General features: G+C 52.0%; 2 protein-coding genes and 1 non-coding gene across 3 annotated transcripts; 2 read left to right on the forward strand and 1 right to left on the reverse strand.

Annotated features, from left to right (window-relative positions):
- Nucleotides 1-10,063: 10,063 nt before the first annotated feature.
- HOXA13 (homeobox A13) lies at nucleotides 10,064-11,952 on the reverse strand. Its single transcript, XM_047094577.1, has 2 exons — nucleotides 11,028-11,952; nucleotides 10,064-10,308 (listed from the first exon to the last, which is right to left on the reverse strand). Exons 1-2 carry the CDS (start codon nucleotides 11,950-11,952, stop codon nucleotides 10,064-10,066), a joined length of 1,170 nt encoding a protein of 389 aa, XP_046950533.1.
- A 23,133-nt stretch (nucleotides 11,953-35,085) lies between these two features.
- Nucleotides 35,086-35,192, forward strand: LOC124525186 (U6 spliceosomal RNA). Its single transcript, XR_006965410.1, has one exon. It is a non-coding gene; the product is annotated as a U6 spliceosomal RNA (small nuclear RNA).
- Nucleotides 35,193-55,412: 20,220 nt separating this feature from the next.
- EVX1 (even-skipped homeobox 1) lies at nucleotides 55,413-58,812 on the forward strand. The gene is made up of 3 exons (XM_047094975.1): nucleotides 55,413-55,839; nucleotides 57,416-57,663; nucleotides 58,273-58,812. Exons 1-3 carry the CDS (start codon nucleotides 55,413-55,415, stop codon nucleotides 58,810-58,812), a joined length of 1,215 nt encoding a protein of 404 aa, XP_046950931.1.
- The last annotated feature ends 11,182 nt before the right edge of the window (nucleotides 58,813-69,994 follow it).

Here is a 69,994-nt window from a genome sequence, read left to right on the forward strand (position 1 = left end):
AGGCCTCGGACTTTTCCCAGCTTCGCCCGCTCCTGCCCCTCTTGCCCAGAATATACTGGCAGTGTGAATGTTTGCGGGGGTGGGAGGGAATAGTTGGGGGTGGGCGCAGATTGGAGCATCAGACCATATCTGGGCAAGCAGGGGAGGCACAGCTGCAGGTACTTGGTTTTGACTTTGCTTTGAGCCTAACTGACTCTTCCGCTTTGCAGGAGGCCCTACACCCGAACTGAGCCCACCCTGCTCAGGGGAAGACCTGACGGGTGCTAAGGCCACCTGGAATGCCAAGTCCGAGTTGTATTTCTTAAAGAGATCGAGTGGATGAGGCTGTGACATTGGCCCCTGCCGACTGGTTTCCCACGAGCTGTTCTTTCTCAGGAGCTCCACAAAGCGGAGCCATCTCCAGAAAGCAATCTTCAGCATGTATTTCCTTTTATCCTCAACCCAGAGCCCCACGGCAGCTAATGCAAAAGGCCAAAAATGTTTTGGAGGAAGAAAAACAAAGGCAGGAAGTGGCGGCGGCTTGACGGTGCGTGTGTGTCTGCGGAGAAGGGAGGGAGCCGTTTCAATCTCTTCTTGTTGTTTTTCCAAACTTCAAGGTCTAGGCAGTCCTCGCAGGGCCGGGCCCTTTCGTTCCCCAAGCCGCGTTTGGAGATGGCCACCCGGAGAGGAGAAGGCTGGCGCCCCCGCGTCAGCGTGGTCAGGCGGAAACGGCTAACGAGGCGATTTGCTCAGCAAAGCAGACCGAGCCTTTGCAAGGCTCCGTGTGATTTGGCCTTAAATGGGGGGGGGTGGGGGGTGGGGGTTGAGGGGTTCGGCAGCACCTCCCGGATCCTCCTGCTCCTGCTGGGGCTGAATGCGTCTTGGTGCAGATGATTCCTGCGTCCTGCACTCCACCCACCTCCCCAGGCAGGATACTGGAATAAATTGTGTCCAGGTGCCTCTGCCCAGCACTGCCGCCTCCCTCCACTTCTTTTTGCAGCCGAAGGGTGCCTGCTGGCGGCGCCCGGCGCCGGGGCCAGGTAGCTTTGGTGCAGTCGGTGCGCACCAGGGCAACGTGAGGCTCTTTCACGGGGGGGGGGGGGGGTTGTCGTGCTGGGGATGTCTGCAGCACAGCCATTTGAGGGGCATGAGCCGAAAGGACTGTCACTTGATAGGCAGCTTAACACCTGTTCACTCAAAGGGAGAATAGAACAGTGGGCAGGGAGCAACTCTAGACTCTGGGGTTCCCAACCCCAAGTGCCACTGCTGCTAGGGTGCCCTCTTTTCCCCTTAGTGCTAGCTTGGGCACTGAGGCCAGCTCACTGACCTCCAAATCTGAGAATCTGAAGTCCCCAGTGCCTGCACTTGCAGCCCCTTCAGGCAAGTCAAGCCCCTCGGCAAGTAGCCAATAGTGGGAATGCCAATACCAGGCTGCTCGCTCACCATATTCCCTCCCTAGCTGGTCCTGTCTCCCTGCAGCTCCTGTTTGCCTGTCTCCCCATCCTCTTTCCAGCGGAGTCTCCCCTTCTCCAGCCTCCGGCCTTTTCTGATGCCCCTCCTAGGCTGAGCAAGAACTGAGGTGCCGTGGGAGGGCACCCAACACTCAAGCACAGAAAAGGGGGCTAACCCCATCCAAGTTTAGGATCTGAACTAGATCTCTTACCTCATTCTTCCGAACACTCCATTCCAAGGCTCTACTGTGTTATTTTTCTTTCCTTCTGTCATATTTCCTTCTCTTCTTGGGACCTAGCTCCAGGATGGCAGCTAGCCTGGGAGGGGTCCGGCCCACTTGACAGACCAAACCTCACTCGCAAAGATCTACAGTCATTTACCTATGGATCACTTAGGGCACTAAAATTTTTTTGCCTTTTCTTGTTGTACTGAGCCCCTAGCTACCTCGGTCCCTAAAACGTCACACTTATTTCTAGAAAAGCTACACAGAAGACTATTTCAACCCCAGTGACCACACTGCATACAGGTGCAAAAGCCAACTGGTGGCCTGGTGTAGAAACAGCCACTGAGCCCCTCCTGGGTTTGGAGGCCAGGCTTTTATTTGAGGGCCGTCTCCTTCTAAATGGGAGGTGTCTGGAGGTGCGTTGTCCTCCATGGTGATTCTGGATAATGGGTTGTCTGGGGAAGCCCAGGGGATCTCCCAGGATTTGTTCTCAGGAAACAGTTTATCGGCAGATTTTGGCCAATCTATATCACATTTCGAGGCGTTGTCCAGAGGTGGCACTGAGGCTGCCATGAAATATTTGGAGACCCTCTCTATCACTAGTAGGTGGAGGCAGCGGTTAACTTCTCTCCTTGCCTTGGCAAGGCACCCGCCTGTCCACAAGCTCTTCTACCCTTGCCTATAGCACAAGAACAGGTAATGCCTTGAACTTGACCTTACAGTTGGTTCTCATCTGACTCACAGGTTCAATCTTCCAAGGTCCCTAAACATCTGAAGAAGTCCACATCCTTCCTCTGGTTGCTAAAGAGTGGGGCATAGGGCTCAGCTGAGGGTCCCAGACACTCAAGCAATCTGGTTATATTTAGTTTAGTGGGTCCCAAATTGACGGGAGAGAGTTACTTCCTTTGAGAATAACTATTTTTACTTTTATTGTTGTGGATTCATTTTTTAAAAAAATCACCCCCCTCATCTTATCAAGTGGGAACAAATGGAGTAGGGGAAACTTTCAAGGACAAAGCCCTGGTTCTCAGCATCTGCTTTCTATTCTCCCTGAAACTTCGGCCCAAACGGGTTTCTCCAGCAGAGGGTATCTGCAATAAAGTGGACAAAAGAGGGCGGCCCAAACAGAAGGCTAGCCCTGGCCCTCAGGGTCTTGTCCCTACAGCTGTGGTTCACAGGAAGCCTCCAAGGCCCCAAGCTCCAGCTGCCTCCTAGGTCAATTCCCCAGGCTCCTTCACGTCTACTCCGGCAGCAATCCGTGGTTCACATTGCAGACTTAAAAAGAGTGAGCCCATGCCCAGCCCATGGCTACCCTAGGAGTCTCTCCCACATGCCCTTCCAGGCAGTTCTGTGACCATACCTATTCATGGGCAATTCCTCCAGCTAGTGTCCCTTCAAAGGCCCTACTTCACCCGTGCAGCTTTAGGTATAAAGCCCAGCTATTCTGTCCTCTGTGGAGGTGTGTGTGTGTGTGGGGGGGGGAGATGAAATCCTTTACAGGGCCTCTTTGATTCACCTGGAGCCTAAGCTCAGGGCTGACTCTGCCTAAGCTATTTGTTTACCACTGGGCCTGATGGGTGACCCTGTGCAGGCAGGCTACGGGGCAGGGGGCAAGGCTCCCACCCCTCCAGAGCACAGTGAGTGGGTTTGGGGGCCCCGGGAGTCAGGGATTTTTACCTTTGGCAGAGTGCACCTCACTTCTTGGCACAGATTTTAGGCAGGAGAAGAAGAGCATCAAAGTGCACAAAGCATCAGCATGCACTTCAAGGAGCAGACCTGGACTAGAGGACCTTAAGAGAGGTTCCCAGCAGGGTCCTTGCTCCCCTATCCTATTCCTGTCTCTGCTGGCCCACAGGCCCTGCGGGTCCCCTGTTTCTGCCGGAGCCCAGAACTCTGATCCAGCCACATTCGCTCTCCGGAGCTTGCAGGCGCTGCCTCTCGCCGGGGCTAGGCCTCCGCGGGCTCCGAAGTGTCCTGGACCAGCTTTTCCAGGACTCGACGGGGACATAGCCTGGGCCACATCTGGCTGCGGGAACTCCTTTTCAGTAGCCAGGAAAGAACCCTCGCCTCCAGTCCGCGAGTCCAGGCCATCAGAACCCGCTTGCAGCCGGCCAAGTGTGGGTCCCGGGCCTTCCTGAGTCCGCCGCGGCCCTGACCGTGGAGGCGGCCATCCTGCCGAGGACTTGACCTTTGCGGCTCGGCGAGGGGAGGGCGCTCTCTGAGCTGCCGGGAGGGGGATTCTGCTTTCTCCAGCTTCTCCCACCCAATAGCAGCCTGGACAACCCACGCATGCAGCGCCGCTCACCTCCATCCCCCCTCCATTTTGTGCAGTGTCCGCAGACCCGCGGCCGAAACAAAGCCCCCAGCAGTGCTCTCACCACCTCCTTTGCGAGCTCTTGTCCCCAACTCCCCTTGGCTAAAAGGTTCAGAGCTAAAGCCAAGCGGTCCAAGGCCCTCCCCAGCGTCCTCTTCTCTCGCTGGACCCCAGCCGCCCGCAGCCAATGCCAGGGTACTACTGAGGGTGCCAACCGGGCCCCTGCCGGTGCCATCTTCCCGGGAGAGGGGTCCTGGCCTCGGGCTGCGGGCGGCGCCGGGCCTACCGCCGAGCAGAGCCACAGAGGCGCTGGGCGCAGCGGGGCCGGAGGCCGCTTCCCGGCCCAGGCCCAGGCCCAGGCCCAGGCCCAGGCGGAGACCCGGGGCTGCTCGGAGGGCCCGGATTCGGGTCCACAGCGTGCTCCCGCGTGCCCAGCTCGCTCTCCGCTCCCTCGGATGTCACCCCACCCCTCGGCCCGGGGCTCAGAAAGCGGAAGTATTTGGTAGAGAAAAAACACGGTTTCTTTTCAGTCCGTCCTCAGAACCCCTTTTAGAGAAAATGCTCCTGTCAAGTTTTATTTCCCGTGCAAACCACCTTCCACGCTGCCAAGAATTAAGACCGGGAGAGATTAAATACCCGATTATTCTCTTGGGGAGGGCGGGGCGGGGCGGAGAAGCGGGCACCCGCACAAAACATTCGTTTCAATCGGCTTGTCCTCATCAAATCACGCCTGGAGAGGCCCGCCAAGGCCCCGCTCTCGGGCGACCGTGACGTCAGCCTGCAGCTGCGGGGCGACTCCCCGGCGCGGGTGCCCGGCCCTCGGAGGAGCCCGCCAGGCGCGGGCCTCGGGGGTCCAGCGCCCTGACCTCGGCCAAGCGTGCTGCTGCGTGCCTCCTGCGACACACAAGCCTTGCAGGCAAGGCCGGCTCTGGGAGGGTCGGAGCCTCCATTTTGAGCAGAGGGTTCGCTCGGAAGCAGGGAGGATTTGGAGCGACGCCTCTGCCCCGGGGGCGCGACATCAGGCGGCGCTCTGAGTCCGCGGCTGGCGCTTCTGCGGCTCGTCCACACGCCCGCACCTGGGCCGAGCCCCGCGCCGCCGCGCCGCCGCCCGCCAACGTTCCAGCGTCTCTAAGGGGCCGTGCTCGTGCTTTCTGCCGGGGTCCCGGCTCTTCAGCTGCGCGACGGAGCCGGGCAGAAATGAAATCAACTGTGACAAGGCCGTAGCTGCTTTCATGGAGGGATTTTTCCGTGCCGGCGTCTTTCTTTCTTTCTTCCTTCCTTCCTTTCTTTTTTTTCCCCCTTGCTTTTGAAATCAAATTAAAAATAGCAGACACCTCTCAGGCATTCGGTGGCGCTAGGTAGAGGTTGGAGGATGGAAGCAGCCGATCAGAAAGTGGGTGTTTTCATAAAGAATGAGGCCGGCTGCTATTTACCCGGCGGCCTAGCCGATGAAAACTTAATTGTTGTGTGCGGTTCCTAAAACCTAGGCATAAATCTCCCCGGGCCGCTCGGATAACGCCACATCGTTGTTTATGAAAACTGGGATGTGAGCTACTCGCTGCACGTTTCTCTGATTCACCAGGTCTTGGGCTGCTGACACGCATTCGATCAACTTTAAAGGAACGCGCATAAATCAGGAAGCCCCTAGCGTCTCCTCCGTAGAGGTCCGCAAATCCGGAAGGGCGCCTCTGAACCCACCCGGTCGGGGGGCTTAGCAGTGCTGGACAGCCCCCGTCTCCCCTCCGAAAACTCCGGAATCCGTAGAGAGGAAGCGAGAAGCCGCATCTTCACCAGACCCTCCAAACACACGCAGCAGGGTGTAATCTGCACAGACATTAGGCGGTGAAATCTGTGTCATTACCCGCACGCATACGTATCACCCTCCGCTGAATTTCACGGACTCGTGAATTTTTCAGAAAGCACTTCCATTAGGTTGAGTTTTAAAAAAGAATAATTTTCTTTTCCCCTTTCTTTAAAAATTATTGCTTCTCTCTCTCTCTGTGTCTCTTAACAATTTAAACGGATGGCTTCAGTTCTGCATCAGGCATAAATAGTAGTTAAATGCAAAGTGACATTTTACAATCATCCACTTAAAATACCTTAATAAATTTGACAGTATTAAGAGCATATGGAAAAAGTGTTTTTTTTTTTAAAGTCCCATATTTACAGTTTTTTAAAGGGCAGGCCATTACAGGATTCAAAATCTTTGCTAATAGATGAAAACAGTGTCTAGCTGTTTTCATATTTACAATTTCTTGTTCAGAAGAGGCTTCCCTTTTAGGAAAAAAGAAAACACATTTGAATCAGCTATCCATCCAGCTGTACTATCCTGGTGTCTGGTGTTATTATTGCTATATGGTGGCTGGAGTCCTTCTGGATGTCTTTTTTCTAAAGGTTTAGACTAATTGCTATTTGGGTATTAGGGATCATAATCCATGCTTGCTTTAGGTTATCTGGTAGATCCATAAGAATTTTAAATAAGAGGGGAGCTAGGTAGGGTCGACTATCACCAACCGTTTAGAACGGGGGAAAAAAACCCTGAAATATCTTCCGTCATTAGTTTCAAAAATTGAAGGGGGTGGGGGGAAAGAAAACTACTACTTTACCCAGAGTTCCTGTGATGGGTTGTGAAAGGGGCGGTATTCGGGCTTCAGAGCGGCTGTTGGCCTCCTTCCTAGGCCTGAGGCTCAGAATATTTCTTACATCTAAAGAAAAATATCCCCCGTCAACAGAAGAGTCCCCTTTGGAGCTGTTCGTAAACACACAGTATGATCCAGCTTCGAGGGGATTTTCCACCACTTTAAACATTTTGGGGAGAAAGTTGTTCCTTTGGCTTGATGGCAGCTTGTTTAGAAAGGGAGAGCTGTGGAACACGATGTGGGGCGCTTGAACTGGACCATCATTTTCATTTGTTTCCACCAGTGGAGTTAAAATCCATGTTCAGGGCAGCAAAACTGGATTGCACGTCTCAAGACCAGCCCACACGTATGCTTCAAGACCATGCTGTTTCTGAGACAGCTTTAAAGATTGTAGAATTCTCCGTCTGTAAAGAAGCTCTAAGTCCAGGTTGGAGAGGTTTCCGTCAGCCAGGTTTCTCAGCAACCAATATTGTTTTCCATAAATCGATGAATATGGTTTTTTAATTCACAATGACTTTCCTCTAACATAAAGATAAAATTAACCTCATCTCAAAATTCTGCATCCTAAGGCTCCTGGTTCCACCAACATTTCAATATATATATATATATATATATATATATATATATATATATATATATATATACATAGCACGGATTTGACAAAAACACATTATCTTGTGTGTATATTAAATAGAAAACATACATACGTGTTATTTATGACTCTAAACACAGCACCTGATGTGTTGTTGGGGGGTCAACAAGTAGTAGATATACTTGGTATTATTGTTATTGTTTTGATGGTGATCGTTAATATTAATTGTGTCTATTCCACAAATCAAATGGCAGTTTCTGCAAACAGCAGTATAAGATTGCACACCACCCACGAGCAGTAATCGGCTCTGAGAGATCCAGGATAACTCTCCTTCTGCATCCATAATATGGTCATTTTGTAGATATGAGATCTTTCAGCTCTCCATACTGACCTCCTAAGAGGTTTCTTTGAGTTTCTGAAATGTAACTCTAGAACTCTAGAGTTAGCGAGGCATCTGAAACTTTTTATTTGCCATATAGACTCCCCTATAGCTCTAATTAGGACGGTAGACCACCTTGGAGGGTGAGGGCCAGGAAAGAATGGTTATTTAAGAACACCTTTTAGACTGTAACAAAAACGTACAGCTTTGAAGCAGATCTGCAGAAATCTGAGGTAGAGCGGGCACTGGGAAGACAAATCAAACTTGGCCATTAAAGAAAAGGAGCAAAACTTCATCATGTAAAGTACATTTTGTACCTCAACTCTAGAAATCACCTTAAGTTACAACATCTTGGGTCATCAGTAATTAGTGATATTGGATCTGTACAGACTCTACAAATATATATATATATATGTACAAGCACACACAAGCACTGATATGCAAATGTATACATGTCTACACACAAATAATATATATTCACATATATACAGGCACATGTATAACTTACATATATTCAAATTTGTTCCATCTGGAGCCAAAGAAATGAGTGCTAAATCTCTAAAACAAGGAGTCAAGGAGGTAAGACCTTTTGATTCCCTTGAAGCTGAAGAATTACAAGGAAGCTTGTCAACGCGAGGTGGCGCCCTTGATCTACTAATCCAGCCGAGGCCAATTCATGAGCTGTCAAAAGTCAAGGTCACAAATTGTCTTTTTTCGTCAAGGTCAAGGTTTAAGGCCTTTCCTAGTCCTGTCATTTCAACAAATATCAAAACCTGCCCTTTCAGACACATGCAGACCCAACAGTATATTTGAAAATACGATATAGCCTGGGCATCACTGATACTAAACAACTGGTTTTCATTTTCCACAGTGAGCCTGGGAATTTATACTATCTCTTCCTCCTTTCTTTTCTCTCCTCAGAATGTCTAATGCTTTAACTTTCTCGAAGCACTTATCTAAATTTTCAGGATTTTAGTTATCAGGGAGTTCTCCTTTTGCTTAAAAAATTTGTAGTGAAAAAAAAAAAGACTGAATTAATAATAGAAAAGAATGGTCCTTGGTTTGTATAGGACAAACCCGCTCCATTTTTTCTTTCTGTGCAGTGCACATTTAGTATAGGAAAATAATGAGTATTTCCTTTAGATTTTAATGGCAGTGACTATTTTATTACCATAATTAATACCACTATATCATTATCTACAGGTCTAAGGTTTTTTAATTCTTATTTTTAGTAGAAATGTTTGAAAAGCAGGTGCACAAATACATTTTCACAGTGTGCTGAATGTCTTTATTTACAAGATAGCATTTTATAGTGAATGTGAACAAAATGAATGTGCTGGTCGAAATAACTGCTTGATTAAAAATGTGCTGTAAAGATGAATCCTTAAACTTCCTAATGCAGTCTTATAACACAATAAACAAGGAAAAAATACGAATCCCTTAATAGATCAAAGTATAGAATTGTAAACATCTAAATGTTTCAGGGGAATGGATTTCCGTTCTGAGTTTTCTAAAAAAATAAAAAAGCAAAATTATTCTCCAGCAAATGTTTAGTAAATTCTGGGGGAAATACCAGTTTAAATGAAACATGAACTCTGTTCAATCCAAAGTCCACCATGTCCCGATGGACCTCTCAGGATAGCTGATAAAGTGAATTCTATGAAACATCTGATGCTTGAAATATTTTTTTTTGAAAAGTTATCAAATCCTTTGGAAAGTAAATGGTATCAGGCAGAGCATATAATCCAAATGCCACAAAATATGCTTGTTATGAGCAATTTAAAATTATTGTCAGAAAGACGTTCCCAACCTGGGGTTCCCTTGTAGCCTCAAAGGCTCAGCTGGTTGTATTTACTACCAAGACAAATGATCCTCAGAAAAGCTCTCTCTCCCTTTCTTCCTTCATTGTAAATAGCCCAAGATCATTATTTCAGTACCTTCTCCTCTCTCCCCTTCTCAATCTATACATGTTTTGCAGAATATACAACAATGGTAGGCATTTCACTGAGATTTACCTGAGCAGTCACTTAACATGCAAAGGAGATGTCAATGGCGACCCAAAGACAAGCAGATGTTTACAACAGCCTCTTAACTTTTGTAACCAAGTTTTGGATTATTACCATATAACACAGTATCCTGAAATATTATGGTCACATAAATACTTACAAGATTTCAGTAAATGCGTAACTTATCTGAAATTGCATATTTGGGGGTTGACGTTCAACTCTAGAGTTTGTCATTTAACGGTCTGGTGGGGTTGGCGGGAGAACTGGAAGTCTTTACCTTTTCTTAAAGTTTTAAAAGAGTTGTAGATTCCACCAAGGAGAAAGAGATCTCCCTTAGGAAAGCAAAATGCCAGTGTCTTTCTCTTTCTCTTTCCCATTCTTCAGTTATTATTATTAAGCATTATGTTCATTCTATCTGGGCAAAGCAACGAGTTCTGAAGCATTTCTTCAAGTTGCTCTCTCGCTCCACTTTTAATCCATTAACTAGTGGTCTTCAGTTTGTTGATGACTTTTTTCTCTTTGACCCTCCTGTTCTGGAACCAGATTGTAACCTGCCGCTCGGAGAGATTTGTCGTGGCTGATATCCTCCTCCGTTTGTCCTTGGTAATGAATTTGTTTGTAGCATATTCCCGTTCGAGTTCTTTTAATTGCACCTTGGTGTAAGGGACCCGCTTCTTTCTCCCTCGCCTGTAGGAGCTGGCGTCTGAGGGATGAGAAACCACGTCTGGAAGATAGGGAAGAAGGCAAGTTACACCGGGAGCAGACCCAGACCAGGACAGGCGACAGCTAGATCTGAGCCACCCGCCTTGCATCGCCCAGCTGCCTTTTGCCATGCGTGGGTACAATCCAGCCTTCCGCTAAGACCTGAAGGGTCGGTGGGGTGGGGGGGTGGGGGGTGGTTAGCCCTGCACTGAAATGAAATAGCCTATGGCTCCACTGGCCACCCAGCCGAGCCATCCAGTCCACACAGCGCGCTGGGTTCGCTTGACCGCCTGGCCCAGCGGCCCACACCTTAGCCCCAGACGCAGGGGATAACACTTCTATGCCTGGCTCCTCTCTGTATACCCCAATCCCCAACACTTGATGCTTCTACACTGAAGCCCTTTTTTGAGAGAGCGAATAGGGGCAATTTTGTAAACCGTTTCCAGGTCAACTTTCCATTCTTAAGTCGATGTCAAGGGCTAAGGAGGGCGGGGCACAGAGGGAGAAGGGAGCCAGCCAGGGTCCGCACAAGCTTCTTCCCAGCCATCCCTCCTCACCCAGAGAGAGCCAGGAGTGGGCCCAACTCAAGGGCAGCGCGGGCCGCGCCAGCTAGCCGGGGTCGGGCTCCCAGGGGTGCAGGCCAGGGAGAGAGCAGAGGGGCAGGAGGGTGACCCGGGAGCGAGCGGCAGAGAAGCTGGAGCAGAGCCGGAGGACCGGGGTTGAGAAGGGGGCGCCATTTACCGGGCAGAGTGGACTTCCAGAGGTGGGGAGGCTGCGCCTGCTCTTTGGGGCAGTACATTTGGCCGTTCCAGCCGTTGGGCAGCGCCCAGGGCTGGTAGCTTTCCATGGGGAGACCCAGGGGCTCGTGGCGCGACTCGCCGGGGCCCCCGAGGCCGGGCACCACCGGCATATCCAGGTAGCCAGGCACGGGCTGATGGTGGTGGTAAGGCCCGGGCGCGTAGCCCTGGTGGTAGAAGGCGAACTCCTTGGCGCGGGAGCTGAACTCCTCGGCCGCCGGGCCGGCCGTATCCATGTACTTGTCCGCGAAGGCGGCGGCAGCCGCGGCGGCCGAGGCTGGCTGCGCGCACGACTTGATGGCGTTGGGGTGCGGGCCCATGCGGGCACACGGGTAGTAGCCGCTGCCGAAATAGCCGTAGGGCAGCGCCGCGGGCCCCGACGAGCTCTGCGCCGCCGCCGAGCAGGGACTGCACTGCTTGGCGGCCTCGGCGCCCGCCGGGCCCGCCGGGCCGGGCCCTCCAGAGGACGACGCAGCCGCGGCCGCGGCGGCGGCGGCGGCGGCGGCGGCGGCGGCAGCGGCGGCCGACGGGGGCGCCTCCCCGGGCGCGCTGTTGTAGGCAGCGGCGGCGCCGGGCGCCAGGGGCGCCGGATGCGCCATCAGGTTGCGGCACTGGTTGGCTGCGGCCGCGGCGGCCGCTGCGGCCGCCGCCGCCACCGAGAAGTTGCCCCCCGCGGCCGCGGCGGCCGGGTGGGGGAAGCCCCCGCCCCCGGCCCCGGCCGCCGCCGCCGCTGCCGCCGCCGCCGCCGCCGCCGCCGCCCCTTCCATGTTCTTGTTGAGTTCGTCGGCCACCAAGCCACCGCCGTTGTCGTAGAGAAACATGACGGTGGGCTCGATCCAGCGGGGGTGGAGGAGCACGGAGGCTGTCATAGCCCGAGCCGCATGGAGAAGACCCCAGTGGCGCTGTTTTAAAAAGCCCCCAAGAAGTGAAGAGCGCGCGGCGCGGGGCCGGGGCCCGAGCGAGGGGGGCGGATCGCGCCCCGCGGGGTCGCGCCAGGCGGCCGCCCATTGGCCCGCCCCCCCCCGCTCCGCCCACGGCGTATGCAAAGCGGGCGGCTCCAACCCGGGCTCAGCGCTGTGCACCCGCGGTCCCCGCCGCCGCCCGCGCCGTCCCCAGCGCCAGAGCCAGCGCCCGCCGCGCGGCCACGCACCATTCACCCAGAAGAGAGGCGGGGGACCCGGGCGGGTGGGGGCGGAGGACCGGGCGGGTGGGGTAGGGAAGGAAGGGCGGCCTCCTCCAGCTCCCCTTCTCTTCCCCTAACCCAGTGGGGCCCAGAGTAGCGTAAAGCGGGGAGGGGACAGAGGCGCGCCGTTGGGTTGAGACCTGAAGCGGTGGGAATAGATCAGGTAAATCTGCGGAAGGTTGGGGATGGGATAGTAGCGAAAACGGGGCGTAGTCCAGGCTGGGTGTTTCCTGGGGCCTCCGACGCTGTTTTCTTTCCAGGTATCCGCGAGTCTTCCTGCCGTGGGACCCCAGCGTGGACACTAGCGTTTTCGGCTTCGACAGCGTCACGATTTGGCTCTTTCCAGAGGAACAGTGGCGGGGGCATTTGCGGATGCGCCTGGCTCATGGGCCCCCAGGACGTTCCACTGTGGAAAGTTCGGACGTGTTTAGGGGATCCCTCCCCTTGGCTGTCCACAGTGTTGGTGGGCAATTTCATACACTCGCACTTAGGCCCATAGGGCCTCAGAACGACCCCCTCACACCCACACTGACACACGCACACACACTCAAGTGTACCCTGTCCACATCCTCACATTTAGGTGTAGAGACTGCTCCTCAGTCTGCCCCAGTGACAACTCTCCCTCCTCCAGAGACTTTGGAGCAATCTGTGTGCACTATTCTCTGGTGCTCCCACCTCTCCAGCCAGGCTGGCCTGTCTTGGGAATTTAAAAGGAACAGCCCCAAGTGCTGGCTGGGAGCTCCCTTTCTGGCGCCTAAGGAGGCTTCAGACTTCGTAGCTCTTGGACGGGAGCTCATTCTTCAGGCACCTGGGCACTCCCCGTTCCACTCCATTTTTCGACAGGAGAAAGAAAGGGACTCTGTAGGGCCACTTCAAGTAGAATTGGGGAGAGCGTTGTCGCCAGCCTGCAGAGGGTGTCCAGTCCTCCTCTGTCCAAGAACCAGCCCGAGAAACCTTCCCTCTGTGTCGGAAATGCAGACCCTTTCCTGAGAGCAAGGTGGGGTGTCGGTGCTGGAAGAGCCAAGCAGCCCCCATTTTTTTTGGTGAGGGATCCTGGAGGTCCTGTTGCTTTTGGGTTACATACTTCCATTTCCAATTGTGGAGGCTGTGAGCACGTCAGATGCCCAGGAGGGGAATATGCGTTCAAAATGAAAGTGGGTGTATTCTATGGGAACATCAGGTTTGGAGAGAGCGTTGGACTCCCTTTGACACCAGGTGGATTGGTGAGCATCCAAGCGTGGACCTGTCCTCCGGTCCTAGCTTGCAGACTCAGCCAGCAGCTCAGGGCACTGCAAATATCCCCAGTCCCTGTTCCCTGCTCTGATCTGCTCTTTAAAGCTCCTGGTCTTCCTGCAGAGTCCGGACCAATGACCCTGGGCTCTGACTTTTATCTGCTTTGATCCCCAGGTTTGCTCAGACCAATGTAAGTGTTGTTCAATAACACCTTCTATGACACCCTCCTCCCAACGTAGACATACCCAGTGTGCCCTTTCCCTCCTGCCTTTTTAGTAGCTCCGGGTAAATATTGATTTGCCTCCAGTTTACCTCCTCCCTGAATGGCCGTTTGCAGACTGAGGAACTAGCCTCTGGAGCGACTCGATTTTTGTGTTACTTTCCGGCCCGTTCGCCCCCCTTTCTTCCTCCAAGTGGCATTGTAAAACTCACAGTGACAAAGAAACAGGGTAGGGTTCGAGGCCCCAGTTCCTGAGGAGTTGAGGGCTGTTTTACATACAGGTCAGACACGGCTAGAGGCCAAGGTCAAGTTGAAAGTTGCAGTCTAGCCAGCGTGAGAACTGCCATGCAAGCCTGGAGACCCAGGCAGCTGCCGATAAGCCCACTGCTCACCTCCCTTGTCTCGCTCTTGACTCTTTTTTTCCTTCGGAATGATTCTTTCTCGCTCTGTTTGGTTCCTCGGCATTTTTTTTCTTTTTTCTTTTTTCTTTTTCTTTTTTTTTTTTGCTGCCTTCGTGGAGATTTTGGGGCGGTGTTTACAGACTCTTCTTCTCTGCCTCCACCCTGCTCTCTTGGCCCGGGCTTCCAGCCTCTTCTGTTTTCCAGCCAGACCCAGAAAAACGAAAACACAGCTCGGGGAGCCCCCACCAGCCGGGGCCTGTGCCAGCTCACCTCTGGCCATGGCGCAGCTGCTGGTGCACACAGCGGCCAAGGCCGGCTCCACATTCCTCCCTCCCTCTCCCCACTTCACCGGAGAACGAGCCCTGCATGCAGAGGAAGGGCCCCAGCTCCACGGACTGCCAAGGTCGACTGGGTCCCTCCTCACCAAAAATGGTGAGACAAGATTTCATCTTGTCTGCAGAGAAGCCACAAGCAGGTTTGTCTGGGAGGGAAGGCGCTGGGGGAAGACCTTGGGTTGCATCTCTCGGATTAGGTTTTGCTTCCTAAACTTGGCGGCTCCTCCAAGGAAGGGCTTCAAGCCTGAATTATTTATTGAGCTTTGTGGTGGCTCTTTAGTGATCAAGTAATCTGGATATTTTCTGAGTTCCCCATATCTTTCTATCAACTTTTAAATACTCTCAAGACATCATTACTTAGAAAGAGGCAGGCTGCTTGTTCCTTTTTTTTTTTTTTTTGTCTTGGATCTCGATATATATGAAATGATTTTTTTTTTTTAACCAGGCAAGTCAGTGGCGTCCTGGTGTGCCTTCACTGTTTTTTTTTTTTTTTAAGTCTGCAGGTCCTATTAGATATTGAATTGCAACCTCCAACCAGTGAGGATAGTTTCTAGAATTTGAATGAGCTCTGTGAATAATTTTGGGTCTCAGTTTCTAGAATTTCGACTCAACTTGAAGCAGGAAAGTCTCTCCACCTTCTTTTTTTTTTTCTCCCAAGACATAAGAGATTCTTTAATGGTTCCTAATACTATTTCTTAGCCTCTTACCCCTCCAGGCAGCTACCAAACTGACTTTTTGTGGGAAAAGAAAGGATTGAGAACAGCGAAGAACTGGAGTATGCCTTAGGAAGCAAGCAAAGGCTCTCCCAGTGCTCTTCCTCTTTCTCTAAAGGCAAGATCAAGATTCACTTGCCTGCCCAGCTAGTTGCATCTGACCCTGAGCCATTGCTTTGCTTTTTTTTGTCTACTAGGCTCAGGAATTCTTATGGGATTGCAGGGAGGCACCATCAACATGAATCCTGGAGATGACAGTTTTACCCTCAGACCCTTTGTGGGCTAGGCTGGGGAAGTCAGAGGACCCAATGGGATCTGCAGGCAGCGGTGGCCCTTTAGCAAGAGGGCAGCAGGGGTCGAGGTGGGCTCTATCTGGTGCTCCTTGATTTCCCCCTGGAGGAGCCCTGAGTGGGCAGCATGGGCAAGATTAGAAGGCGGCAGCTTAGTGGCTTGGCCTTTGTTCCAGAGGCTGCCAGACCCTTTCTCTTGCCAGATTCTTGGCAGGCATGGCTTCTTACCTCCTAGTGCAGGCCAAGGTGCCCTGCGGGGCTTTGGCTGCCCTGGAACCTCCTGCTGAAGAAAGAGACCTTGGCTGGGTTTTTTTTGGGGGGGGGGGCAGGCGGGGTATTTGTTGCCAGCCTGGGTCACGGGGCCCTGGGATTTCAGGGTTGGAAGGAAAAAGGACAAAAGCAAACCAGGTTCTAATCGGGTTTGATTTTCACTAGCAAATGAAATTTACCTGCTCTCACTTTAACTTGAGGAGGCTGTCAGCACTGCTCCTTGGCACTGTTTCTCTGCATCTATCCAGCATTAGGATAAACATTCCTCAGTTGGTTTAAAGACACTTTGTATTTCAGGATATTCATGTGTTTCTAATGTATCCAAGCAGCTTTACGAGCTGCGTTTGCAGAACATCTTAACCCTCTCTCTCCCACCGCAGGAGGGGTAGGGGGGCACAGAGATAATGGCAAAGGAAGAAAGATCCAGAGGCGGGGGTGGGGGGGGGATGGCTGAGGAGCTGAGGCTAGCTAAGAGAGAAAGAGAAAGAAAAGGAAAAACACCCAGATAACATCTCAGAGTCTGCACTCAACCAGAACATTTAGGAAGAGAGAAGTGAGGCACTGATCTATTCACCGCGGGCTTCGAGGCTTCCCTACCCTCATCCCAACCAGGGCAGAAGCTTCTGAAGAAACTTGGGCCGAAGCTGGCCAGTAGACAAAGAAATAGCGCATCCTGAGTCACTTTTGGTCCAGCTCTCACTCTAGATTTTTGTGCATTTTGAAGCGTTAATGAGGCAGCAAAAGACCCTACAGCAAAAGGCTGTAGGGATAGTTCTGGACTGTGGGAAGCCACTTGGCACTGTGCTGACCAAATGCTAACACGGTGAAAATGGGAGGAAGAGCAAGTTCCAGAAAAACCTACGTAGACCCCACCTTGCCTTTAAGATCTCACTCCACGGAACTTCGAGGAAGGCAAGGTTTTGGAGGAGCGGCTCTCCCGCTGCCTGGTGGGTTCCTTCCAGTACCAGGCCTTCAAGGTCACCGGTGCACAGCGCCTGGGAAGAGCGGACGCCCAGGGAGCATCCCAGTTCCAGCGCTGCCCTGTAGTGTTTTCCCCAGAAAGTCCCTGAGTGGGGACGGCCTCCCTCCCCCTTCAGAACCACCAGCCCCAGGTCCCAGGCTCCCCGAAAGAGCAATTTCTTCCGCACAGTGCCTGTCACGGGAGCCCAGACTCCCCAGGTTGGCGCAAACTTGGAGTGAAGGGCGCGGTGCCGCCCTGGCCCTGGGGGAGGTCGGGGTGATTCCGCCAGCGGTGGTGGTGGTGGTGGTGGTGGTGGTGGAGGGGACGCAGCCTGGCCCTACGGTGCGGGTGCCGAGGCTCTGCCCTTGACCGGACCTGGAAACTCAGCATTCGCTTAAAAGAGGTAGCACGCGTTAGAAGCAGGGAGAACTCAGAGAAGCGCTCAGCCGGAAGGAGGAAACGCCTTCTCGCAGTCCTCAGCTGGCGGCGGGGGTACGGGCCCGCTGGACTGTGGGGCCCATGCCACCCAGAGAGTGAGCTCCCCGTCACTCGGGGAGCGCAGGGCGGCCCCAGGGCTTCTGGGCGGCTGCGACGTGAAAAGGGCGAGAGGTCTCTGGCCCCGCCGCGGTCTGCCCCTGCTACTGCCTCCGAAAGCAGTCCCACCCGCCGACCTCCACCCCCACCGTAGCTGGATGCTCAGGGCCCCGCAACAAAGCAGGAAACCAGCGCGGGGCTGCGGATTCATTAGGTCAACAAATACAGTGAAGACGTTCGAGCGGTCGAAGGAAGCAGGGGTTTGGGATGTAAGCCAGGCCCCGCGCAGCCCCGGCTTTCTCGCGGAGAAACCGGTGCAGGCAGCCAGGCGGCCACGCGGCCTGGGCCCGCGGGAGTCCGTCGCTGCTCAGAACCCTGAAGACTCCCGCGTCCCCGACCCGGGCTGCGCATTCTTAACGCACAGAGCAAGCGAGGGAAGGAAACTCACCAGCGCAGCCACGAGCAGGGGGGACAGAGCAGAGGATGCGAGGTGTGAGCAGACTTTTACGGCACGTTGTCTGCCGCAAGCATCGTAACGATGCGTGCGCCTCCATAGGCACGCAGATTCGCACACGAAATGCGCACACACACGCAGTAAAGGAGGACATCCAACGTCGTGGGGGTGAAATACAGGCGTCATACCGAGCCCCGAGGAAAACTATTTCACCCAGTCGGACCAGCCTGGTGACATGCTTTGGGGTGGCTGGTGTCTCCCTACCCGGTCTGACTTTTTCCGGCCACTCTCCATCCCGTCCCTCGTGGCTTTGTAAAAACACCTGTCCCCAGTGGGAGGCGAGCCCCTGCCTGGCGTTTACCTGGTTGGGGCGTTCTCCCCAGAAACTCCGGCTGGCTCTGGGAACCCGCGCGGAGCCCGACAGGAGCACCGACGCTGCTCGTGGCGCCCCAGCCGCTCCTTTGTCCCGCTGCTCCAGCCCCACTCAGCCCAACGCTCAGGGAAACGAAGCAGCTCAATAAAAACTTTTGATATTAGTTTTTATGGGTATTTACACTCTAGTCAGGGGAGCTGAGTACGGAAGCTCCATTAATCAGCCCCCAACCTCGGGTTTGGATGCTCAGTTTATGGGTTGGGAAAGGGAGCCTGCCGGAAAGAAAGCCTAAGGATGGCCGGCTGATTCCGGAGAAATGAAAAGGGAGTCAGGTCATTTTCCGTTCTTGGAAAAAGAAGAGTAAGTGGGTAAACTCCAGGTGCTACCCAACTGACTGAGTTTTTGTTCGAAACCCCTGGCAGGGATAATTTTTTCACCTTTGCTTCATACAACGTTTCAAAAAATCTTTTTATTGTGGAACTTTCCAAACACACACAAAAGTATAATGAACCCCTGTATACCCAATTCCTAGTTTCAACCACAAATTATCATTTTATTTTTTATGTTTCATCATCCACTTCCACTCTTTTTCCGCCCCCCCCCGGAGCATTTTAAAGTAAATCCCAGATATCGAATCATTCCGCTCCCAACAGGATTTTGAGGATAAATTTCAAGGTTGAGCAATATTACTCAATAAAAAGAAATTCTTCCTATGTCTGAGGGTAAGCAGTCAGTGCGTTTGAACTTGAACTGTTCCGGTTACAATCTAGAAAAAACTTGAGGATCCACCCAAGAGAAATCTGGGCAAAAAAGGAGTTTGGGAATGTGAGTGCATTTTGCCTGAAATTTTATATGTCTCTTCTTAATCGAAAATATCTATGCATGAGGGAGACTTATATTACCTCTTCTCATGAGTTTGTTATCCTTTAATAGAAGATTTGTATTGCTGCATTAGGATCTGGAGAGCGATGATAACCATGCCTCAGTCCTTTCTATGTTCCAAGTTAACTTATATCCCCTTCTGATTGGACAAATGACCATTTCTCATTTCAACACACCTCTTTCCCCGGTAGAAATCACAAAGGGATTTCTCCTGATTGAGCTAGTAAGGAAATGTTTGTACTGGGTCTGCAGTTCATCTCAGCAGCCATAGTTTTCAGGAAAAAAATGCAACTCTATGTATTTTTAAACTCTCCTCAGCAGTAAAACATTTTTCTTTAATTAACAAAAGCATTGTGGTTTGTTTTGCTTTGTTTTAATTGAGTGGTCTAATTGACAATGAGCATGATCCTCCCCAGCAAGCTATGAGGGTGATCTAACTAACAGCCTTGGCGACTTTAGAAAGCAAGGACGCAAAAATAGAAAATAGTGAGCCGTTGAATTCGACAAGTCCTATACCAGACAGCTACTTAAGTTCTAAGACCACTTGTCTCAGTGAATGTTGGTCGTCCTTTCTGTGGCAGAGTGTTATTTTACATTTACATTGTTTTTTTTTTTTCAACGTTTATTTATTTTTGGGACAGAGAGAGACAGAGCATGAACGGGGGAGGGGCAGAGAGAGAGGGAGACACAGAATCGGAAACAGGCTCCAGGCTCTGAGCCATCAGCCCAGAGCCTGACGCGGGGCTCGAACTCCCGGACCGCGAGATCGTGACCTGGCTGAAGTCGGACGCTTAACCGACTGCGCCACCCAGGCGCCCCTACATTTACATTGTTGATGGTTCCTTAATGATCTTTTGTTTTGTTTTGTTTTTGAGGAGTTCTTAAATACCTAGGAGCTTTTACCCTGGCATGCTTCTACGCTAATAATATATGCTAAAATAACTGCTCATTGTATTAGAAAAGAGCTATTTGTCTGAACTCCTAAGGGATGTGTAATTTAAACAGGAGGAGAAATTACATGCACAGATTTTATATAACTCTCTGACAGCTCCAACTGTACCCAGCAAAAGTCCCTGGGGACATTGGTCATGAGTCCCTTCCTTGCAGGCTGTGGGGCATTACAAGAAGATCGAATCCTACTGGTGCTTTGGGAACAGCCCCTCATTTTTGAGGGTCCCTGGCCTCCTGGCTCTAGGATGGAGTTCACCAGAGGGTTAGGGTTTGGGTCAGGGTCAGGTTGGGGACTGCAGAAATGAAAAGATTCTGAGGAAGAGGGAGACAGAAGAGAGATGCCCCAGAAAAGCTGGGGGCGGCGGGGGGGGGGGAGGAAGGCAGAGATGGGAAGGCAAAAAACAAGGAGCAAAGGAAACCAAAATTTCCAGCAAAAAGTCAAGCTACAGCCACCCAAAGCAGGCCTGTGTTTTTAAAGGTCTGCAGAAACCTGTTCTCTCAGGAAGCCTATTCTCTGAACCCTGGCTGGGGGCCCCCCACTGGTGGTGAGGAGGGGACGCTTAGGCTGCAAGCCTCCCTGAGATTTCTTTAGCTGCACAAAAATAATCTGGAGATTGAGAAACTGATTGGGGTTCAGAGTTAAATACAGGCATGAACTTCTCTCCACAGGAGAGCCCAAGCAAGGGTTTCTGGCTGGTATCAGCTGCCCCAGCATAGGTTATGAGCCAGACTTGGGACAATCCCTCAAGCCTGCTAGCAATTACATGCTCTCAACCACTTTTAAAAAGGCCATATTTCTTTACATTTCTAGGACCTAATGTGGGGTTATGTCAGGTCATGGGACCCTTGGCTAGTGCAAAGTAATTTGATGTCACCGAGAGCAAGCGCACTCGTTTGTCACCCCGAGGAAAAGACGTCGCCACGGGTCTGAGCTGGGAGCAGAGCACAGCAAGGTTGGCTGGGACTGTGGGAGGGACCCAGCCTCCGTCTGGTGCTGGCTTAGCCAGGTGGGCTGGGAAGGAGCTTTCACGGTCATGTGCGGCAGTGCAGGGAATGAGGGGCCAGCTCTGTTCCAAGCACACATATTGGCCCACTGAACTCATGTGGAATCTTGACCGCTCCAGGCCCTTGGATCCTAGGCTCATTTGCTACAGGACCCAAGTCTTAGTTTTTCAGTTCCCTGAAAGTAAAGCTGGTTAATCCAGCCGCAGTCCTTCCTCCCGCCTCCCACCCGCCGCTGCTCCAATGCTCTGTATCAGATTCAATAAAACCCAAGGGAGTCTCCCTATCTGAGGAGCAAGATTCATCCACCTGAGAGGTGATGAAGAGGGGAGGGCAAAAGGGGCCATAACCCTTACCATCCTTCGGAGATGCACTTCAGTGTATGCTGGGGCTGGCTAACATCTTGGTGGAGGGCTTTAAGGCATTTGCCCAGAAAAATCTCATTCACAATTTCCAGTTACTTTCAGATTTTGAGGTGGTGGGAGGATAACACGAAGCCAAAGAAATGGGGTCCCCGAGCCTTCCTTTGAGAATGGGGGGGGGGATCCAAGCCCTGAGTATGGGCAGGTGTGGGGAAGGCACCTTGATGGGCAAGAGGAGGTGGGGGAGGGGGAGGCCACTCCTGATAACTGTGGACTGAGCATCAGGTGGGGTCCTCCGACAGAGGGCAACTCTTAGCAGCCATCACCGTCCCCTGTAAGGTCTGGAAAGCCTCAGTGGAGCCCCCCTGCAGGGTGCCTAATTGTGGCTCCATAAAATCCTGGGATTCACATACTGAAATGTGGTGCGTACATATCCCTTGATGATACAGAAGGCATCCTGGCTATGCTTCTCCTCCCTGACAATTGTAAGATGATGTAATGCCACCATAAATAGAACCAGAGGGGAGAACTTAGATCCAGCCCAAATGGTCTGCCAGGAGGCCCTGAGGAGGGATACCCTGCTTTAAATAGGTGACGTGGGCCAACAGAGGAGCTTCAGTTGGCATCTGTGAGGCAGATGGCACAGAGTCTATCGTTCTGCCTGCCTTCAGGTTACACAGGCATTGGTGAGGTGGCGAGAGCCAAGGTAAGAGACAGTATTCCACATGTGGGGCTCATTCCCCTAAGGCTGTGAGAGAACACCCAGTCCCCCACAGAAATTAGACAGTCTGGGTGAGAGGAAGCAGACAGGCAAGGTTCAATGGCCCCATGAAAGAGCTGGGGCGAAAACACTGCCTTCGCAGCTAGGAAGCTGGGCTCCTATCGCTCTGCAATGTGTCTGGCGATCAGCAGCCTGCAGGCTGCTAGATGTCAAGGGCAACTGCTGGGTGGGTTGCCTCCGGCCTCACTTGGATTCTGTGATGATCCGTTGGTCCCCAGGGTCACTCAGGACCCTTGAGAAGATCGCATACATGGTCGCTCCAGGACTCCACCCTCCCTGGGTTCTGGAGTCCCAGGAAGAGATGGATGGGAATCCAGGTATCCTGGGCCCCATGAGCCCTCACCTCGCTGACCAGGACCTCAGCCTGGAGAGAGGAAAGCCAATGAGAGCCGGACCTTTCCTGGCCGAGTTGGACAAAGCGTCTGGGGCCCTGACTAGGGATCTTCAAGACCAGGGATGCTTCTAGGGGAGGCGGAGGAGAGAGGGTTTTCTCTTTTCTGCCCTCCCACCCCCACCTAATCCAGGGGCAGTCAAGTAGCTAGGGGCTGAGGCAGAGGATGCGCGCAAGGCGGGCTGCAGTTGCGACCTCTTCCCACTAGATGTCTTCCCAGTTAATCGGAATCGAAGGGCGCTGTCTGCTCCCGGGGCCCGAGACTCGGTTCCCCCTTCCCCGCCCCCCCTGCCCCAACACTTTTTGAAGTCGCGTTCCAAGGGGAAAGCAAAGCTTTTTCTTTCTTCTTAAGGCGCTCTCCCCGCCCCGCGCTCCAAATCCTGGCTCTGGAAATCCACCAGAATCAAATGCTGGCTCCCGGCGGGCTCGCGTCGGGACCTGCTCACGCCTTTGGAATCTTTATGACCTTTGATGTGTTTAAATAACATGGCAAGGCTGAGTACACACCTCGGATTAAACTTTAATCGGCTGCAGTCAAGGTCGCCCAGGTGGTAAACGCTGTTTCCTCTGTCATCTCGGCTCCCACTGTGGGGTGCAAGGTCTGGGGCTGAGGGCCTCACTTGTGCCCTCCCTCCTCTGCCCAGGCCTGGATGGGAGTCAGGATGAGGGCCATCCCATCGGGTTCCAAAGAGGACTGAGGAAATAGGATCGGAGGCAGACACCCAGGATGGGCTAATGACCCCCGCGCTATTTTTACAGCCACTAGACAGAAGAGTTAATTCCAAGAAGCACTACTAATTTCCCCCAACTGCAGAGAATTGTGGGTCCAAAGTCATAGCCAGTGCCTGGATTGATTCCCCCAGCACAGTTCTGGCTACCCAAGAGAGGTTGGGGGGCTGTGGGTAATAATGGTGCAGCTAAATTAGCTGACCATTTTGAAGGTTGTCAACCCAGGTGGAGGTACGTCAGAATCTGCCCAGCCTCTAGTGGCACTTACCCTTGCCAGGCTACACAGAGTTAGCTTGTCTTTTAGCTAAGCTGGGTCAGCAAGTCTGAATATATATATTAGGTATAATATATATATATATATATATATTATATATATATTAGGTAATCCCTACACCGAACATGGGGCTCGAACTCATGACTCTGAGATCAACAATTACATGCTGTTCCCACTGAGCCAGCTAGGTGCTCCTGAACATAACTTTCTGAGCTAATCATGGAGAATTGTCTTGGGCAGTTATCTAGGAAGAAAATTCAAAGCCAGAACGGTATGTACAGTGAGGGCTACCATGGTGCTTTCAAAAGTGGGGGTGTGGGGGTGCCTGGGTGGCTCAGTCAGTTAAGTGTCCAACTTCAGCTCAGGTCATGATCTGGTGCTGTTTAGTGAGTTCGGGCCCCATGTGGGGCTCTGTGCTGACAGCTCGGAGCCTGGAGCCTGTTTTGGATTTCGTCTGTCTGTCTGTCTCTCGCTCTCTCAAAAATAAACAAACATTAAAACATTTTTAAGGGGCGCCTGGGTGGCGCAGTCGGTTAAGCGTCCGACTTCAGCCAGGTCACGATCTCGCGGTCCGTGGGTTCGAGCCCCGCGTCGGGCTCTGGGCTGATGGCTCAGAGCCTGGAGCCTGTTTCCGATTCTGTGTCTCCCTCTCTCTCTGCCCCTCGCCCGTTCATGCTCTGTCTCTCTCTGTCCCAAAAATAAATAAACGTTGAAAAAAAAACATTTTTAATAAATAAAAAAATAAAAAGGGGGTCTGTATATAAGAGCTGGAAGGATAGACAAGTAATCAGTAGCAATGGCTTCCTCTGGGGAGAACTTGGGTCAGAGGGTCTGGTAGAGAATTCACTTGCTGTACAAGTTTTTAATATTATTTGTAACGTGGGCCAATGTTATGTGTTATCCACTGGGGTTAACTCTTCAGAAAACAGAGTGCCCCAATTGATTATTTCATGGCCAAACATTCCTCTGGGGGATTCCCTCCACACATCAGACCCAGACTTGGATTGGGGGGAGACATTGAAATAAGTCACTAAGCACCTCAGAGCTTAGAACGTAGCGTCATAGACATCCACTCAGATTTCCATCTTCTGGAAAGAAGCTAGTTTCACCCTAATCTGGAAATGAATATGCCAACCCAGTATATAAAGTCCAGCTATTCATAGCAAAAGAACTCCATTGTCTCAAAGTGAATTAAAGCCTGGTCATAAATTTTTCCCCAACCCTTGAGTGTCTGAGTACAAGGGCCCGACGTGCTCCTTTGGGCTAGAGATTTATTCCCACAGCTCCTGGTCATGTTGTGAATTGCAAATATCCTGTATATGTATATTTGGTTTGTCAATTCCCGTCCTCGAGTACCAAGAAGCCCCACATAGTCTACTGGGGTGTTGACTTCTTGAGTTAGGGATAGTAATATTATCACTAACTAAAGTTAGTTTTAAAAGTACTTCTTCATGGAGCCTTTTGGGGGCTACTAATGCTCTGTATCTTGATCTGGGTAGTAGTTACACAAGTGTATACACATATAAAAATTCAGCGAGCTAGGTGCTTAAGATTTTTATGCTTTGCTATATGTAAGTTATATGGCAATAAAAAAAATTTTTTTAAGTGCTTCCTCATAACGACCTGTGAAGTAGGTCCCGGGGTTATTATAATCTCTCCATTTTACAGACAAGGCAAGTAAGACTCAAGGGAAGGTAGAACGTCCCAGGCCTCCATGGGAGAACATAACCGCTCCCAGTTTCCTCCTCCTGGTCTTGTGGCTTCCGTAGAAAGCCATTTCTTTTCCAGCACGTTTCTCAGGTATCAGTCTAGAGATGCTCTCCTCAGGGTGGTGAGACGGGAATACCCGCAATCTGTGCCTTCAAATTCTTTAGCTTTTGAGTCGGGAGAGACGGGGAGGGCACTGTGCTCAGAGGCTGTGAGGCCTAGATGGCCCTGCTCGCATCCCTCTAATGAGGAAGGCGGCCTCCGGGGCTCGGAATATATTTTCTTTCCCTTATTCCAGTCACCCCTGCCCAGGCGCACCCCGCAGCAGACCCCGAGGCCCGGGAGACTTCTCCAGGTGGCCATATCGTCCCGCCTGGCCCCCCTCTACCACCACCCCCCACCAAAAGCTCAAAAACAGGCGGGGGTGGAGCAGGGGTGTTCTGAAATAACGGTGGCTGTAGTTAGATGGCCGAGGACATAGAAAGCGATTATTTATTCCAGGCACAGTCGCAAAAGGCTTCCAAAAATATCGAGCCGAGATATTTTATTGTCCCGCCTGTCTGCAGCCTGTAATTATGCGTTCAAGATGTTTAATGTGTGCAAATGCATTAGCCGCTTTCGCTGGTGAAAACCGTAGCTGCGAGCGGGGGAGAGGCAAATCTGGAGATAATTATGTCGCACAGTCACAAACATTATTCTGCTCTTACTGTAAACGGCCCCGGCCACCTTTACGGGCCACCTTTACGAGAAGCCAGGAAAAGTTTCAGAGTCACTCGTAGAGCTTAGGCGGACAAACCGGCTTCTAGCTTGCTTTCTCTCTCTCTCTCTCTCTGATTTCCCTCCCGTATTGTTCGAAGTGTCTATGGGGCCACTTGTGTGCCAGGTTCGCGGGCGCGCCAGAGAGAGGGCGCCGGCGGAGGAGCGCAGCACAACTGCCACCCCCTCCCCCCCCCCCCCTCGGGTCCGCAGAGCCCGTGGCCCTCCAAGGCCGGGCCTGGCGCTGGGAGGCGGCTGGGGCTGGTGGCCTGGGGCCCTCGCGGCTTCGGGCAGCCCGCACCTCGGGCAGAGTCTGGCCCTCCCACCCTTTGCGGCCGCTCAGGTCTTTCGGCACCCTCCCCACCTACCCATCAGGGCGCCGGTCCGCGCACCCGCAGTCCCCACTCCGAGTTTGCTCCGGGTTGAAATGCCACCGCTAGGCCGAGGCCCTGGGCCTTGGAGCAGTTCTCGAAAGGCGAGAGGCGCAGGCCGAGCCTTTACTGGGGCGGGCTGCAGGGTCGGCTCTCACTGGGCTGACCCGGGGTGAACTTGCTATTTTGAGTCCCATGTGCTAAGGGGCCAGAAGAACAGCTGGGACGGGGGGGACCTCCCGCCTCCACCCCCGGGCCAGCACGTCCGCGCCCAGGGGCAGGTCCAGCGCTCCCCGCCCCCACCGGGGCGAAGGCCTGCGACAGGGGCTCTCTGGGAACCTTGTAAGGTCTTGTGCTGGCACCTCCCACTCCCACCCTGCGACGCTTACACCTAGGTCCCGAATTCGGGCAGCGGCTCCGCCCGCCGAGTGAGAGTGACCAGTGCAGGGACAGCAGTCCGGGCCGCGGCCGGCCCCCTGAGGGACAAAGGCGTACGTGTGCCCCAAAGCAACTCTCACCTTCCCAAATTTCCGTTTCAGCTCAGGCTTTTAGGACAACAAAAACAAGGACGCGCGGTGCGGTGCAGGGGCAACGCTCGGCCGGTGGGTGTAGGAGACGGAGGGGGACTCTGGCTCAGAGGTCTCCCCGATCCCCGATCCTCGGAAGAGAAAACCCTGCTGCGAGGCTGGTCAGGGGCTGCTGCGGGTGCCCGCCCGGGCCAGGGCTCCTTTTCCCGGAGGCCCGCAGACTCCCCTACGGAAATCAGCGGGGCCTGGGCTCGCGCTAGCGCGAGGTAGGCCTGTCCGCTCTCCTTTCTCCTTAGGAAATGACCACATTTGGAAACTCATTTTAGGCCACTGATAAACAAAACACAACACAACAATCTGACGATCATTTCGCGTTGAGGGGCACTTAGGAATATCTGTGTGGGATCCGGGGTGCATTTTCTGAAGTCTGGCAGCGCTTGTTGCCGGCTCCAGGGCATGGAGAATGGGCGGGTGTGGAAGGATCTGGGAGGATGACATAATCCCGGGGAGGGGAATACAGAGAAGAAAAACAAAACCTGCCAGACGGGATTTGTTCCTGCTCCAAGTGCATCATCCAAGGAGAATCCCTCTGGACGACAGTTACCTACCAATGGTGGGAGAGGTTCCCTGAAATGTGTGCTCCCCACCTCCCCCTTGAGGGTGCGGTCTCCGGCTGCAGGAAATGAAGGGGAGAGGGAAAGCCTAGTGGGGGTCTTGGGTGGCTTCAGCCCCAAATTAAACTCCAAGCCTTGGATGCCAAGGCTCCCAGACCTGGAGGAGGCAGCTGGTTAGCTAGCAGCAGCCAGAAATTGGGGGACAGCAACACCCTGGCAAGAGATGCAGACCAAAGCTTTCCGACTCCCTTTCACTGTTCTTCCTCCCTTCCGTGTCTCCCTTACCCTTCTCTTACCTTCCCTGCCCCCCCCCCACCAGCCCCCTAGGGGCTTAGGCCCCCATGCACTAGTGGCTTTGCTCCCGGGCCCTGCTTGGAGGGGAAAGAGAGACTGGGAAGTTTGAGGAAGGGTCTCACTCGGGGTTTAGATTTCAGAGACCCCCGGGGAGTGACTACCAGCCAAAGACCACAAAAGAACTTTTAGCCACATTCCGTGTGCCCCACGCTTGTGGCCTGGAGGACCTAAAAAAATGCCGTTCTCTAACCCAGAGGTTCCCGGTTGCCTGAGAAGCTAAGCAGAATTTTGCAAGCTGAAGGGGATATGGGGGGAAAGGCCACTGTTTCTGCAGATGTCCTGGCTCTGTTCGAAATCAGTGCTCACAGAAGGAGGGTATGTGTCCTGTTACTGCTCTCCTGAATGTAATCTTTCCGTCTTTCTCTCATGTAGATTCAAGGGTTCTAAATGTCCTCCAAGCAGTCCTATATTTGATCCTCCCTCTGGGAAGTGAATCTGATGAGGGCCTTCCTTCTTCTCCTCCTCTTCTGTTCTCCAGGCCCCTCAAAAGAGCCCACAGAAACTCAGAAAGGTCCAGGGGGAGTCTCTTGCTGCTGGAAATGACTCTGCCTGGGACCCAGAATCCAGAAACAGTGAGTGGTTTCTCTTCAAAGTCTGCCTGGGTCCCGTGGCTGGCAGAAGGCTAGGCCGGGCTGCCAGGGGGCCTCCCTTGCAGCTGCACCCAGCCGGGGGAAAGGGGAGGGCTCTCAGGAAAATGGGTGAATAGAGCCACCTGGAAAATTTCGATTTCTCAGCTCTCTAGATTCCCTGGAGGAGGAATTCTCTGGTTGGGAGTGATTGCTGCCAATTCCAGTTTCCAGATTTGGTTTTCCGGCCCAGGAAAATTGGGGCCTCGTTTAATTCTTTTCCTAGAAGTTATATGCTCATTCTTCGACTTTCTGTTTTCTATTAGCCAACGAGAGACTTCACGTAAGATAATCTCGGTTTCTCCCTCCTCCGACCTCTGAAACATGTAATTTGGGGGAGATATTGTATTTAAAATGCCAATCCCAGTAATGAGCCCAGTTTAGCAGTGTGAGCTCCCGCCCTTCCTTAATGAACAGAGCTGTCGAGAAATAATTTCACTTTGATCTAGTTTGTGACCTGATTTTTTGGCTTAAAGAAGACTGGGCGGCTAATTGGATTCTTCAGTTGCCTTTAATCTCCACCTCAACACTTGGAACCTGACCAAGCTGAATTAAAACGAGTCTGATAAACAAGATGTAGCTGGTTCCCAGGTTAACAGCAACGAGAAAATCCCCCCACCACTGTGGGGTTTAATGATCACAGTGTGGTTGGCACCTCACAAAAAAACATGAGGCCGTAGGCCCCCAGAACCTGCAGCACGGAAGTCTTCGGATCCTTTCCCCTTCCCTCCCGACACCCTGGATGTGGTTTAATTAGAAAGAGAAGGCCGGGTAGAGGGAGGTGGGGAAGAGCAACTTACAGTTGGTGAAAGAGGCAGGGTTGGGGGGTTCATCTCAAAGGGAGGCAGGATGTTGAGGAGATTTTTGTCCCTGGGAGAGGAAGCAGGCCGAGCCTTTGAGGGCTGGACAGTAAAGATTGCAATTTGAATTTCCAACTGTGTTCCAAGACTGAGGGGGTGCAGGAGGGAAATAGGATATGAGGGGCAGGGTTATGCAGCCTGAGGGGCTGGGAATCATGGGTTTTATTTAATCTTTTCAGATGCCAGGGTTTTGTGTTCTGGAGGCAAAGCAGAAGGAGGAAGGCTCTGCTGGGACCTCCCCATTCTTAGTGTGGGGCCTGAGAAAGGGTTCTCTGGAGCTCCCCTCCTGATGCTCTCGCTGGCTGTCTGCTTAAGAAGCTGGAGGAATTCTGAGACCTTAATTCCTTTGAGGCAGTGGGAGTTTGGTTTACGTCAGGATCTCTCGACCTAGACACTATTGACATTTTGGGCTGGATAATTCTTGGCCGCGGGGGCTGTCCCGTGCACTGTAGAACCTTTAGCAGCATCTCTGGCCTCTATCCACTAGATGCCAGTAGCGCCTACCCCAGTTGTGACAATCCAAACTGTCTCCCGACATAGGCGAATGTCCCCTGAGGGCCACAACTGCCCCCGGTCGAGAACGCCCAGTTTGGGTCTCTATGGTGCAGGCATTTCTGAGGAAAAAGGGGAATGCTTTGCTGGAAATGATCTTTGTGGGGTTTCAGGGAGCTAGGGGACCAGGATGGGAGACTACTTCTTCGTCTTTGACCTCTCGGGCCATTTGGATCATGAACACCTTTTTAAGGGCTGTCTTAAACCTCCATCGCGATACCTGCATGAAGCATTTGGACAAACATGTAGTTTCCAAGGCACGTAATCCAGACCTTTAGACTCACTGAACCTAGGGTGTGTGTGTGTGTGTGTGTGTGTATTTAGCATAGATGCTGGGGGAGGGGGATCCAGGACACTCACTTTTTCCTGCAGCCTTGAGTAGAAGAAAGTTCCTTCCTTAGCATACCTAGTCTTGGGGTGGGAAATGGCTAAGCTTTTGTACAACCTGAGCTGATTTTCAGGGAATAGAGAGCCCATCTCAAATGTTGAGGTGAGGGTTGGCCTTTAGGATACTCTTAGGCTGATTGTGATCCAGTAAGTGGCCCTATAGCTCTGTAGTCATCTCTTTCCTCCAGCTCTTAGACTCGGCCAATCTGACTCTGAGCAACCTCTTCTCGCCTAGATTTTCTGGAAAGTGTAAGGTCCAGGAGAGTATGAGTTTGGCATAATTTATTGAACATTTGGCATTATTATTCCATCATGCTGATGGAAAATAATAAAAAAAGATGTTGACCACAGTCCAGCCATCTCAACCAAATCCTTCTTCCCTCCTTTTTTTCCTCCCCTCTTTCCTTCCTCCCTCCCTTCCTTCCTCCCTTTCTCTTTCCTTTGAATTTTCCTTCCAGAATGTGTCTACATACATACAACACAAATGAAGAAAAGTAAAGATTGAGGGAGGCAATTGGTTAATTCTAAGGATAATTCTATCAGGCTTGAAAATCGATAATAAGAATAGGGTTAAATCGGGTGCTCCTGAGTCTCTCCTCTAGAACAGATTATAACCACCTAGAAGTTGCTAGGCATCTTTAGGAGTCAGGGTCTCAGATGTATTAAGCTTTAGGTGCTTGACAAAAATCATTGATTGAGCGCTTACAGAGTGCTAATCGCTTTACAAACAATAACTCATTTAATCTGCTTAACAACTCTAGGAACTATTATTACCATCACTTCCATTGCACAGATGGGGAAACAGAGGCACAGTCAGGTTTGGTAACTTGCCCAAGATCATCCGGTTAGTAAGGGGCAACACTAGGATTGAACCCAGGCATTGGGTATTTTCAGCAGCTAATCTCTCCTGCCTCTTGTTAGCGTGCCGGGTAGAGACAGTGGTCCAGAGGACAAAAGTTGGCGAGGTGGGCATCGCTGTGCTCAGCGGATAGCCATCGCTCTAGAAGCCTCACTCTGAACTTCAGAGCCAGATTCTCTGTCAACAGTGGGTTAATTAATAGATGCCTTCTCTGAGTATTGAAAGTAAGTTATGGGTAGTGTAATGCATAACCCCAGCATTTACTACCTCGGGAACACAGGAGACATAATGAAGGAGGGAAGGTTGTAATTGTAGAAAAACATCAAGTCTAGTAACAGAAATCAGTGGCAGCCAGAGACGTTCTCCCCAGGTTTCCGGCCCTGCTGGTGGCCCCTCCACCAGACTCCATGCAGGCAGGAACCCCCCAGAGGAGGAAAGGGGCCTGTTATAGGAGTCATCAACCTGTCACCACGGCTAGGGTGAATATGGCTTCTGAGTTGGGGGGAGGGGGTGGAGGCTTAGTCTTTAGCACCAGCAGCTGCAGGAATGGGGGGAGGGGCAGTAGGGGGGGTTGGAAGGGGGAGGCTGGAGGTGGAGAGACCTTCTGCACCTACTGCCTGGGAACAGACATTTATTGAGTCAGCAAGGCCCCGTGCTAGGCAGCACTTGGCATTTAACAGGAGCGAGGCGGTACTTACCCTCAGCAGCATTAACAGTCTGGAATTGCGTGCTCGCGTGGGTCTGTGTGTGAGAGAACGGTGGGGTGGCACAACTGAGTGATGGCACTGGGGGCGGAGATGAGAACCCAGGGACGGATCAGTATGAACAGCATGCTCCGGCGTGGGGGTCCCGTGGGGGCAGACAGCAAGGAAGCTGAGGTACTTGTCCTGGTCCCACAGGATGTCCCTGACCCCGGCGGGCAGAGCGAGGGATTTTCTCCGCGGGAGATGCGAGAGAAATGTTGGGAACATAGTTTGGCTGAAGGGGAGGGGAAGGTAAGGGAAGTATTGTCCAGCACCCACTATGTGGGATGCTGTGCTTTGCAAAGCCTCTCTCATTCAGCCCTCGCAACACCCCTAGGGTTGGGCAGTGTTGTTATTCTAATTTTGCAGATGAGGAAACCGAGGCATAGAATGCAGTGAGTGACTTCTGCGAGGTCCCACAGCTGGGTGGCAGAGGCCAGGATCTGTGCGACTCGATCGATCGGTTACTCTGTGCCAGGTCCGCAGGCGAGCTTGTGCCTTAAGTCCAGGTAACGGGGGGGAGCCCGGGGTGGGAGGCTTTCCTTGTGGTCCGCGTGAGAAAAGGCTGTATTGTTCTCACAGTTCTGTGCTTCCTCCCGCCGCCATCTCCAGCTGGGGAAGATATCCAGGAGCGATGGTAAATTGGGTGCTTTTTCCGGGGTAGGTCCCGCGGCACCGTTGCTCAGGGCAGGGGACTAGAGTGTGAAGGTCGGCGGGAGACAGTGAAGACACCGGTGGACGGATGGACGGACCCTGCCGGGAGGACAGGCGGGGCCGGGCAAGCGACCGCGAGAATGAACCTGAAGCCCCAGAGACGGCGGCGGGGACCCCCGCGAGCCGGGAGGAGGCGTGGCGAGGCCTCCTCCGGGCCGATCGCGTCCCCGGAGCTCGCTGGGCCCGCCCGGCCTCCTCGGCCTCCTCGCCCAGGGCCTCGGCAGCCCGCGTGGCGGCCAAGTCGAAATGGGGCAGTGACCCACCCTCTTCTCTTCCTGTTCTGCTCCGGAGAAGAACGGAGGCTCCGGGCTCTGCGACTTAACCGACCCCGGGACCGGGGCAGAGGCGTGAACTTGTCATCTGCTAAGAAAGGTTAATAGTGACAACAGTAACAGTACTCTAGGCGTTTGCTTGCCCCACGCGATCGGATCGAATGAGATCATTCATTGGATAAACACTCGTGTGATATCCACCTACTACATGACAGGCTCCGCACTAGGCTCTTTCATTCTAAAATATTTCTCTTTATTCGTGTCTTTTTGGATAAGTTTTGTTGTAATATTATGTACCCCAAAGTGGCTAAAATCCACAAAGTATCACAAAGTGAACACACCTGTGACATCAGCAACAGCTCAAGAAGCAGAACACAGGATCTCACTACCCCGCCAAGGGGAGCCGCTACCCTGACACCAAACAGCCACAAATTGTTCTTTTCATTCAACAAATAAATGATGCCGGAAGGGCATTGTACACGACCAGTGGAGTGCTATTAATAAGAGGCTCCATTCCCTAAGTTAGTTGCTGTTGAGCCAGAACAGGATTTGTGGGAGCGCTGGCTTTTCCTGGATCTTTTCAAGGGACTGAAAACCTGGGTTCTCACGCCCACCCCTTCCCAGACCACGTAGGCACCTCCTGTGATCCCTGGGGTCCCTTGGTGGAATGAGACCTTTCCCTCTGAGGACGCTTCCTTCTGCGACTAATGAGGGTAGTTAAATATTATTCAGAAATACTAGGACAGATTGGAAGCATGACTTATTGCAGTATTTATTATTACTAAAACCAATGTTCTTCACGAATTTATAATAATAACAACACATGTTTGAAAGTGAATGTCTCCAGTCTGAGGCTCCTCATACATGTGGGGCCTGGGATTCATCACAAAACCTCACAGAGGTTCTATGACTTTAAATAAGAATTGGAGGCTTCTTTAGAAATCTTCAGAGAAGAGTGTTTCTGCCTGTAGCAGCAGAATCTTCCTACTGAGCAGAACCTCACGTTCCACCGGATGGTAGACTAGAATGGCCCACCTTCATTGTTACCATGCACGGCCATGAGTTCCAACCTACAACCTGTTAACAGTGGGAGGCACGGATCTTAAGGAGTTTTTTCCCTGCATGTTCATTTCCTGCCAGACGGGGTGATGGGGGAAGGTCCAACCTGTTTTCCTGAGCTGCCTGGCCTGGGGATGCCTTAGGACAGTGCCCAGGAAAATCTCTTCAAACATTAGAAATCTTTATCTATAGAACTGCGATGGGGCGCCTGGGTGGCTCAGTCGGTTAAGCGTCCGACTTCGGCTCAGGTCACGATCTCGCGGTCTGTGAGTTCGAGCCCCGCGTCGGGCTCTGTGCTGACAGCTCAGAGCCTGGAGCCTGTTTCAGATTCTGTGTCTCCCTCTCTCTCTGCCCCTCCCCCGTTCATGCTCTGTCTCTCTCTCTGTCTCAAAAATAAATAAATGTTAAAAAAAAATTAAAAAAAATTATAGAACTGCGTCCTTCATGACACCAGCTGTTTCCCAAAGGAGTCAGATGTCCCCAGAACAGGAACAGCATCCGGTATGGAGAAAATGATGGGGTAACAGTTCCTTACATACAAGTGGGGATTTACAGTTGACAAAGCAGACCATTTCTCCAACTGTTTGGTGGACTTTAACGTGAATGCTGTCCCTGGGTTCTGTTTCTGTGACGATGGACGGGTATGGAACCCCAAACCCCTCGTTAATTTTGACGGTGACTTTGGCTTTGGCCCTAGAGTCACATAGACTTAGATTTGAGTCCCACCCCCCCCCCACCACTCACTAGCTTTGTGACCTTGGGCAACTCTGTTCACATTTCTATACTTGTGTCCTCGACTTAAAAAATGTATATGATAGTATCATCTCGTTAGCCCATAGGCTGTTGTGAAGTTGAAATTCTATGACGCAAATAAAGCACTTAGCCAGTGCTTAGAGCATTGCAGGTGTAATAATAGTTAGGTTTAATTATATATTACCAATATGTTCATGTAATCTAATTCTTGTAGACATGGCAGAAGTCATTCTGACTTGACGGCTGACAGAAAGTAGTGAACTATTAATATATGCTGTATCATGGATAAATCTGAAAAATTATGCTGAGTAAAAGAAGTTAGACACGAGAGACCACCTATGGCATGATTCCATATATCTACAATGCCCAGAAAGGGCAAATTTATAAAAACAAACAGCAGATTTATGATTGCCTCAAGCTGGAGGTGGGAAGGGAGATTAACTGTAAAAGGGCATAAGAGATCCTATGGTGGGGGGGGGTATACAAATGATCTAAAACTGATTTATTTTGTGCTCGCTTTGGCAGCACATATACTAAAATTGGAATGGAAGAGAGAAGATTAGCATGGTCCCTGCACAAGGATGATGTGCAAATTCATGACATGTTCTGTATTAAAAAAAAAAAAAAAGGATTTATTTTGATGATTGCATCACTAGGTAAAGTAACTAAAAATCACTGATTTGTACACCTAAAACGAGTGGGGTTTTTTTTGAAGAGTTTTTTTTTTAACATTTTAATGTTTATTTATATTTGAGAGAGAGAGAGAGAGAGAGAGAGAGAGAGAGAGAGAGGAGGGGCAGAGAAGGAGACACGGAATCTGAAGCAGGCTCCAGGGTCTGAGCTGTCAGCATAGAGCCTGACATGGGGCTCGAACTCACAAACCATGAGATCATGACCTGAGTCAAATTCAGACACTTAACCGACTGAGCTACCCAGGCGCCCTGTGAGTTTTATGATATATAAAATATGTGTGAATAAAGTTGTTTTAAAAACTCAGAAACTGTCACAGAAGAAGGGAAGAACAGACTCTAGGTATTCAATTAGATGTTCTTTAGACTATGGCCCAGTCTTTGCCTCCCACTGGGTAGAAGAGAGAAGGCAAAGGGGGGGGGGTGGAGCTACTGTTAGAATCTTCATGAAAAAGGGATGGGACAAAGACAATTTGGAGAATGTAGAGATGGCAGTATCTTAAGGAAGGGAGAATGAGGAAGAATAAGCTTTTTTGGGGGGGGGTGTACAAAAGTAGTAATTGAGACTGTTATTCAACTTTTAGTATTATAAAAGGCTTTATAGGGGCGCCTGGGTGGCTCAGTCGGTTGGGCGTCCGACTTCGGCTCAGGTCATGATCTCGCGGTCCGTGAGTTCAAGCCCCGCGTCGGGCTCTGTGCTGACAGCTCAGAGCCTGGAGCCTGTTTCAGATTCTGTGTCTCCCTCGCTCTCTGACCTTCCCCCGTTCATGCTCTGTCTCTCTCTGTCTCAAAAATGAATAAACGTTAAAAAAAAATAAAAAAAAAAGGCTTTATATTCTTGGGGTGGCTGGCTGCCTCAGTAGAGCCTACAACTCTTGATATCAGGGTTGTGAGTTCGAGCCCCACATAGGGCATGGAGCCAACTTAAAATAATAAATAAATAAAAAGAACAAGCTTTATATTCTACAGCTTTCTTAGTATTCTAAAAAGCTTACTGTTCTAAAAGCTGTATACACATCATCTTGTTTACACTGCATATTATAAAATGAGTATTATTATTCCCATTTCAGAGGTCATAAACTTGAAACACATAAGAGTTAAATAACTTGACCAAAGTCATAAGCTAATATATGGCAGTCAAGATCGGAACCCAGGTAGTTTGTTCCAGAACACCTGCATTTTACAATGATGCTTTTAGTGCATATGAAAGGGAGGAGAAGGACATCAGGGTTCTGAGCAAAAGTTGAGGTGTGTGTGTGTGTGATTCTGGAATATTCTGAGACCTTTGCCTAAGGAAATATGATGTTGATTTATATAAATCTTATGTAAATAAGAACCATATCACACATGTTGGTGGGAGTGGACCCTCTCAGTTTAATGCTGCTGGGTGCCATTTTTTTTAGATGAATATTTAAAAAGGCCTGACAACTCCTTCATTTCTGCATGTTTGAAGTGTGGCTGTACTTGTTTCCCATAGTATGAATTGAGCTCATGCTTCTGAGACAACATTCAGACTAAACAATCCCAGAATCCAGCCCATGGTCACATTCCCCTCTCCCAGCCTCTCACGGTGTCCCTCCTTCAACCAACAGTGCCCTTCCCACTCCAATTCCTGTCCTGTCAAATCCTGCTCAACTTTTCTTTTCTTCTCTTTTTTTTTTAAAAAAAATTTTTTTTTTCAACGTTTATTTATTTTTGGGACAGAGAGAGACAGAGCATGAACGGGGGAGGGGCAGAGAGAGAAGGAGACACAGAATCGGAAACAGGCTCCAGGCTCTGAGCCATCAGCCCAGAGCCTGACGCGGGGCTCGAACTCACAGACTGCGAGATCGTGACCTGGCTGAAGTCGGACGCTTAACCGACTGCGCCACCCAGGCGCCCCTCTTTTCTTCTCTTTTTAAAAAATTTTTTAATGTTTATTTATTTTTGAGAGAGAGAAAGAGACAGAGTATGAGGGGGGGAGGTGCAGATAGAGAGGGAGACACAGAATCAGAAGCAGGCTCCAGGCTCTGAGCTGTCAGCACACAGCCTGACTTGGGCTGGAACCCACTACCCGAACTGTGAGATCATGACCTGAGCCAAAGTCGGACACTCAACCGACTGAGCCACCCAGGTGCCACCCCCCCCCTCAACTTTTCAGTGGTATTTCCTCCACAGAGGATAACACTTTTCTGGATTAAATAGAAACAAGAACTGTGTTTTAAAGATCTCTCATGGTTGGCTGCATTGAGAGAGAATATGTGCCATATCCACACAGAACTTGAGAAGTAATGGATTCACAACTGCAATGCTTTCAAGGGCAAACAAACAAAAACAAAACAAAACAAAACAAAAAAAACCCACACCTAATCTTGTTGTTTGAAAAGTACGGGTAGCTAAAGTGGAAGTAATAGTCTCACTTCTTTCAATTTAAAAGATTTTAAAATCTGCACACATGAAACAGGCAATTTGTAAGTTGAAATGAAAGGAATTCAAGTCTCTTGGATGCTGTACAGGGATGAGAGGAGGTTGAAGGGAAAGTTAACATAGTAATGAAAAGATCAGGGAGGACTGGACAAGTGATAACAGTCTGGTAGTCTGAGTGTGGGAAGGGGTATGATTTTTAAAAATCTTTATTGTTTTCAGTGTGTGGGAAATACAAAACTAATGCATGTTTATTTTAAAAGAAATCAAACTTTCTTTTAAATATATAATATGGGAAGTTAATGTTCCACATACCTCCCTCTCAGGATCACCCCAAAGATAAGCCATAACAGTTGGGTATATATTTCTCCAAATACATATATATCTATATATCTATCTATCTATCTATCTATCTATATATATATATATATATATATCTCCTATATAACCATCTATGAAATAAGAAGTCATTAATCATATCCAAGTGAGCTGTAGACATTTACTTACAATCTCTTTCTGCATTTTAGTGAATGTGGAATCATACCATATTTACTTTCATAACTTACTTTTTTTCATTTAACATAAGCTTAGACTCATTTGCCTGTGAACACAGATCTCTTCTATAGAGTATTTCTGCGTATGTAAACGCACTATATATTCAACCATTTTATCTCTATATATTGATGAACAGTTGGGTTGTTCCCACTTTTTCATCATCACAAAAATGACGTAGTAAACATTTTTTTAATGCATCGCGTAGGAAAAAATTCCAAACGTGAGAATCAGGGGGCAAACGAAATAACACCTGTAAATTCATAAATGGCAAAATTGCCTCCGAAGAGGTTTTGTCCGTTTTTTGTTTGTTTTTCCATCTTCAAAGTTCTTTTGGACAAACAGAACTCTGGATTATACAGAACACTGGCTTCTTTCTTTGAACTTGACAGAGCATCACCTCCGCTGGGCTTGGCTGGAATAGGTGAGGGGGCTTTGAAAGGGACACCAACGTCAGCGAGCGCTAATGTGTGTCAGAGCTAATGTGTGTCAGAGTGGCAGGTGGAGCGAGGGCCCCCCAGGACTCCCAGGAGCCGGATACCGCCGCCCGGAGCCCGAGGCTTTCACAGCAGGTGGAGAATCCATTTTTAAGCGCGGGCAGGAAAGGGCTCAAGGATCGAATTTCCTCCCAACAAATACGCACCGTTCGTTTCAGGGCATTTCCCGGCTGCACGCAGGCCCCCCGCCCGCCCTGCCACCGTCACGCCCGCGACGCGAGTCGCCCGCCAGCCGCCCGCCAGCCGCGCGCTCTGGGGTTTCCGGGCAGGTTGGGCCGCGCGCGCTGCCGGAGCTGCCGGAGCCGGCGGGAGCCGCCCCGCTCGCGCGCGCGGCGCCACCCCGCACCTGCCCGCACTGGTGTTTGCAAAGTGCATCCCCGCGCGTCTCGGCGTCTCGGGTTTGGCTGCACCCACGAGGCAGGGGACCCACAGCCGACGCCTGACACCGCGATGGTTCAGTGCCTGCCCACAACACATTCCTTTTCTGCCTGCGACCGGCAGGCGCATCTTTGGGTGGAGAATAAGGCCCCGCCTCTGGTAGAGGAAAATACCCCTCCCCAGCACTCCCCCCGCCCCCAACCCCGGTCCCCCGGCCACCGGCCGACCTAGGCCGTTTCAGGTGCGCTGGGGAAACTGCAGCTGGGGTAGGAGCGGCAGCGCCGTGCCGTTCAGACTCGCCAGCCCACCTCTGGCCAGGATCATCTGTGCTCTCCAAGTAGGGGACACTGCATCCACCACTCCCCCCTACCAGGTCCCCACCTAGTTTGACTCTTCCTCGGGTCAGTGGGCTGCAGAAGACTCCACAATTGACCTAGTAGGCCACTTCTGGACTCGAGTCATTGGCCAAGACAGAATTTTATAACAATTCACATTAGTTGCCAACATGTGACACCATTTGAAAACGAAATATCTGGCAACACAATCAGTTCTGGAGCTGAGAATCTGTCATCCGGTCTTCTCCATTTCCTAACATGATCAAGGACATCTTTCTCATCACTACTACCAGGCTGCCCCCATAGGCATTAGTATGTGTCCTTGGCGGAGTCACAGAATACCATAATGGGGACAACCTAGAAAACAAATCCCTTGGGGTGCCAGGGTGGCTCAGATGGTAAGCATCTGACTTCGGCTCAGGTCATGATCTCAGGGTTCATGAGTTCAAGCCCCGTGTCAGGCTCTGTGCTGACATGGAGCCTGCTTGGGATTCTCTGTTTCCCTCTCTCTCAAAAATAAATAAAACATTAAAAAAAGAAAAGAAAAGAAATCCCTTTAGCTTCCTCTGATACTCCAGGCTGTGAGTTGGCTAAGGTCTCCAGTGTGGGGTGGAACTGGGATTGGTACTCTATCCACTGATGAGGGCCCATAAGAGTGAAACGACTTATCCAAGGTCACCCAGCCAGGGGATGGCAAGAACGGGTCTAGAGCCCACCTTCCTGAACCACTGGCCAATTTTCCGGGCTGCCCGGGGCCTCGATACAGTATAGCCATTGGCCATAGATGTTGCATGTAACTCTTACCTGGGCTCTTGGGCTTTCGACCTAGTATTCATTGGTCAGACCAGCCAAACATCTCTTGCCTCCATCTATACCTATGGAATGGAGAGAGTAATCCATAGGGGCTGGCATGCATCTTAGTTTCAGTTTTCAGGTGCTGGGTTCTTGTGTATGAAACTTTACAGACCTGTGGGTAGCTGTTCTCATCCTCATGCACAGCCTGAAAATTGACCTTGCCAGTACGATGGCAATTATAGTTGAATGTGCTAATCTGGTCCCATTGGAAATCGGTGTATCTCAGCCGTCAGGGAATTTCCCCAAACCTTCAAACTTGCCGCCTGCAGGGTAGATGGAAACCAGAAAAGTAACAGCCACATCACATGGCCAGTCCTGTCATCATTTTGAGCTTTGCCCTCCATGTTTCACTGGGGAGCCAGAAAGAATTGGCTAGACTAGCAGAGGGCCCACAGTGGTGGAGACTCCCCTACCATAAAACCAGTACAGGGAAACACGGTGGATGGAAAATGAGTTGTTAGAGATAATAAGTCGTGTGGGAAAGGAGGAATACTTCTGAAATGGCCTCTTATTTTACTTCGGGGCATTTCCCACCCAAGGCTAAAGCATGTAAAACAGGCCAGAGATCCTGATGTTTCTCCATCAAGGAAATAAAAGTTTGAGGCATTTATGTTAAGTTGGCATATGGAATATCTATTTATAACTGCAATAGCTCTTCAGACATATCCTTTTACCTCCCCAGCAGTAAGTGAACAGCTTACAAAAGCTATACTTTTTTTTTTTTTTTGGTGAGAGAGGCTGAGTTTGGATTTTTTTTTTTTTTTTTGAGTTTGGATTTAAAATCAAGAAGGCTTAGCAACACCCACTCTACGTGAAATTACCACCCCCTTTTAATAAGGTCCAAGATGTTTAATAGCTCACTTAAAGTCTCACAGCAAATTGAGAACAGAATAGAATCAGAAGACTTGGCTGTTTTTTGCAACTGGTCTTCTGAGAAAGGCTTGTTCGTCGTCATTCTATCTCCCGGGAAACTTCTCGTTTGCCTTCTTCACAACCTCTCCACAATATCTCACTGAGATGTTATCACTGCGCAGGTAAAACAAATTCTTTTTTAAAAAAAAATTTTTTTTTTAACGTTTATTCATTTTTGAGACAGAGACAGAGCATGAATGGGGGAGGGGCAGAGAGAGAGGGAGACACAGAATCTGAAACAGGCTCCAGGCTCTGAGCTGTCAGCACAGGGCCCGACGCGGGGCTCGAACTCACGGACCGCGAGATCATGACCTGAGCCGAAGTCGGATGCCCAACCGACTGAGCCACCCAGGCGCCCCAAAACAAATTCTTATAGGTGGCATAAGGTATAATACATAAAAATAATTAGTTCGCTGGTGGTATTTTTGCAACTTTTTCTTCGGTTCACCACCTGCCTGGAAAAAAGTTTAGTGTAACCTGAAGTTCTGTGACCATGTTACATAATTCGCCATATAGGTTTGTTTCGTAAGGAAGCTGCCATATGACATTCCTGCTGACATTTAGTCTGCTGAATTTAGTCCTAAATCTACTAGTTGCAAGAGAGATAGAGGAATGTGGTGTTTAGACCCGAAAGCCACGTGGACGGCTGAAGTCTGGATGCTCTTTCATCATGAAAGAAGGGCAGATGGCTGTCTCTGTCACAGTAACTCTGTTACCAAGTGACTAGCTCAGGGTGGGGCACACAGTAGGATCGCAGTAAATATTATTTAGATTGAGTCAAACCGAAGTGTCCTTGGGGGATTCCTGGAACCTTCACCAGGAAGACTAATAGCATCAGAATCTTCTGCTGGGCATAGGAATAAGAAGCTGGGAGGAAAAGCTGGTGAGGAGGATTCAGGTAATATTGCTTTCCAAATTTGCTGTGCCTTTAAGTCAGCTCTCTGGAGAAAGGAGAACTCTTTGTAATGCATTCCCTCCATCTCCCAAAGTCCCATTAAAAATTACCCAACATGGCGCCCTCCTTTCATTGCTTACACTATTCACGTCCCGTAGATACTGGAGAAAGTCCCACACCACCATAACTTCCTCTCTTCCCTCAAAATAGAAAAGAGACTGGCAGGGACCATTCTCCTCTGGCAATTTACAAGACTTGTGGGATTAAACCAGTGACATTACTGTAAGGCACCGGGCAGGACGCTTCTCAGTTAACCATGTGCAGGGAGTGAGGGGTCTTGGAAGTTTTCTCAACTCCTGCTCTCCTCCTGTCCTCAATCGTGTCTCCAGCCCTCCTCTCACCCATTCCTAGGATACTGGTTAAGTGCTGATGTGTCACTAAGGACTGAGCAGGTAATGGCTTAAAACGTGGCTCCTCCCGGAGGGCGTACCCCGTAATGGGCAGAAAGAAACCTTTATGAGTTCAAAGATCAAAAGCTAAACTGACAGGCAATTGGGCTCTATTTGGGGCAATAACTACGAGAAGAAGGTAAGGCAGCTGTTATTCACACCCATTTTACACGCGAGTAAATAGGAGCTCCTGAAGGTTCAGTGACTCCTCCAAGCCCACTCATCGTGGAGCCAGTAGTGAAACCCCGAAGTCAGGTTGCAGTCACTGGTATCCTTGCTCCAGGCAAAGGGCTCTTGCTTCCTCCTCTTCTTTTTCATTCCAGATTCACAGAACTCTCTTAGGCTCACATTCAGGGAAGTAACACCCCACCGTAATAACAGTACTGTTTATTGACGCTTACTATATGCCAGGTATGCTTTCAAGTGCTTTATAGGTACTAACTCGTACCAACTCGTTTTGACCTCATATGGCCCCATTTTACGAAGGAGGAAACTGAGGCCTAAAGAAGTTAAGTGACTTGTTCAACATCACACAGCTAGCACGGTGAGCGGCACAGCCGGAGTAGAACCCAAGCAATCTAACTTGGGTCCGTGCACTTAACTATTATATATTATACCACATTGCCACTACGTTTATTATTATCTATGGATCATCTGCCTATGCTTTTAAACTACCATGAAGGGACAATTCCATTAGCACATGAGTCGTGTCTTGATTTTCTTCTCACTATCCCAGATCCCAGTGAATGGAGTTACCGCCATATTTCATGCAACAGATGCATGAAAGCCTGAATGCTACGCAGTTATTTATTTCTGGGAAATGTCAGTCACCATGCAGGGAGAGGGGCACAAGCATATTATTGGTTCTCTGGGCCATGCCCTTTCACTTGACATTCTCCGCTGGTTCTCACTCACCAAGGGTACAATATTGAGAAAGGAGAATCACAGACACAGGAGGTGAAGTAGGGGCATTGCCAAGGGGGGACAACAGGGAATTTACTCTCACCGAGGACCCTCTGGAGGCCAGGCACTGTGCTAGGACCTCTGCCATTTTGTATCTCCTTAAATCTGCTCTGAGAGGCAGGTGGCTTGTTTCTTAGATCTGACATCCTGCAGCTTTGGTCCGCTCAAGGTCACCGGCCAGTAAGTGCCAAAGTTGAGGTTGAAGCTCAGGTCTGTCTGGCTTCCAAGCACATCCTCCTACCTTGCCACCAACTGTCTTTGAAGTATCAGAAATCTTGGCTGGGAAAATTTGAGAGCAGTCCTCCACCATGGATTCTGTTCTCATCGCAGCTATAGATTATCCTCTACCTTCCCAAAGGTCCCTGGGGTCTGTCTCTCTCCCTCCTGGACTCAAAATCCAGGCCTCACTGCACTGTAGACCAGCTCCTTGCTGCTCCTTTCCTACTGGATCATAAGATCTCAGAATTTACATCCCTAGGGAAAGTAGATTTATAGCTATTGGAAGTTAAACTGCATATTTACAAGCCTGGGTTTTCCTTTGGCTCTCGTTTACCTCAGGCCTGTGGGACTGCAGGCCAGTTGCTTAACCTCTCTCTGCCTCAGTTTCCTCACGCATAAAGTGGGGAGACCCATGCTCCCCTCCAGGGATTGCTGTGAGACATGAATGAACGTGTGCCTGTCACGCTCTTACCTTAGAGCCTGAGCACATGAGCTTTTCCTTTTTTCCGCTGCCTATGCGGGGGGAAAAATGAGGGCTGTGATGGAAGGAAGGAATCCAAAGAAGACTGGTCAATTTTTGGAGGTCATGTGATTCTTCAGTTGCTGATGGGCTGTATTTAAGATGAAAATCATCGCCTGGCTGTTGCCGCTTGTGAAAGTACAGACCCCTTCCTCAGGGCCGAAGACCAGGGCAGAGTTACATCCTGGATCCGGGTTCCTTTGGCTCTTTCCATGCCTATTTTTAAAGCGGTGACCTTTCTTTCCTCTTCTAATTCTTTCCAAGAACAGTAAGGCTGACTCTAGAATAATTAGGAAAACATTTCAAAGTTGACATATTGCCAAATAATGGAAGTTATGAAACAACTTTAAGTCTATTATAATAAAAAGTTGCAGGGGCACCTGGGTGGCTCAGTTGGTTGAGCATCCGACTTCGGCTCAGGTCATGATCTCATGGTTTTTGAGTTCAAGCCCCGCCTCGGGCTCTGTGCTGACAGCTCAGAGCCTGGAGCCTGCTTTGGATTCTGTGTCTCCCTCTCTCTGCCCCTCCCTCACTCTCTCTCTCTCAAAAATAAATAAACATTAAAAAAAATTTTTTTTAAGTTGCACTGATAGCACATTAGGTTTTGAATACTTGTAAACTGGTAGTTTTTCATAATTGTCAGCCTTTCCTTTGGGCATCCATTAGCATTGTCAGGCTTTAAGGACGGGACAGGGAGTAAGAATGATTCATTCATTCTGTGGGATTCTCTACAAAATTCACTCTTGCCCGTGAAAAGTCTGAGACTTTGATTCCTATTGTGGCTCCGTGACCTTACTCAAGCCCTCTGAACTCTTGGAATCTTGGCTTCCTCAACTGGAAACTGGAAAGAACAACGCTGGCCTCTTCTGCCTCATTAGGGACCTTCGGAGGAGCGAATAAAATGCTAGACATAGAAGTCCTTTGGAGCAGCCTAAACTGAGGGGGACGTGTCACAGATTAATATGATGATACATGAAAGCATGAAAGTGTTTGTGAATGAGCCGAAAGAAAAAATAAGAAACAAAGACAAAGATGGCCAAAGGAGTAACGGTGTTCCTTGCTTTGCCATTCATTAGCTGAGTGATTTGGGGGGAGGAACTTAACCCCTCTGGATCTTGACTTCCTCATCTGTAAAGTGGGGATGATATTAATATTCCTATTCCTATTAGATGGGACTATTTTATCAAATGGGACAGTGGGTGTGAAAATGTTACCTGAGTGGGAAAAGGCCAACTGTTAGTTATTATTAATATTACTATTAGTAATGCCTGGTGACGTTGTAATATTATTCTAGGGCTTTGACTAGTTTAGTTACATTTGGAAATTAAATCAATCCTTTGAGATGACAGGTCATGACCTGTTAGCTTCCACGGGCAGGGGCTGAATCCAGTGAGCAGGGGCCAGGCGTCTGGCATCCCACTACTGGGATTCAAATATCACCTCCGCGGCTCCCGGGTGGCTTAGTCGGTTAAGTGTCCGACTTCAGCTCAGGTCATAATCTTGCAGTCTGTGAGTTCAAGCCCCAAATCGGGCTCTGGGCTGACAGCTTAGAGCCTGGATCCTGCTTCAAATTCTGTGTCTCCTTCTCTCTCTGCCCCCCACCTCATGCTCTGTCTCTCAAAAATGAACAAATGTTAAAAATTCAAATATCACCTCTGCCACTAACAGGCCATGTGATCTTGAGTTAGCATTTAACCCACCTTTGACTTATTTTCTCCATTTTCCTTCATGGAGCCTTTTTGGCTCCTAAAACTGCTTGCATTTAACCAGCCACCAACAGAGGCCTAAGACACCATCTTGAGACATCCACAAAGAAAAATACTTGTGTATCTCAAGCTGGGGCTGGGTCCCCCCCCAAAGCCTTTGAGGCAACCCACAGAAAATTGATTTGTGTGCCTCACCTTTCCTCATCCCCACCAAGGCCCTTCTTTCCATTCTCTAGCAGGATGGGTACCCAAACATGGAATATCTGCTCTTCTCTACTCTGCAGCCGGAAACCAATCACATCTCGAGGCCTCTGACTCCCTTTTGTGAGGGAAATCTCTGTGGAGGGCAAGTTTTCCCCGCTCTGCTCCAGTGGCTGTGGTTACAGAGCAGTTTCTGGTCTGCTACCAAGCGAGGCATGTCCTTAGGCAGTGGATGAACCCCGAAGATGAGTGAGAAGCTAAATTAAATAATGACATCATTAGGTGATAATGACATCACTAGGTGATACGTTAGTGCACAAAGAAGAGATCCACGGAAGTGAAACGATAAAGCAGGAAGAACAAATGTGAATAAAAAGAGGCATAAAGTTCTGTGCCATAGACAAACAAAAACAAGGTACACTGGGGGGGAAAAAAGCCTTTCCAAGCGTAATGGAGAATCATGGGAACTTAGAAATCAGGGTGATGGAATCCATAGGGCAGCGGGTCTTAAACCAGAGTACATCAGAATCACTGGGAGGTCTTGGTAAAACAGACTGCAGGTTCCCCGCTCCAAAGTTTCTGATTTGATAAGACTGCGGTGGGGCCTGAGAATGTACACTTCTAAAACTTTTTTTAACGTTTATTCATTTTTGAGACAGGGTATTAGCAGGGGAGGGGCAGAGAGAGAAGGAGACACAGAACTCTGACCTGTCAGCACAGAGCCCGACATGGGGCTCGAACTCAGGAACCGTGAGATCATGACCTGAGCCGCAGTCGGTCGCCCAACCGACTGAGCCACCCAGGCGCCCTGAGAAGGTACATTTCTAACAAGTTCCCAGGTGGCACAGGGACCACACTTCAAGAAACACTGCCAAAGGGAAAGGGGAAGAGGTGCTAGGAGGCTATGCTGTTTATAAATGGGCTTCGGAACTAAGTGAGACTCAAAAAAGGAATCGTTTGAGGACTGTGGAGACGGGGTGGTCCCAGGGGCTCCCCAATGTCTGGGCTTCGTGGCCACGACAAATAGAGTCGACACAAGTGTTGGGAGCATGATTGATCATACTGGCTGACCCGGGGAATCTATAAGGCATTTCCCTCTACACGGCCTGACTTCCACCAAGCTAGACAGGTTGGGGGTGGGTTCCACTGCCCCTTCAAAGGAAGAGGGAAGATACTGAGCACTGTTAGCTCCCTCCAGCCCCTCACCCCCGCAAGGTGGATTACCTATCCCTAGAAGCCCAGGCTACCGGGCCCCGAACGGCCACGCATTCTTCCTGGGGTCAAGCTCAGAAGGCGGGCGCTTAGGGCGGGGTGAGGTTCCCTAAGAAGCGGAAGTCTGCTGTCCGGGATGAGCAGCAGGGAGGGTCCCTGCTCCTCGTGGAGTCGCGGGATCCCAGCCAGCGAGGACGCACCGCGACTTCCGCCTCTGGCGGTCGGCAGTGGGGGGCGCACCAAGACAGCAATTCGGGAGCTGCGCTTTGTCACCGCCGCAGCAAGGGGAGGGGAGGAGGGCGCAGAAAGGGGCCGTGGGGACAGGATTGGGCGGTCGACCGGCTTCGAGGCCAGAAAGGGACTCTCTGGGGGCTCCAGGCCGCACCTGGCACGGCCCTGTGGGGGAGCAGAAAGGACTGGGATTCGTCCGGACCCAGCCTGTGCGAGCAATTCAGTCCTGGGCGGGTGACACCCTGTCCTCTGGGCTGACATCCGTCCTGCTCTCCCCTCACTACAACGAGCCCCTAATAGCCAGTACCCTCCCCTCCGAAACTCACTGCCTCGGGCGCGTGCGCACCCTCACTCCTTCAAGGTCAGGCTTCTGAGCCGGGAACGCAGTCTCTCCACGTCGCGGCGCCCTCCGGCCCGTCCTGCTCTTCGTTACCTTTCCCGTTGTGCCCCGCTCCTCTGAGACTTACGGTAACAGCCCGAGCGGCTCCCGCCGACGCTCAGCCTCTGCGGGGGCTGCAGGCGCAGCCACCCATCAGCCAGAGATGGGTGGCCCGCGTTCGCGTCTTTCAATCACACCCAAGGCACCTTAGTTGTGTCTGCGGTGTTAGGGAACGCAGTCCTCCGCCCTGGGGGCGCGGCGCTAACGTCGGAGAGAATCTGGCTTTTGGAGGCCGGACGACTTGGGTTAAAATCCTAGCTCGACCACTCCCCAGCTGTGTGACCCTGGGCAAGTTCCTCAACCTTTCTAAGAGTCCGTTTCGCCGCTGCACAACGCCAGGAACTGTACCCCATCAGGGCTCTGCGAAGCTCCAGTAGGAGGAATGGAACTGGTCCGGGTCAGGAGAGGGCTTCATAAAAATCAGTCCCCAGCACTCTTCACACAAGGGTTTTTCCATTTCGCTGGAGGGCGAGGCTTAGCCCGCCCAACCGGTTGGACTTCCTCGCCTGGGGGCGGTTCTCCTACCCCCTACACTGGGAGACCAACTACTCCGTTTGCAGGCCGGCGCCACCGCGTCTCCTGGCCCGGCAAGGCCCAGTGGGGAGAGAGGAAGGGGGTGCTGCCTCCTCGGCCCGGGAAACAGGAGAGACAGGCACACGGTCAGGCAGCACACAGAATCACTCACGGAAAGAAACCTGCCCCCGGGAGGGAGCATTAGGGCCATTTAGGGCTAATTGAGTCGTAGAAGAGCGATTCCATTGAGTAACGACTCTACCCGGATCCGGCTCCCGGGTCCCCTGGTTGGACCACCCTGACCGGACCGCAGTGGGCCGGTTCCCTCTTCCTGAGCCGGGGTGAGTGTGGGAAGCACACTACTGGGGAAGGGGCAGAGTTTTCAGGCTTATCTGGCCTTTGGGCAGTCCAGGGCTTGGAAAGGATTTGTGCCCGGACAAAATCTATTAAAAAAACAAAAACTGAAAACCTGCTCAGTCCCTGCCCCTCCCCAGGGAAAAGGAACCCTTGGTGAACAGGACTCCCTGATGATAATAATCGGCCAATTCCCTGCACTGCAGATCCCCCCCCCCCCCCGCGGCTCCTTAGGCCAAGCCAAGCCCCAGCCTGGCCATTCTCTTTCCCAGCATGCACCTCCAGTGACTAGGTTTTGAATGGAAGCATGTGCAAAGCTTGACCAATATGCTGAGGCCAGATGCGGTGTGGAGAGGCCTGGCCATACCCTCAGGTTTTGTCCCTTGGGCCAATCAATCTGGAGGACAGTTCGAGGGAGGCAGCTGCCTTGTCAGGGAAAACACCCTGGTAAAACCACAAAGGGATTGGGTTTGGTGGTTGGGGTGGGGCTATTGTGGGTACAGGAATCTTAGAAGCTGAAGGCTAACTCTAATGCTTCGGTGCATTTTTCTGGGGAGACGTTTGCCAGATATGCGAATGGGGCCATGACTCCCAAGAGGCTAAAGCAGGCGAGGATAACTCTGGTGAGTCTGCCCGTTTCCAGATAGAGGCTCAGGGCCTTGGTGGATTGCTATGGTCAAAGAGCGACTGGATTTTGTCTCTTAGGGTCTCCAGAATCACTTGCTGTGATTATCTTCCTGATATTTTGGAACTCACACCCTGTAAACAATTCACCCCTGCTTGGGGAGGGCAGTTAGGCTCTCCCACCCCAAACCCCTCAGGGTGGCTCCAGCCTCCCTGCAGGCCCCTGCACAATCCCCACCTAGCCTCTGATCCCCATCTTAAAAGAGGGCAAGACCTGGAGGACTCCTCCAGGATACATTTCTAAATGGTTTTGTACCACCTTTTTCTTTACTCTTTTCCATGCTCAAATTGAGTGGCCGGAGGTTAGTTGTACCCCCCCTACCCCCACTTCTCCCAACCCCAGTGAATTCATCCGGGAGTGAGGCAGGGGAAAGGGCTGGGCGAAAAAATGCAAGTGGAGTTTTGAAAAGGAGAGGCTCCAAATGCAATGCTTGGCATTTTCTAATAGCTCTGGGTGTTGTGAGTGTGGACTTGAAGCTAGAGGGATAGATAGAAGTTCAGTCCTGACTCTGTCACTTATATGTGGGCCTTGTCTCTCCTTCAGATGACTCAGCTGCAAAATAGCGATGATTTATACTATCTTCCTCGGGCCTATTGTGAGGATGGAAAGAGCTAATACTGCTGAAATGCCTAAAACAGTGATTATTCTTATCATGTGGGGGTTCCCAGATTTCCAGATAGGGTTTCTCTTTGCCCTCCTGGGAAATCATTGGTGGGGCACTGTGAGAAGAGTCTAGGTGTGTGGGCCCTGAGGCTTCTGCCACTGAGGGCAGGTGGGCAACCTCTCTGAGGGGCCCCTGGACCCACCTAGATACCGGAAGGGGCAGGAGGTTTGTGGAGGATGGCCTCATGGACAGTTAAGACACTGTTGGGTGTTGAGGCATCCCTGCCGGCCAGGGAGGGACAGAGCCTTGGAAGGAGAATTGGTCTAGTGCGTGGCCATTTGAATCAAGACCGCTGGTTACCCGATCACTGTGGGAGAAAAGGAACTGTGGCCTGTTGAGGACTTTAAAGGAGTGTTGTGTAGATTAAGTGAGAAATGGGCTTGTAATGCAAGCAAATGTCTGAAGAGTAATGGTGAAGGAAAAACACATACCATCCCTGCTAGGGTAGAGGAAGGAAGGGTATGTCTGGGCTTTGGTTGCTTGGATGTTGGGGAACTGCTCCTCCATGGAAAAATGAACCCTTCCAGTTGGTGCCTTGAGGCAGAAGCAAGCCTTGAGCTTGAGGAAGTCCTCAAGTACTCCAGTACTGCCCTGGGTCCTCTGGCTCTGGGATGGGCAAGTCGTGGGCTGCTCAGGCACTTGTCTGAAGCTCAGGGTGGGAAAAGCCACTGGGCTTGGGCCTATAGGACCCTGGGGCTGACAGGTGCAAGAGGCGCTGTAGGTCTGGCTGGCACCAAGGATCTAAGGAGCAGGAAGTGTCAGGGTCAGAAAGCATCCAGTTTCCTGTCCCAGGCTCCTGGCTCTTGGCTCTGGGAGGCACGGAGAGAAGGGGAGCGTATCCGAACCAGAATTCCAGAAGCTGCAGGTTCTCCCTGCAGGAGAGACTGTTCTGTGGTGCCCACTGCAGGTGAGTGTGTCAGGGCCTCCCTCTATGGGGTGGGTGGGCAAGGGTTTGGGGGAAGTAGAGGAGGCGTGATCTGCTGGCACAGGGAGAACGTCTCTGGGCGTCTGAGATCCAGCAGACCTTGCTCCTGGCGGGGGGGCACCGGACGGCGGTGCTTCTGGGTTTGGCGTTCCCAGATGGGCGTTGGCAGCTGCCAGGGACAAGACAGGGACCAACCTCAGAAGTCTCCTCACCCCTATGATCCCAGCCTCGGAGACCCAGCCGCGCGAAAACTTCGATGTGCACGCCCGCGACACGGGCCTGGAGGACGTACAAGGGCCCAAGATCAATATCCACGACAGCCGGGCAACGCTTATTGTTTAAAAGGAAGCTCCCTTTGTTCTTGCGTTTTACCAAAGTGAGAAGCACAAACAATTTTTTTTCCTGATCAAAATTGTGCTGGCACCGAAGCAGCCAAACCAGTTCCCGGAAACCTGCGCCCCTGCCTTTCAGCCGGGACGTGTACTCGCCTCTGGGAGTCCCCGCACCTGGCTGGAGAAGGTACCCAGGGCCGCAGATCATCGCACCCAAGCAGGGTCCAAAGGCCACTGAGGCATTTCCCCACCCCCTGCCGCCGCTCTCCGGAGCGGGGTTTTCTTGGGAAGCGTAGCGGCTCCAGCGGATCAACGCGTCTGGTGGCCCAAGCTCGGCTTCCGATTCCATTTAACACGAGCCGCGCATCTTATCTCCGCGTCGCCTCCCCGGGGTTCCCACCCACCCCCCGGCCCAGCCCAGCCCGGGCGGAAGCGGAGCCTCAAGCTTTTGAAGTCCCGAGAATTTCAATCGGAGAGGAGGCGGCGGGACCTAAACCCGTCGCCCCAGCGGGGGAGGGGACAGCAGGCCAACGGGGGTGGGGGGAGGGGGTCGTCCCTGCCGAAGGGAGAGAGGGAGCAGTAGGGGCCGAAAACGGACCCCACTTAGGTTGCTATCACCCCCTCTCTGCGTTTATGGGGTTTCCCAGGCCTCTGCGGCCGCGGACTTGACTCCCTCTGCGAATTTACCTTGCTTCTTGGGCAGTGTCGTCGGGAATAACCTTCCTGATACAGTAATAACCACACTATTAAAATAACCCTTCCCCACCCTAAAAAAAAAAAACAAACACTAAACAGAAATAGTGTTCTTATTCAGTCCCCTCGTGTTTTCTTCCTCTAGTGAAAATTCCAACCTCTCTTCATCTGATGTTGATGAAAGGATGCTTTTGGAAGAAGTGACATTTGGTTAACATTTTTTTTTGCTTCCCCCCCCCCCCCCGCGCCCGACGGCGCAATAGGCCCCTTGAGACCGGGGACGGAGGGGGTGGGTTGAGGTGGGGAATTGATCCTTTGAAAGGGTGGAGGCAGAGGTCCAGAGAGGGATGGGGCAGAGGGGGCGTTCCAGAAGCTTCAGATCCGAAACCCGGAGGAGGCATGCCCCCCATCCGGGAGAGACTGAGCCCTGGCTGGAGCCTCCTTCCTCCCTGGGACGGCGGGGGAAGCCCCGCTTGGGTGGGCCGGACCCAGGAAGGAGACGCAAGGGGTACCTCTTGATCTTTCAATCCTACTCGGCTTTCATCTCGCAGGAAAAACCCAGAGGAAAAGAGGATCAAACGCAGAGCACTCCCATTGAATGCAAAGCTGGGGGCGGGGCGGGGAGACTGGAGTCCCTCAGAGGACTTGGCCCCAAGGAGGTGAGCGCAGCGGGAGAGGCTGTGAGAAGGCGGCAGGCTCACAGGGGGGGCAGAGGGTGGGCGAGACCCAGGCCCGGGGTTGGAAGGGCCCAACGGAGGCAGCTCGAACACAGGCGCCGCGGGCTCGACTTTGACAGGAAGGAGAGAGCAAGCCAGGTGCTCCCTCAGGCTCTGGCTGCTGGCTGGGCAGGGCAGGGCACACGACAGAATCCGAAGACAACTCTGCAACGCGGCAAAAGGCTCTAGGATTTGATCCCCACTCCCAGTCGCTCCTCTCACCTTTAGAATATTCCCTGGGAGTTTTAATCTAGCAGTGCTCAGCAGATGGTTGCTTCAGGAGTCCCAGGGAGTGGAGATGTTTAGGCCAACATTACCTTACCTTTCGGATCCCCCTACCTTCTCCACCCCCCCCCCCGCCCCCAACCCCAGCTGAGGTGAATGAGCATCTTCTTACTGAACAGGGGAAGTAGAAAGCAGGAGTGAGGAGGGAACTTTGCCTTGCTTGAATGCTTTGCTGTCTCCACCACCTCCACAAACCCACAGAGAGAAAGACAGAGGCAGGGGAAAGAGGGAGAAGAGTTGAGAAAGAGAATATGGAGGAAAGCAAAATAGGAAGACAAAAAAAATAAAAGATAGTGATAACACTTTTCTTTAGAATCTCAGAAACTGGAGCTTTGTCTTGGGACACTGAGAAGAAGTGGGGGGAGGGGGGCGTAGAGGGGCAGCCCTAGCTGCTTAGAACCAGAAGCTCTGAGAAAGGAGAAGGGGCAGAGAAAGGAGAGTTGGAGGGATAGGACAGTGGAGAAGAGGGCTGCCTCCTGCCCTTGGCAAAGTGGGGAGAGCCCTTGCCCACCTGCCTGGCCCCAACACACTTGCTCAGAGCTGGCAAGGGTGTCAGTTTCCTAATGGGTTCCAGTGTACCTTCCCTGGAAGCAGACCTGAGAGAGGGTGCCTGTGGCTGCTTCCAAAGACAGCAAGTGCTACAAACTACCCCCAACCTTGCCTTGGAGGTTCCCCTTTGCCCTCAAAGATTATGAGCACCCCTAGTCACTTGATATTTCAGGGCATTTTCAGTGACTTCTCTTTCTTCTATCCCCAGTGCCACTGAATCCTGTAGACAGGACCTGGGGGAGGACCCCGGGAGTCCAAGCTCTGTGAACCCCAATGTCATGTGCTGGGGTACTCTCAACCCCTCCCCTGCCCCCCAGTCTCTAGATGAGAACAGCACCTTCTCCCAGCTGGGAGCCTCCGTTGCTGCCGCTGTAGGGGCCGCACTTCTTAGTGTCTCCTCACTCGCAAAACCTGTTTCCAGAGGAATTCGTTGACTCTGAACGAATACCTTAAAATATGGGCAAGAAAAGAAAAAAAAAGGCCACTCTTAGAACCTCTCCCCACCCTACATACCTGAAGCGCAGGCGAGGCCCGAGCAAATGGGAAAACGATTTCTTCTATGAATAGCCACCTGGAGGTCAAGCCGAGCTGTGGAAAGCTTAAGGCCACCTAGATGGGGAAGGGGAGTTAAAAAAAAAAATCAGCAAGCATGTGGAGTCAGCAGCCAAAGCAGGTCCTTAAAGAAAAAGCATTAGCGCATTTATCTCCTACCCCTTGGGGAAGAAAAATAGCAAAGTTCTCTTTTGGTTTCCAGGAGGAAGGAGACATCTGGGGGTAGGGGGGTGGGAGGAGGAAGAGAGAGGAAAGGATACCCTGGGCTCAAACTCTCCAGACAACCGGTGGGAGGAGGGAATATGTTTTTCGGTAGCTTGTAAAAAGACTTTGGAGCCCCTGCGAGGTTAGCCCGCCAGCACAGGCAGTTGTAAGGACGAGAGAAGCGAGGCTTGTGAGCCGGCCTTCACACTTTTAAAATGCAGTTATGGATTCTCTCATCAAATGTTAGATCAAGGCACCAAGTTAAGAAAACAAAAGCCAAAACAACAATAAAACACACACACACACACACACACACAAAACAGAAGCTTATTCAATTACCGAGTCCCGCAGCTCCTGCGGAACTCGCGGCGCGCCTTAAGCTTTCTTTTTCTTTCTGCAGAATTCCATTTGCATCCCCTCTGCTTGGGTGTCTCCCTCTCTCAGTGTGTGTATCTCTCTGTTTTCACACTCTCCTCCCCATTCGAGCCAGGCCCACACCTGGCGCATCACTGCCGAGCCATTAGCTGCGGGTCTCCTTTCATCTTCGCTGTGGCAGACGTTTCTATTTATCCACTTGCGCTCGCCGAGTGGCGTCACCAGCGGTACTGTAATGACGATTGCAGCAGGAGGATGACAGCTTAGAAAGAAGAGGGCAATGGGGCTTCCTCCCAGAGGCGGTGCGGCACAGAGGAGCGCTCGCATCACAAGGTGACCCCAGCTCCCCACCGCCGCCACCGCCGTCACCGTCGACATCGCGCTCCGGCCGCTCCGCGCCCGCCCGGTCGCCTGGCCTCTCTTTCTGCCTCCCGAAGCCAAGATCTGTCGGACCGCTGGGGACCCAGGGAGACGGGGGCTAGGAGCTCACTTGGGGCTTACTCCCTCCCCCACCCCCTCCGGCGAGCCCCGGGATGGAGAGCCGAAAGGACATGGTTATGTTTCTGGATGCGGGTCAGCTTGGTACTCTGGTTGGCAAGAGAGTCTCCAATTTGTCCGAAGCCGTGGGCAGCCCGCTGCCCGAGCCGCCCGAGAAGATGGTGCCCCGTGGTTGCCTGAGCCCGCGGGCCGGTCCTCCGGCCGCCCGGGAGCGCGGCGGGGCAGGCCTGGAGGAGGAGCCGGTCGACGGACTAGCAGGCAGCGCTCCCGGGCCGGGCGCCGAGTCGCGGGCAGCCGGGGCTGCGGTGCTTGGCCCCGGACCTCCGGCCCCCTCCGCCGACAGCCTCTCGGGCCAGGGGCAACCTAGCAGCTCGGACACCGAGTCGGATTTCTATGAAGAAATCGAGGTGAGCTGCACCCCGGACTGCGCCACGGCGAACGCCGAGTACCAGCACAGCAAAGGTAGCCATCGCGCCCCCTTCTCTTCCCGGGCCTCCCACCGCGCCCACCTTCCACTTCAGCTCCAGAGGGGAGGAAGACACTCCTTTCCCCCAGGGCAGGGTGGCTGGGGGGACCCACCTGAGCAACTCTCCCCAGCTATCTGCGCCCTGGCTGGGGTCTCCTTCTGTGCTCTGGCATTGGCGGGACTGAGGGTGACAGCTGTGCTTTTCGGGAGGAGGGAGACGCAAGCCCTGGGCTTGAGGGGGGTTCAAAGCGCACCCCAACCCCCCAGAGTTTTGTGGTACTGCTTCAACTGCTTGGGGAAGACACCTTCCCCCCGGCGTGGGCGAGATCAAACGCGGGTCGGGGCAGTTTGTGGCCGGCGGGGTGTAAGGCGCATCCAGGCACGGAAGCCCAGAGTCCATAAAGGACCGTAAAAACGCGGCCGACTCGGGCTGCCTGGGTGCCGCGGCCCTCCGACCAGTTTGCACGTCGGTCAGAGGTCCAAATTACCTTGTCACTTCCCGGGCTCGGTGGCGCCAGGTCGGAAATGGTCTCAATGATCTAATTGCCTTTGGTCTCCGGTTGCATTTGAAAAGGCAGAGCTCTGGCCCTCCCCCATTCCCCTTTCCTTCCCAGTCCCACTTCTCCACCCAAAGGAAAAAGGAGCTGCGGGGGGCAGGAGCCCCACCCTTCCTCGGGTTAGACCCAAAAGGAGGGGTGCTGTCCTGCTGCTTTAACTGGAGAACCCCTCCCTGACGAGGGGCTAGTTTGTGGGGGAGGTGGCCAAGAAGGGAGTCTCCCAAAGAGGGGTGGAAAGCTAGTAGGAGGGAGAGCCCAGCAGCAGACTCCTCCACCGAGCTGTGGGGGGAGATGGGAAGACCATGGCAGGGCAGAAAACCACCCCCTGGCCTTGGCAGCCAACACCTGGTTGAACACCCACGTCCATTCATTACCATCTTATCCATTCAACCCAGACTCCCTAACCACAGCATGCCCTCAGAACAAGCCAAGGGCCGCTCAAATCTATGAAGGCGATAGGATATTCACGCACACACTCCTATGCACATGCAGCCTAGTATACATTCCCGCACCTACACCGGCAGCCTGGCACACACAAAAGCAAGGAAACTCAGTTTGTGCACCGCATCCTGCAAGGCACGAAGACCCCAGAGCTCACAACACTCTAGTACCAAAGGTGCATCTCAACTTGCCCGGCAGATATGCACATCCTTGCCCACTCCTGCCAACGGGGGGGCACAAAGCTCAGAGGGTCTGCTTCCAGTCTGTGCCCCAAGCAAGGCAAGGGGCCAGGGTGGTTGCGGCTTCTGTACCCAGCAGGCCTCAAGACTGAGGTCTCCCAGACAGCAGCCCGGCCAGGCCTAAGGGCTGCTTTGCAATCGTCTGGATGGTGAGCCCCCCCCCCCTCTTCCCTGTTCTCAAAGTCCCCCAGGCCCCAGCAGAGGCAGAAACTGAGGCTGTGTCCCCTTCTCCCCCACCTTTCATATATGCCCTGGGCCTACAGCCCCACATCAGCAGCGTTTTGTGTGTCTGTTGTGTGTTCTGTGTGTGCATGTGCTCTGGGCTCCCTATGCAGGGCCCAGCTCAGAGGCACCGGCCAGCAGTCCCAACAGCGGCAGCGAGGCCCCCAAGAGCAACAGCAGCGGCAGCTCGCAGGGCACCCTGGCCTGCAGCGCCAGTGACCAGATGCGTCGATACCGTACCGCCTTCACCCGGGAGCAGATTGCCCGGCTGGAGAAGGAATTCTACAGGGAGAACTATGTATCCAGGCCGCGGAGATGCGAGCTGGCCGCCGCCCTAAACCTGCCGGAAACCACCATCAAGGTATGCGCCCCGAGACCGGGAGAAGGAGTGCGCCCACTCAGCAGGAAGTAAATACCAACTGTCCACTCCCTAAGTCCTGGGCCAAGAATCACAGCCTGGGGTCTCCCTGCCCACGTGGCAGCTAGGCCGGGGGTGTCGAGGCCTGGTGCGGGCGCCAGGTGTGTGCACTTTCACCTTCTCGACAGACCCTAGGCGGGACCTGCTGGCTTGCGGTAGACTCTCTGCCTTTTCTAGCCAAACAAACAGCGGGGATGGGGTGCCTTTGCCCCGAGGGAGAGCGGCTGGACGGGGCAGTGTTTCTGGGGAAGCCCTGCCTGCGACCTCAGACCAGCAGAGTCCTTAGTCCACCGGGCTACTTGCGCGTCCACACCGGGCTGGCCCTCCAGGGAGCCCTGGCAGAGGGAAGGAGGGACAGATCCTGAAGCCACTCCCGGAACCTCTCCACGGGGGATTCCAGCGCCAGGTGGTGGCGGCGGGCTCTGCCCCCGCCCAGAGGGTCTCTGCCAGCGCCACCGGCATCGTCCCCTGCCGCGGGGGCAGGACTCCTGGGGCTCCGTGAGCCCGGGCCGGCGCCCCTGCAGCCGCCGAACCTGCCCCTCTCCTCCCCAGGTGTGGTTCCAGAACCGGCGCATGAAGGACAAGCGGCAGCGGCTGGCCATGACGTGGCCGCACCCGGCCGACCCCGCCTTCTACACGTACATGATGAGCCACGCGGCGGCCGCGGGCGGCCTGCCCTACCCCTTCCCGTCGCACCTGCCCCTGCCCTACTACTCGCCCGTGGGCCTGGGCGCCGCGTCCGCCGCGTCCGCCGCCGCCTCGCCCTTCAGCGGCCCGCTGCGCCCGCTCGACACCTTCCGCGTGCTGTCGCAGCCCTACCCGCGGCCCGAACTGCTGTGCGCCTTCCGCCACCCGCCGCTCTACCCCGGCCCGGCGCACGGACTGGGCGCGGCGGCCGGCGGGCCCTGCTCCTGCCTCGCCTGCCACAGCGGCCCCGCCAACGGGCTGGCGCCCCGCGCCGCCGCCGCTTCGGACTTCACCTGTGCCTCCACCTCCCGCTCGGACTCCTTCCTCACCTTCGCGCCCTCCGTGCTCAGCAAGGCCTCCTCCGTCGCGCTGGACCAGAGAGAAGAGGTGCCCCTCACCAGATAAGGGGCTGCCCGCGGGCCGCCGGCTCCAGGACGCCCGTGGGCTCCCCCCCCGCCCCCCGCGTGGGGACTCAGCCAGCGCCCCTCCCTGCCCCCAGGGCACCGAGGGGGAAAGAAGCGGGCCGAAAAGGACCAGAGGGACTCGGCCTCCAGGATCGGGACGCCTGGGGAGCGGCAGTGGCTGGCGCGTTTGGGGATCAGGAGTGGGGATGGGGAGGCAGAGGCCGAGAGACCTTCCTCTGGGGCGGCCCCTCAGCCGTTTTTCACCGGACCCCGTGCCCCGGACGGGGGTTGAGGCGATGGCTCCAAAGCCAAACAAATTTAGTAGCAGCAGCCACCGATATCCAGCCCCTCAGTCCCTCCTCACACCCCCACCTCACACCCTTGCCTCACCCGGGACCCCCCTTCCCCCAAAGGCCAAGCCCAAGCACTGGAAAGGAAACTGCTGTCTCTCCCAACAAAATGCTGTGTATGCAGGGCAGGTAGAGATTAATCTTTGCCAGCTTTTCCAAGGCACGGCAAGGGGCTTGTGGATGGCGATGCACCAGCCGCCTAGGGGAGAGAGTGGGAGGGGTGATTTACTACCGCGGAAGATCCTGGCCCTCCCATGGAACCTAGGGGCTCTCTTGCCTTCCTGGAGCCTCAGTTACACATTTTCTCGTTCTGGCATCTCCCAGCACCTGATCTCGTGTCTCTCTCCTAGCTTCCTGCTATCTCTCAACTTGCAGCTCCATCATCTCTCCTCCTACCTCCGTCCTACCCCCCACTTTTTGTTTATTTAGCATTGGCAGAGACGTTGCGGAGGCCTCAGGGCCTCTTGGCAGCTTCTACCAAGTCTCTCTTCTCCCCGGGCCCAATACACACCCTGATTAGCAAGTGATATGTGTGAGGAGGGTTTTTGAATGCTGAATGTATAATAATGATCACCGTGCCACGGAGCCCAGAGTTGAGCTGTTAACAAGGCGCCCAGGGAAGAGCTTAGGGAGCAGGGACCTCGTCTCCTTCCCTCACTAAGTATCTGCCAGCAAATTAGAGGCTATTTCAAGCCCTTGCCTGTTCACCTTCCCTTCACCAAGAGCTTTCTGGCTCTTCCCGGTACAGTTGGCATTTTACGTCCTTCTTCCTCTCCTTTTCCTCCCAAGCTGCCACTGAGGCTTGGCTTTCAGACACTAGCAGAAGCCTTCCGCCCCTTCTGGGGACCTTGCCCTTCCCCTTCACCAGGTTTTGTTTGGGGGCTGCGCGCACACTCTCACTCTCACCCTCATTCCTGCAGCCAGTTTTTGAGGGCTAGGAGAACGTGTACCCCTCAATAACAAGCTTCACCCTGACGGAGGGAGTGGTTCTTCCAGTAGGGAATGAATTCGGTTTGGTTTTCCTTCGAAGCCTGAAGAATCTGCTGTTGCAATTTGTTAACCATACTGCAATAAAAGCTGGACATAATTCTCACTTTAACATTTTAATGTTTGGGGCAGCAGGCAGTGCAGTGACTTTTTGAATTGCTAGGTCAGCCACCAGAAGCTTAGGTATAGAAGGAACCAAGACGTGCACCTGCAGACAGTCTCCCAAACTTCTGCTGGCCCTGGCAGAGACAGGACACCGCATAGATGTGGAGAAGACAGGCTCTGACTGCCCCGAGGTGCATGTTTTCTTAATTCCCTGCACACTGGGGGCCTTCCATGCTGAACTGGCTCACCTGGGGCTCACCCCTGCGATGGTTTCTTCTCCAGTTGCTCCAAACTTTGGAGGAAAGGGGACCCTGGACTAAGGCCTCTGTGGATCCTGCTTCCACCCCCAACCCAGGGTTAGAGGTGAATGAGGCAGTGAGGGCGGAGCTTGAGAATTACAGCGAGCTGGGCTTGCTAGGTCAAGCTGAGTCTGCACCTTAGGGTTCAGGGAGAGGAGGGAGGCGGATTCCTGGGTTGGCAAGGGTGGGTCTGAATGCTCCTCAAACTGAAAGTCCTCTCCTAGAATGGAGTTCTGGCCTGGTCAGGGCTAGGGGGTGGTGCCCCCCTCAGACACCTCACCCCCAACCTCCATCCCCGGAGGAGAGCCACTGTGGCTGCCTCTGAGTCCCGGACACGCAGGGGAGAGATGGGCGGCATGGGCAGACTGGGAGCGCGGAATTGCGTGGACTTCAAGGGTCCCCTGCCAGTGTCTCCGTGGGCAGATGGGGAACCCTCAATCGGCCTCCATCCCTCTTCGGGTTCCGGAGAAACCCTCCCGCCCTCCCAAGCAAAGCCTTGAGCTGAGGTTTTCAGTATCCTCCCCTTCCCTCCTCCACCCCCAGCCTTTCGCAGCTACCTCTGCAGCCCGGGAAGCTCCCCGTGCCAAACTCGGGCAAATTTCGCGGTTACTTCGCGGCAGGCCCAGATTGCTTGCGACAGGTAAATGGGCTGCGGGTTGCCGTAATGCCAGGCGTATTTTCAGTTAATAGGGAGGGAAAATGAGGTGTCTGCAGCGATATTGGAAAGTACAAGATCGATGATCCGGCCTCGTGTCCAATCAGCAGCCTTTAATTGACTGTATTTTCTGGGTAATTGAGCCTCTCTTCCTCCAAATTGAAGTGGAAGATATAACAATACATCTTGCCAGGAGGAATTACTCATTACTTCATAATGAAATTTCCCTTTTGCCAAGGTTTGCGGTTTGGCGCGTAGGCACCACTTCTCACTCTCCCTTCTCCACCCCTGCACCTAAAAACAGGTTTTGCCCGCCTGCACCCGCAACCGCCCCTGGCCTGATACCTACATTTTGGCGGAAGTGGGGGAGGGTGGGAGATGACCCTGAAGAAGGCACCGCCCCTCCACAGCCTCAGTCTCCTTGTCTGTAAAAGAAGGCTAAACCAAACAACAGGGTTGGCGTGGTATTATTTTTTTCAACTGTCTAAGAGCCTCTGCTTAGCTTTGCCCCATCTTGGTCCCATTTTGCAGGTGGGAAAACGGAGGCTCTGGGTCTCACACAGCTATTAGGGTCCCCTGCAGCTATGAGCTTCAAGTTCGGGCTTCCCCTCCCCTCCCCCCGCGCCGCTTTGGGGCCCAGAGTCCACCGTCACCCCTGCAAAGTCTGACAGCTCACTCCCGACACACACACACTTTCCCTGGGCTCCTCAACCCCCTTGCGACCGGCGGCGTCGGGATCTGGGGGAGCAGACCAGCGCTCAGCCGCAGTCCGCCGGGCCGGGCAAGACCAGCCGTCCCGCAGCCGGAGTGCACGCTCAGCGCCGGCCGTCGCCGGCTTGTTAGCGTGTGATTGATTGCCTTATTAAAGCGTGTTCTTGTAAGTGTGACCAAACTGATTGCATTGCATATGTTTGGGATAATGCTCATTTTAAACAACAGGATGAAGAGGATGAGCTCCGCAGAGCCTCCGAAGACAAAATGATTCCGGCCAGCAGCTCCCTAACTCTGGCATTAAATTGCCCAGTTACAGAGCAAATCACTTGGTTCCTCCACCCTTGTCCCCATTTTTTTTTCCTGGCCCGCAGTTTGATCGCACCCCCCCCCCGCAGTGTGTTCTGTCCCACGAATGGTTTCTCTAGTGACCATATTGGCTCTGCCTTCCCAGCCACTAACCGTGCACCCTAACACCTCAGATGTTGAGTCCTCCTGCGCCCTCCGAGGCAGACAGAGAAGTGATTCAGAACGCACCCTCCATCACCCTAGGCTTCCCAAAGGGACGTGGTCCTAGACAGATCGCTGCAAATGGGAGCTTGGGTCTCCGGGGCAGGTCGCGTGTCTCCCACCCCCCCCCACCCCCAGCCTTTTGGCGAAAGTTTAAAAGATTCTTTTGTTCCCCAGGCTTCTCCCGCTCGGTTGCCTCCATTATTCCCCAATTGAGGAAACACCCGCCGCCATATGTCGATGGAAGAGCGTGGGTGTCACGGCAGAGGGTTGTTGAGGATGCCATTCTCAAAGTGGGAAGAGGTTTTCCTTCTCAGCATCTTCTTCTTGCACCATCTCCCCAGAGTGAGAGAGGGAGTAGGGGGAGGAAAGGGGGCAAAAAAAAAGGGGGGGTGTATTTTTTTAAATTACTCCACCCCAACCAACCTTTGTAGCCATGTTCTCTTTCCGTGCCTATTCCCTAAACAAAGAAATTCTCAGCCTTCCTCCACCCACTCCGGTCAACTTGCACGGGAGCCAAACTGCTGGCAGATTGAACTTCCTAAGGGACACCTTTGAGATATGCTGGAATTCTGATTTGCTCGAGATGATGACGGTCATCAGAACAAGTCAGAAGCGATACCACTCTTCGGGGTGTCATCCGTAAGTGCAGTCGCTTGGATTCGTTTGCAAGATCCAGCTAAACCCGTCTGGATAAATGACTTGGTCCGAAGGGCAAATTTCTTCCATCACTCAGCTTCTCCCAGGCTCTGCCAGGGCAAACACATCCGACTGCATCAGAGGGAAACCAAGGTGCGGTTCACCATGTGTGCCAGCTGTGGGACCCCGAAATGTTGACCCTGAGTGAAAAAAAAAAAAGCGAACCACAAAAGGCATGCTACCTTCTACAAAGCAAACAGAGACATAAAGTCCTTTCGAAAATCGCCTTCTCAGCAAATAAGTATGTGATATTCTGAGCAGGAGTAGGAAAGAGAGAAAGATTGCCACTTAAAAATAACATGAAAGCATTAAGTAATTATTTAAAACAAGGCTGTTTAGAAAAATATTTGTATTTATTGCAGCTGCTCAATTGGCCTCGTTAAAGTCGGCAAGCATTTAAATTGTGTTACAATCTCATTTAAATCCCGCTCCGTTCCAGCAGGCTGAAGAGCTTGAATAGACCAATCACTTCATAATGATGATGAATGAGAAATTAATTCAGATACAAGCAAGACAATTTAGGCCTTCATCTGTTTAAATAGCCTTCCAATATTATTCGCGATCGTGGGTCACAGATTGAATCAATTGTCCAATCTTGTGAAAGTCATATCCTTGCATCTTCATCGGGATTATTTATAGCGCAGCGGAGGCTGCTGAAAGGTATACGCTGTTAACAGGGACAATTACTTAAAGAGAAGCGTTTATAAAATGGAAAACAAATGCCGGGGTTGGTAACAAATGGCATCAAAAGCAGCCATTCCAATCTGGCTCCTTGAGGGAAGGGAGCGGGCGCGGCCCCCGCAGGATGCGGGGCGCCCGGGGCTCGGCGTCTGGCCTCCCCTCGGTCCAGGTGAGGCCGAGTCCGGTGGCTCCATCCTGCGCCCTGGCTGCCGCACCCACCCGGGCCGGCCTAGCCTTCGCCCTCGCCCGCTGCAGGGCCGGCGGGAAACCGCAGCATGGCCCTCGGAGCCCCGGCCCTGGGCGAGGTTCCCGCCTCCGCTGCCCAAGGCGGCTGCCGGGTGCGACCCGGGTCAGGCAGGCCGAGTCACTGCGCCCCGAGGACGCCGACCCCGGGGCATGCCACTTTGTGCTGGGGGCTCGCCAGATTCAGCCCGGGTCTGCGTTCGTCGCGCACAGGTCCGACGGCCTTGCGGGGCTCCGGACTCTGGAAGTCCAGCCTCTTTCTGAGCCGACGCCGGGGAGGGGCCCCCATTGCCGCTGGGCCCCTCATCGTTGCGGTCCCTAGACACCTGGGGTCACTTCGCCTCCTTCGGGGACCTGGGGCCCACCCCGGCCGGCTTCTCTGGGTGCCCTCCGGCATGTGAGCAGCGTCCAAATTCTCCAAAGTAGCGCCCTTTCCTCCCCCCATCGAAGCGCCCCTCCCCGCATCCTGATGTAACCCCTCCCGGTGAGCCCAGTCCCCCTGCGTCCGTCGTCCCCCTCCCGCGGGCGTCCCGGCGCCTCGTGACAGCCCAGTGCAGCCGACTTCGAGGCGACATGGGCCTCCCCGAGGTGTCTGCCTCCCCTTCCTCACCAGGGTTAGGCAAAGACCCAGAACAAGGTGCGCGGGGAGGTGAATTGGTTCTTCCGGAATCGGTACAGGCTCGCTTAGGTATAACGGGGCAGCGTCTACACGGGCCCTGTTTGCATGCGGATCCGAGGAAGAGAGGACCTTTCTAGGCGGCGCTCTTTGGGGATGGAAGTGAGGCGGGTCGGAACAGAGAGGCGGGAAAGATCATTTGATGTACCGAGCCTGGAGTAGGAGAGGAGAGAGAGGCTCCCAGAGAACACAGAGCGGAGTCTATGCGGTACAGCACACGCGCCACTCCATCCGCGTCGAGGTGTTTTTTTTTTTTTTTTTTCTCTTCCTCTGTATTTCTCTGTTTTGAAACAAAAGCCCAACTAATGGATTCCTGGCGCTCTGAGGACCCACTCCCGGGAGCGACTTTGATGTATTGCTGTCCAATTAGTGCCTTTAATTGGTGTCCTCGGGGACAGGCCGGCCCGGAGCTGGGACACAGCCTCTTCTCGCCTCTCCTGCACACTGGAAAGGTAAAATTTATAACGCACTGTAGCAGTCCCTTGGGAAAGCGAGCGAGCGAGCGAACGAGGGAGGCAGGGAAGGAAGCGAGAGGTACAGTTCCATCTTGCAGACCCCGGACCCTGCAGGCGCAGGGGGTCGTGGATAAGGGTCCCGATCACCCGCTTCCTACTATTTCCCGACTCCCTCTCAGGCCTGGCAGGAGGGCTGGGGCGGCCGAGTCGCCGAGGATTATGAATTTGCTTGCGGAAAGGCCAAGGGAGCGCGCATTGTCTGTAGAAGCCCACCCCATGTGGTCTCTCATCTCGTTAATAATGGCTGTTTGTTAACAAGGATGCGGAGGTTAAATAATCCGGGTGGAAGATTAAACACGCCTCATCAAGGCGCTGGGAGCCAGTTGCACAGAGACCCGTGCCAGAGCCGCCTGGCTGGCTGGAGCCTGGAGGAAGGTGGGAATGATAGCCTGCAAGTAGCCCCAGGGTGGAGGAGAAGGGAAGGTCGAGACCCCTTTTCGGGATGGTTCCGCAGAAAGTCAGCACAGGCCCCACACCCTTGATGCGCTGAATAGAAAATCCACGTAGGAGCCAGCCCTAATGAAGTGTGGATGTCAGACCCCGCCAGTAGTGTGCCTGAGGTCGGCAGTGGAGGCCTGGGGCTGAACCCAGGGCCCCCCTTTGAGGCCGGACAAAGTCATACCCTTGGGAAGTTAGGGGCATTGGTACCCACATGCGAATAGCGCTGGATTGGAAGACCGATGATGAGACTTCTAGCTTGGGCTCTGTTCGTAAATAGCTGCGTCATCTGGATTACATTATTTTCCTAGCTTCATTTTCCTCCCGTGTAGGATAGACAGGAGCTAGGGCTTGATAGAGATGATGTATAATCTTTCTTTCTCTTTCCTGTAGCTCTCACCAGTGTTAGGGAACTGAACACCTTGTCAGATACTGTCTCCGTCCAGCCTGGGGGAATTCAGTCAAGGAGGATTTTATTCAGCAAATATTTGAGGGTGTGCTATGTGCCGCTGTGCGGTATGTATTTTTAAACTGTGAAAGCAGAATGTCAATGTGTATATTCATGTGTAGGTCATTCCCAAATATAATATTTTGTAAAGGAAGACGAGGAAGAAAGAACTTGGCAGTGAGAGTAAAATAGGTGTGTGTATGTGTAGGGGAGAGAAACTGTAGAGTGGGGGAAGAGGAACCAGTAAAAGAAGCATGGATCTTGTTGAGATGGCAAGAAGGTCAGTGAGGATAATTAAATACAGAGGTAATTCCTTTTTAAAGTTAAAAAATTTTAACGGTTATTATTTTTGAGAGAGAGAGACACAGAGTGTGGGTGGGGGAAGGGCAGAGAGAGAGGGAGACACAGAATCTGAAGCAGGTTCCAGGCTCTGAGCTGTCAGCACAGAGCCGGAAGCAGGGCTCACCGACCCCGAGATCGTGACCTGAGAGGAAGTCGATTGAGCCACCCAGGCACCCCCGGAAGTAGTTCCCTGATGGACAGAAGGTCCTCTCCTGGAGTCCTTGGTGGTTTGACAGTGAACAAAAAGTAAAGAATCGCTGAAGTTGAGTAGAAGACCTGTGACTCATGCATCTAATATTCCCAGTTTTCTATTTATATGTTGTTCCAATAGTTAGACTTCCATTCCCCAAACGCTTCACTTTTTGAATGCACCAAACAGGGAACTCAGCTGCTAGGTTGGAACTCTTCAAGCTCCTGGTTGATGGGTATCGGGGCTCAAGGAAGGTGGGGGGGGGTGGTGGTGAATACTTCACTCAGATTTTTCTTCAGATCAGCAGTAATTGTGGCTCCTACATTTCTCTGCCGACCCTTAGAAAGTCCAGAGAGCAGACTTGTGGTGCTAGGCAGTAAGGTTGAAGAGCTAACATTTATTGAATACTCGTCACGTGCCATTCACTGTTTTATGCTTTCCATGCATTAGATAAAGGTAATATAAGAAGCAGGATGGACCTGTGTGTCTATTTTTAAAGACTGCAATGCCACTCTGCCTTCCAAAAATTTAATCTCCAATTTCTTTGGTGGACATTCAATGAACAGTTTAGCCCAATGAACGAATCCATAAATATTTATTAAACACCAACAATATGGCCAATACCAGACTTAGGTTCATACAATGTCTTTGTTCTCCTCCAGTTTGGCACTGATGTGGCTTTGATTGTGTTTGTAACCTATTACAACTAATTTTTACCTTGCTTGAGAAGAACTCATTAGCGATGCCAACTGTGGCTAGGGTGATTTTATGGTAGGAAATACACTTCCTTGTCAGAGACCCCGGCAAAAGCCAACTCATATGTTACTTGATTTAGAGCCTGTACATTGTCAGCATCAGTAGTTTCATATTGTACAAAATATAAAATATAAGCATTTTGACATCTATTTATTAAAACATAAACCATTCAGGCAACTCAAAAGCACAGATTCTGGAACCAGGGTTTCTGGGTTCGAATCCCCAGTCTGCCACTGACAGGCTCATATCATTGAAAGTTTCTTAGTCTCCCTGACACATCGTTCCTTCATCTTTGAAATGGAGATGACAATCTTAGGCCTGTTGTAGTTATCCGTTGCTATCACCCCAGAGTTTAGCAGCTTAAATCAATAAACATCATCTCAATTTCTGTGGGTGGAAATCTTTTTACAATTTTAACGGGGTGTCTCTGGCTTAAAGTCAGCCCACTGGGGCTGTGGTCTCATCTAAGGGCTCAACTGGGGTGGGTGGGAGCATCTGCTTCCAACTTCACTGGCATGGTTGTTGGCAGGATTCTGCTTCTTGCTGGTGGATTGTTTGACTGAAGGCCTTAGTTCTTCACTGACTGTTGGTTATGAGCTTATTTCAGTTTCTTGCAGTGTGGACCTCTCCATAGGGTAGCTCACAACATGGCCTCAGGCTTTTCCTCGAATGAATAAGCCAGGCAGCACATGCATACTTGAGAGATAGACATAGAGATAGAGATAGAGATAGAGATATAGAGATCACACTGCCTAGACAGAAACCATAGTCTTTCCGTTACCTAATCTTAGAAGTAACATTCCACTGGGTCACCTGGGTGACTCACTCGGTTGAGCGTCCGACTTGGGCTCAGGTCATGATCTCACAGTTTGTGAGTTCGAGCCCCGTGTCGGGCTCTGTACTGACAGCTCCCAGCCTGGAGCCTGCTTTGGATTCTGCGTCTCATTCTCTCTCTGTGCCTCCCCCACTTGTGCTCTGTCTCTCTCTGTCTCTCAAAAGTAAATAAAATGTAAAAAAAAAAAAAAATAAAAAAAAAAGAAGTGACATTCCACCATTGCTTTTGCCATAATAATATATTGGTTTGAAGTGAGTCACTAGACCCAGCCCACACTTAAAGGGAGGGGATTACACAGGCATCAAAACCAGGAGACAGGGCTCACTGGGGGCTATCTAAGAGACTACTTCCCACAGACCCTATTTCATAGGGTTGTTGTAAGGATTATATGACTTTATATATATAAAGAGCTTAGGACAGCATCTGCTTTGTTTGTTTTTGTTTTGTTTTAAGTTAACTCTATGCCCAGTACGGGGCTTGAACTCACAACTCTGAAATCAAGAGACACATGCTCTACAAGCTGAGCGAGTCAGGCACAGGATAACACCTGTTTGCTCTGATCATTCTTCTGATACAACTCGCACTCATTTGTTCATCTAGACTCTCCTATTTCAATTTCTCTCTCTCGATTTTTTTTTTCTTGCAAAGCTGTGTAAAAGACTGTAGGAAGGGCAGGGCAGAGTAACTGCCACAAGGAAAAGGGCAAGAGGAAGCAGAATAGAAAGAAAATAGATGGGACGTTTTGGAAAAACTCCAGGGGAGGGTACCTAGAGATAAGAGGTAACTAGGAGATTCTCGTTAGCTAACTTGTTCCTTACGTTTAAAAGATATTTTTTTCTGCAAGTGAATACTACTTGTACTCTTCTATTTGTAATCATGCTCACTGACATTTGTATAGTGGGTTCACCCTTCCGAAACCAAGAGTTGGACAGTTAACTGACTGAGCCGCCCAGGCGCCCCTGGGCTCACACTTTTTAATTAAAAAATTCCAGGAGTGCCTGGGTGTCTCATTTGGTTGAGTATCCAACTCTTTGATTTTGGTTCAGGTCACGATCTCAAGATTTGTGGGTTTGAGCCCTGCATAGGGCTCCGCGCTGACGGCGTGGAGCCTGCTTGGGATTCTCTCTGTCTGTCTGTCTGTCTGTCTCTCTCTCTGCCCCTCTCCTGCTCATGTGCATGTGCACGCAGTCTCTCTCTCTGTCTCTCAAATTAAATAAATAAACTTAAAAAAATCCACATTCGCTGTCATCCTTAATTCTTACCACCGCTACATGAGACCAGAATTATGATTATTATCACTTCAGACATGAGGAAAAAAGCCCAGCATGATAGGTGATTTTACATGGCAACTTGACTGGGCCACAAGGTGCCCAGATATTTGGTTACACATTATTCTGGGTGTATCCGCAAATCGCCCTTCCCGCTGTGGGAGGGTTTCATCCAGTCTGTTGAAGGCCTGATAGAATAAAAGGCTGATAAGGAAGAATTCTTTCTCTCCGCCTGTCTTCTCCTGCTTTCAGATTCAGACCAGGACTGGGACTTCACACCATTGGCTCTCCTGGGTCTGCACTTCTTAGCCCCCATAATTACGTGAATATATATACTCGGTCTGTTTCTCTGGAGAATCCTGGCACACAGCCAGTCACACAGGTGTAAGGTCACACAGCTAGTAAAAGGGGGGAATCCAGGACTCGAATTCAGATGGTCTCACTCCAGCTCTTGGTCCTCGATGCTACATTCAGC

This window comes from Lynx rufus, unplaced genomic scaffold, assembly GCF_022079265.1.
Source record: "Lynx rufus isolate CCGP_SWC_20201006 ecotype Redwood Valley unplaced genomic scaffold, mLynRuf1.p SCAF_4, whole genome shotgun sequence".
Lineage (NCBI taxonomy): Eukaryota > Metazoa > Chordata > Mammalia > Carnivora > Felidae > Lynx > Lynx rufus.

Coding starts and splice junctions, on each gene's coding strand:
- HOXA13 (XM_047094577.1), bottom strand. CDS start 11,952: ATGACAGCCTCCGTGCTCCTCCACCCCCGCTGGATCGAGCCCACCGTC. Junction 10,309..11,027: donor CTGGAAGTCCACTCTGCCCG/GTAAATGGCGCC, acceptor CCTATCTTCCAG/ACGTGGTTTCTCATCCCTCA.
- EVX1 (XM_047094975.1), top strand. CDS start 55,413: ATGGAGAGCCGAAAGGACATGGTTATGTTTCTGGATGCGGGTCAGCTT. Junction 55,840..57,415: donor CGAGTACCAGCACAGCAAAG/GTAGCCATCGCG, acceptor CTCCCTATGCAG/GGCCCAGCTCAGAGGCACCG. Junction 57,664..58,272: donor TGCCGGAAACCACCATCAAG/GTATGCGCCCCG, acceptor TCTCCTCCCCAG/GTGTGGTTCCAGAACCGGCG.